Source organism: Hypanus sabinus, unplaced genomic scaffold (assembly GCF_030144855.1).
Source record: "Hypanus sabinus isolate sHypSab1 unplaced genomic scaffold, sHypSab1.hap1 scaffold_1245, whole genome shotgun sequence".
NCBI lineage: Eukaryota > Metazoa > Chordata > Chondrichthyes > Myliobatiformes > Dasyatidae > Hypanus > Hypanus sabinus.
In genome coordinates, this window is record NW_026779309.1 from 45,344 (window position 1) to 115,000 (window position 69,657).

The 69,657-nt window shown below is 47.1% G+C and overlaps 1 long non-coding RNA gene across 1 annotated transcript; it reads left to right on the forward strand.

Moving 5' to 3' along the window:
• The first annotated feature begins 15,564 nt into the window (after nucleotides 1-15,564).
• LOC132386661 (uncharacterized) lies at nucleotides 15,565-60,731 on the forward strand. Its single transcript, XR_009509632.1, has 4 exons — nucleotides 15,565-15,577; nucleotides 59,702-59,825; nucleotides 60,225-60,280; nucleotides 60,681-60,731. It is a non-coding gene; the product is annotated as an uncharacterized LOC132386661 (long non-coding RNA).
• Nucleotides 60,732-69,657: the final 8,926 nt, after the last annotated feature.

The window sequence follows — 69,657 nt, forward strand, 5'->3', positions numbered from 1 at the left end:
TCAGGTGAGTCCCAGCAGTTTACTATTATCATTGAGCACAGCCAGATAAATGTCACCGCTGGAGGTGAGGCGCTTTTTTCAGTCCGGCCGTCGTCCAGCGTCAGCAGTGGAAGCTGGAATTTTAATGGGATAACAGTCGCCCAGTGGATCGGTCAGACCGAGTTTGTTGAAAATTCCTACAAGTCGCGAGCCGAGATATTCACCTCCAACGGGTCGCTTCTGCTGAAGTCGGTGAACGTGTCGGACAGCGGGGAATACCGTGTGAATATGGTTCCAATTAGTGGCTCCCAAACCTCAGCGACCGTCACTCTGCGTGTCACTGGTAAGTGAGACAGACTCATGCGATCTCGGACTATAACTTTCAGTTTAATCCTGTTGTGATAGAATACAAAACAAACCTTACTGTTCGTCGCTGGGTGACGGTATTGTTTCTGAATGCAAAACTAAACCAAGTGAACAACTCAGTTCCGCATTGTATTTAGTTTGAAGTTCCTCTCGGACAGGCATCGGTGATGATCGATGACTGGACGCAGCACTTGGCTGATCAACTCTCACTCGTACTCAGTAAAGCTGTAGATTAGGAACTGTAACAGGATCAATGAAAAATCCACGGGAGTGGACTAGACAACGACTACAAATACAAATATAGATAAATAGTAAATGAATAATGAGAACATGAAACGGCGAGATAAAGTACAGTTAAAGTGAGATCAGTGTCTGTGGGAACGTATCATTGGAGGGGCAAGTGAGTGTAGTTATCCGCTCTGTTCAAGAGCCTGATGTCTGAACGATAGTAACTGTTCTTGAACCTGGTGGTGCGAGTCCTGAGGTTCCTGTACCTTCCACCTGATGGCAGCACCGTGAAAAGAGCATGTCCTGGGTGGTGAGGAAATCTGATGATGGTGCTGTTTTCCTCCGACATCGCTTCATGTAGAATCACTTAACAGTGGGGATGAGTTTACCCGTGTTGGACTGGGCCGTATCCATTACTTTCTTTTCCATTCAAAGGCATGGATTTTCCTCATACCATGTCGTGAGGAATTACCCTCTGGGCTGTCTGTGTTTAAATATTACGACCCACATTGCCAGTAGACCCTTGCTTCATTAAAATCGGACCATAGCTCCTCCATCTTGAATTGCATTGAGTCGGCGGTGAGGAAGGCAAATGCAATGCTGGAATTCAGTTCAGGAGGTCTGGAAAGGCAGAAGGATGGTCGTGCAGATGTCCTGAGTCCTTTCCCAGGGCTGGAATGGCGAATACTTGGGGCCACGGTTTTAAGGTGAATGAAAGTAGGTGCAGAGGATACGTTTCTTCACGCAGAGAGTGCTGAATGCGTGAAAAGGCGGCCGCCGACGGTCGTGGAGGCTCTTTTAAGTATTGAAAAGCTCCAGATAACTGGGGTCTTAGTGCGTCTGTTTATCTGTATGATGGTCGTCTGTCCGAAGCCGATGTGCGAGTGGCTGAGCCCCTTGATACAGTGTCGCTAATTTGCCCGGACCCCGTAGATAAGGGCGGCGTTTCAATTCTCTTGGGGTCTAGCAATCCTATACCATGGGCGTCTGGAGTTTCCCTCCGTGCTCTCTGTGTTTGCGCATCACGATCCACATTATCAATTGACCCTTCTCTCATTATTATTGACCAATACTTCCTCCTTCAGAAGTCCTATGCGTCCGTGGTGAGGAAGGCAAATGCAAAGTTAATCTTCAGGTCAAGAGGTCTGGAATATAAGAGCAGGGAGGTGACGTTTCAGGCTTTACAAAGTATGTTGATGCCTTCCCTTGAGGATTGTGAACACCTTTGGGTTTCTCATCTCATACGACTTTCTCTTCCTCAGGTGTGTTAACCATTTTCGTTGAGCACAGCGAGATAAACGCCATGGTCGGGGGAGACGCGCTCTTTTCCGTGCGGCCGTCATGCAATGTCACCAGTGGAAGTTGGGCTTGTAATGGGAGAACAGTTGTCCAATGGATCGGCCAGACTGTGACCGTTGGCGATGACTACAAGTCGCGAGCCGAGATCTTCACCTCCAACGGGTCGCTTCTGCTGAAGTCGGTGAACATGTCGGACAGCGGGGAATACCGTGTGAATATGGTTGCAACTAGCGGCTCCCAAACCTCAGCGACCGTCACTCTGCGTGTCACTGGTAAGTGAGACAGAGTCATACGATCTCGGACTATAACTTACATTTTACTCCTGTGGTGAAAGAATACAATACAACCTTTACGGTTCGTTGATGGGTGACGTATTGTTTCTGAATGAGAAACTATACCGATTGAACAACACAGCTCCGCATGAGATTCAGTTTGGTGTTTCCCTTGGACAGGCATCGGCGATGATCGTTTACTCTGGATATAGCACCTGGCCTCTAGTTAACCCTACCAGTGCCGCTTTCCGGACTGCTCAACTCTCACTCGTCTGTGTCGAGCTGTAGATCAGTAACTGTAACAAGATCAATGAAAAATGTCAAGACAACACACTCTGCAAATACAGATATAAAATAAATGATAATAAGTAATGAGACCACGAAATGACGAGATGACGTGTCCTTCAAGTGAGATAATTGATTGTGGGAATGGATAGCCAAGTGAGTGTAGTTATTCGCTTTGTTCAGGAGCCTGATCGCTGAAGGTTAGTAACTGTTTCAACCTGGTGGTGTGAGTCCTGACGTTCTTGTACCTTCTTATTGATGCCAGTATCTTGAAAAGAGGATATCCTGTGTGGTGAGGATATTTGATGACGCATTCTGTTTCTCCTCGGCTGCGCTTCATGCAGATGCTCTCAATGGTGGGAGTGCTTTAGAGTGATGAACCGGGCTGTATCCACTAGTATTTGCAGGATTTTCCATTCCAAGGCATTGGTTTTCCTCATCCCAGGCGGTGAGGCAGAAGGTCGATCCGCTCACCATTACACATCTAGCGAATTTTGTCGCAGCTTCAGACGTCATGACCAATCTCCGCAGTCTCCTCAGGAAGCAGGGGCCCTGCCATGCAATCGTCGTAATTGCATTTACGTGCTGGCTCCAAGACCAGAATGTCCTGCAAACAGTTAGAATGCTCCCCACGGTACATCTGTAGAAATTTGCGAGTATCTCCAGTGACTTATCAAGTCTCCTCAAGTTCTTTATGAAACATGGCGGCTGTAGTGCCTTCACGGCAATTGCACCAATATGCTGGGCCCGGGACAGATCTTCAGAAAGGTTGACAGCCAGCATCGTGAAACTGCTCACCCTTTCCACTCCCACTCCCTCGCTGAGGACTGGGGTCTGTGTCCTCGATTCATCCTCCTTGACGTCCAAAGCACGTCAGTGAAGTTGATGCAATGTAATTGGTGCCGCACCACTCAGCAAGCCGATCCATCTCGCTCCTGTCTGCCTTCTCGTCACCATCTAAAATTAGATAAGCAAACGCTCTAATAAAAATTGTGTCACCGGCAAATTTATGTATGGAATATGAGCTGTGCTCAGTCACATTGTCTAGGTCCGGACCGTGAATGAAGTCCGCGTTCCGGTTCAAGTCACGGACCGTGGACTCCAGACTCAGAGTCTTCCGGCTGTCCCTCGTTTCATTTGGACTTAATCATAGGCACCTAATGCTCGTCTTGGCTCCGGGAATATAAGTAACCCTGGATTCGAGTCTGAAAGCCAACTGCCCTCATTGACGTGTCCCCCCTCGGAATGGCTCCAGGCCCGTCAGTCGGGGTGGCTCCGAACTGACGCCTGATCCAGAGGCGACGAAGAATAAAACAGAAATATGCCACGGCCACTGATGTTTCACACATGTAAAGGAATGAACAAGGAAACGGTATCCTTTACAATCAACCAACGATTTGACCGGATAGATATTGTCTTGAGTTCATTCGATGAATCGCCATTTAATCTTTGTCTCCCTGGAGGAAGTCTGTAACTGTGGGCGGCACACAAATTAATTCCATAGACACGTCATTGTGGACGTCAGGGTGATTCTTTTGTTTAAAACAAAAAGAAGTGAAACTGTCAATAGACAATAGGTGCAGAAGTAGACCATTCGGCCCTTCGAGCCTGCACCGCCATTTTGAGATCATGGCTGATCATCTACTATCAATACCCAGTTCCTGCCTTGTCCCCATATCCCTTGATTCCCCTATCCATAAGATACCGATCCAGCTTCTTCTTGGAAGCATCCAGAGAATTGGCCTCCAGTACCTGCCGCGGCAGTGCATTCCAGACCCCCACAGCTCTCTGGGAGAAGAAGTTATTCCTTAACTCTGTCCTAAATGACCTACCCCTTATTCCCAATCCATGCCCTCTGGTACTAGACTCTCCCAGCATCTGGAACATATTTCCTGCCTCTGTCTTGTCCAATCCCGTAATAATCTTATATGTTTCAATCAGATCCCCTCTCAATCTCCTTAATTCCAGCGTGCACATGCCCAGTCTCTCTAACCTCTTTGCGTAAGACAGTCCAGACATCCCAGGAATTAATCTCGTGAATCTACGCTGCACTTCCTCCACAGCCAGGATGTCCTTCCTTAACCCTAGAGACCAAAACTGTACACAATACTCCAGGTGTGGTTTCACCAGAGCCCTGTACAGATGCAAGAGGATTTCCTTGCTCTAATTTCGGCAATAATTTACAGACAATTTTTCAAGAGAGAGAGAGCGAGAGAGAGGAGAGAGAGAGAGAGAGAGAGAGAGAGAGATAGAGAGAGAGAGAGAGAGAGGGGGAAGGTTGCAACAAATGTAAACTTTGCCCTTACACTCAGTGGACGACAGCTCTCAGATTAGGACATATATGTAGCAGACCTTGCCAAAGTCACAGCAGGTCCGATATCCAGATTCCGCTGAACGTGTTTAGTGAAAGTTAGAAAGTCAGGAACAGGAAGTGAGGAGTTACTCTGTTGGGAGTATTCTATAGGCACCTTGGGAGGCAGATTTTGGAAAGGTGCAAAAATAACAGGCTGTTATCATGGGTGACTTTAACTTCCCTAATATTGATTGGCCCTTTATTAGTTCCAAGGGGTTAGATGGGGCAGATTTTGTTAAGCGTGTCCAGGACGGATTGCTGTCACATGATGTGGACAGGCCCACTTGGGGGAATGCCATACTAGATCTGGAATTAGTTAACGAACCGGGTCAGGTCACAGATCGGTCATTGGCTGAGCATCTGGGGGACAGTGATCACCTCTCCCTGGCCTTTAACATCATCATGGATGAGGAGAAAATCAGAGATGACAGGAAAAAAATTAATTGGGAACGATCAAATTATGAGGCTAAAATGGTAGAACTTTCGGCTGTGAACTGGGATGATGTTTTTGCAGGGAAATGTACTATGGACATGTGGTCGATGTTTCAGGATCTCTTGAGAGATGTTAGGGATAAATTTTTGCTAGTGAGGAAGATAAAGAATGGTACGGTGAAGGAACCATGGGCAACAGGGGAGGTGGAAAATCGAGTCAGGTGGAAGTAGGCAATGTACACGAGGTTTAGGAAGCAAGGATCAGGGGTCTATTGAGGAATATAGGGTAGCAAGAAATGAGCTTAAGAAGGGGCTGAGGAGAGCAAGAAGGGGGCATGAGAAGGCCTTGGTGGGTAGGCTAAAGGAAAACCCCAAAGCATTCTTCAATTATGTGAAGAACAAAAGGTTGACAGGAATGAAGATAGGACCGATTAGAGATAAACGTGGGAAGTTGTGCCTGGAGACTTTGGAAGTCAGTGACGTCCTCAATGAATACTTCTCTTCGGTATTCACCAATGAGAGGGAACTTGATGATGGTGAGGACAATATAAGTGGGGTTGATGTTCTGGAGCATGTTGATATTAAGGGAAACAAGGAGGAGGCGTTAGAGATGTTACAATAATTTAGGACAGTTAAGTCCCAGGGGACTGATGGAATATTCCCCAGGCTGCTCCACGAGGCGAGGGAAGAGATTGCTGAGTCTCTGACCAGGATCTTTCTGGCATCTTTGTTCATGGGAATGGTACCGGGATATTGGAGGTACCGGAATGTTGTCCTTCTCTTTCAAAAAGTGTAGTAGGGATAGTCCAGGTAATTATAGACTAGTGAGCCTTACGTCTGTGGCGGGAAAGCTGTTGGAAAGCATTCTTAGAGATAGGAACTATGTAGATTTAGAGAATCATGTTCTGATGAGGGACAGTCATCAAGTTTTGTGAAGGGCAGATCGTGTCTAAAAAGGCGGATAGATTTCTTTGAGGAGGTGACCAGGCATATAGATGAGGGTAGTGCAGTGGATGTGATCTACATGGATTTTAGTAAAGCAATTCACAAGGTTCCACACGGTAGGCTTATTCAGAGAGTAGAAGGTATGGGATCCTGGGAAGTTTGGCCGAGTGGATTCAGAATTAACCTTCCTGCAGAAGGCAGAGTGTCATGGTGGAGGGAAAACATTTGGATTGGAGGATTGTGACTAGTGGTTTCCCACAAGGATCTGTTCTGTAACCTCTACTTTTTTCTGATTTTTATTAATGACCTGGATGTGTGGATAGAATGGTGGGTAGGCAAGTTTACAGACGACAAAAGTGTTGATGTTGTTGTGGATAGTGTAAACGATTCTCGAAGATTGCAGAGAGACATTGATAGGATGCGCAGAAGTGGGCCGAGAATTGGCAGATGGAGTTCAACCCGGAGAAGTGTAAGTTGAGGAATTTTGAAAGGACAAACTCCAAGGCAGAGTACATCGGAAGATCTGGTCGTGTGGAGGAGCAGAGGGTATCCGGGGTACATGCCCACAGATCCCTGAAAGTTCCCTCACTGGTAGATAGGGTAGATAAGAAAGCTTATGGAGTATTAGCTTTCATAAGTCGAGGGATAGAGTTTAAGAGTCACGAGGTAATGATGCCGCTCTATAAAACTCCGGTTCGGCTACACTTGGAGTATTGTGTCCAGTTCGGTTCGCCTCACTATAGCAAGGATGTGGAAGAATTGCAAAGGGTACAAAGGAGATTTACCAGGATGCTGCCTTGTTTAGAGAGTATGCATTATGATCGGAGATTTACTTAGCTAGGGCTTTCTCTTTGGAGAGAAGAAGGATGAGAGAAGACATGATAGAGGTGTACAAGATATTAAGGGGAATAGACAGAGTGGACAGCCAGCACCTCTTCCCCAGGGCACCACCGCTGAATGCAAGAGGACCTGTAAGGGGTGAGAAGATCAAGGGGGATATTAGAGGAAGGTTTTTTTTTTACCCAGAGAGTGTTTGGTGCGTGGAAAGCACTGCCTGATTCAATGGTGAAGGCAGGTACACGAGTTAAATTTAAGAGACTACTAGACAGGTATATGGAGGAAGGAATTTAAGGTGAGAGGTATTTTGGAAGGCAGGGTTAAAGCCTCGGCACAACATTCTGGGCTGAAGGGCCTGCACTGTTTTGTACAATTCTATGTTCTATGTTCTAATTCATATTTTCCTTCCAAATGCCATTTTTAGTTTCTCTTGTTCTTTGTCTCTTCATTCCTCCGTGTAACTGTCAGTCTCTTCGACCGTTAGAGATCAGACACTCAACAGAGCGGCGGGTGTTTGCTGGGAAGATGAAGTTTGGGGAAAAGTTACATTGGCATCACTACTTATTGTATGCATGTATCTATCTGTACAGTCTCGAGTCAATCTAAATACGTCGCTTTTTCTTTTTACGATTTTCTCTTCCTCAGCTCAGTCTCGCTACTTTATTATCCACGTGGAGCACAGGAATATAAATGTCACCGAGGGGGGCGATGCGTTCTTCTCCGTGCGGCCGTCGTCCGGGGTCAAAAGTGGAAGCTGGATTTTTAATGGGAAAACAGTCGCCCAGTGGATCGGTCAGACCGTGTCTGTTGATAGAGCCTACACATCGCGGATTGAGTTATTCACCTCCAACGGGTCGCTTCTGCTGAAGTCGGTCAACATGTCGGACAGTGGGGAATACCGTGTGAACATGGTTCCAAACACCGGCTCCCAGACCTCAGAGGTCGTCACTCTGCAAGTCCTTGGTAAGTGAGATTTTACCGTATAACCATATAACCATATAACAATCACAGCACGGAAAAAGGCCATCTCGACCCTCCTAGTCCGTGCCGAACTCTTAATCTCACCTATTCCCACCTACCCGCACTCAGCCCATAACCCTCCACTCCTTTCCTGTCCATATACCTATCTAATTTTACCTTAAATGACACAACTGAACTGGCCTCTACTACTTCTGCAGGAAGCTCATTCCACACAGCTATCACTCTCTGAGTAAAGAAATACCCCCTCGTGTTTCCCTTAAACTTCTGCCCCCAACTCTCAAATCATGTCCTCTCGTTTGAATCTCCCCTACTCTCAATGGAAACAGCCTATTCACTTCAACTCTCTCTCTCTCTCTCTCCCTCTCATCTATCCCTCTCAAAATTTTAAATACCTCGATCAAATCCCCCCTCAACATTCTACGCTCCAATGAATAGAGACCTGACTTGTTCAACCTTTCTCTCTAACTTAATTGCTGAAACCCAGGTAACATCCTAGTAAATCGTCTCTGCACTCTCTCTAATTTATTGATATCTTTCCGATAATTCGGTGACCAGAACTGCACACAATATTCCAAATTTGGCCTTACCAATGCCTTGTACAATTTTAACATACACTAATGCATTCCCAGAAGATTACTTCCATTTGTAGCAAGCTTCTGAGTGTATTTCCCGCTATTCTGATTCCTTCTGTAAATCGTTCCTGAACTTGTAATTTAGTTCCTGTCTATCCAGATAATTATATATTCAGCGAGTTATATATGCGGTCTGCAACGAAGGTCCTCTCCCATTCACACGGGGCCTGATGAAATCCCTAACACAGCCAGCAGGCGAGCAGTGGGAAAGGTTTACTTGTCTCTTTATCAATGGATCTTATGATTTTGAAAGGGATAGATACGGTAGAAGTAGGAAAGTTGTCCTATTGATAGCTGAGACGAGAACTAGGGGACATTGCTTCAAGATTTAGGACGGAGAAGTATTTATTGATCCCTGGCCTTACGAATGAGTTTGTTGATTCTTTTGGTGTCTACTAACCTCAGCCTGCTGCCATAGCACACAACAGCAGAGATGTTAGCACTGGCCACCACAGACTCGCAGATCATCCTCTGCATCGTCCGGCAGATGTTAAAGGACCTTAGTCTCCTCAGGAAGTAGAGACGGCTCTGACCCTTCTTGTAGACAGCCTCAGTATTCTTTGACGAGACCAGTTTATCGTCAATATCCCTGGGTATTTGTAATCCTCCACCATGACCAAACTGTCCCCTTGGATGGAAACAGTGGTCGGCGGTGCCTTAGCCCTCCTCAGGTCCACCGCCAGCTCCTTAGCTCCATAGCTCCTTGTATATGTCTGTACAGTCCCGAGTCAATCCGAACCTGTCGCTTTTTTTACGATTTTCTCCTCCTCAGCTCAGTCTCGCAACTTTATTATCCACGTGGAGCACAGGCATATAAATGTCACGGAGGGGGGTGATGCGTTCTTGTCCGTGCGGCCATCGTCCGAGGTCAACAGTGGAAGCTGGATTTTTAATGGGAATACAGTCGCCCAGTGGATTGGTCAGACCGGGTCTGTTGATAGAGCCTACACATCGTGGAGTGAGTTATTCACGTCCAACGGGTCGCTTCTTCTGAAGTCGGTGAACATGTCGGACAGTGGGGAATACCGTGTGAATATGATTCCAAACACTGGCTCCCAGACCTCAGCGGTGGTCACTCTGCAAGTCCTTGGTAAGTGAGATTTTACCGTATTCACTCATGAATTCCCAGAATATTACCCGCATTTGTAGGAAGCCTATGAACCCCATGCCCCATTGTCCTGCTCTTTTGATCCCTGTCGTAGGGCATTCCTGAACTTGTTGTATAGTTCCTGATCACCAGTCCTGAATACTACAGGTGCTGGGAAAGTTGTTGGAAAAGATTCCTAGAGATAGGATCTGTTGGGATTTAGAGAATCATAGTCCGATCTGGGACAGACAACATGGCTTTGTGAAGAGCAGATCGTGTCTAACAAGCCTGATAGAGTTCTTTGAAGAGGTGACCAGGCATACAGATGAGATTTGTGCAGTGGATGTGATCTACATGGATTTTAGTAAAGCAATCGAAAATGTTCCACACGGCAGGCTTATTCAGGAAGTTAGAAGACATGAGATCCAGGGAAGTTTGGCCAAGTGGATTCAGAATTAACCTTCCTGCAGAAGGCAGAGTGTCATGGTGGAGGGAGTACATTTGGATTGGAGGTTTGTGACTAGTGGTTTCCCACAAGGATCTGCTGTGTAACCTCTACTTTTTTCTGATTTTTGTTAACGACCCGAATGTGGGGGTAGAATGTTGGGCTGGCAAGTTTGCAGACGACAGAAATGTTGGTGGTGTTGTGGATAGTGTAAACGATTGTCGAAGATTAGAGAGAGACATTGATAGGAGGCAGAAGTGGGCTGAGATGTGGCAGATGGAGTTCAATCCGGAGAAGTGTAAGTTGGGGCATTTTGGAAGGACAAACTCCAAGGCAGAGTACATCGGAATATCAGGTCGTGTGGAGGAGCAGAGGGTATCTGAAGGTACATGCCCACAGTTCCCTGAAAGTTCCCTCACTGGTGGATAGGGTAGATAAGAAAGCTTATGGAGTGTAAGCTTTCACAAGTCGAGGGATAGAGTTTAAGAGTCACGAGGTAATCGTGCAGCTCTATAAAACTCCGGTTAGGCCACATTTGGAGTACTGTGTCCTGTTCTGGTCGCATCACTATAGGAAGGATGTGAAAGCATTGGAAATGGTACAGAGGAGATTTCCCAGGATGCTGCCTTGTTTAGAGTGTATGCTATATGATCAGAGAGTAAGGGAGCTGGGGCTTTACAGTTTGGAGAGAAGGAGGATGAGGGGAGACATGGTAGAGGTGTACAAGGTCTTAAGAGGAATAGTGGACAGCCAGCGCCTCTTCCCCAGGGCATCACCGCTGAATGATTAAAGGTAAGAGGTGGGAAGATCAAGGTGGATATTAGAGGAAGGTTAATTTTACTCAGAGCGTGGTTGGTGCGTGGAATGCCCTGCCTGAGTCAATGGTGGAGGCAGATAGACGAGTTAAATTTGAGAGACTACCAGACAAGTATATGGAGGAAGGAATTTAAGGTGAGAGCTATTTTGGAAGGCAGGGTTAAAGCCTCGGCACAGCATTCTGGGCTGAAGGGCCTGCACCGTTTTGTACAATTCTATGTTCAATGTTCTTTTTCATATTTTCCTTCCAAATGTCATTTTTAGTTTCTCTTGTTCTTTGTCTCTTCATTCCCCCGTGTAACTGTCAGTCCCTTCGATCGTCAGAGATCAGAAACTCAGCAGAGCGGCGGCTGTTTGCTGGGAAGATGAAGTTTGGAGAAAAGTTACATTGGCATCTGCATGTATGTATCTGTACAGACTCGGGTGCGTTCTCTGCCGCTTTCGGTTACACGATTCTCTCTTCCTCAGGTCAGTCTCCGAACTTTATTATCCACGTGGAGCACAGCCCGATAAATGTCACCGCGGCAGGTGATGCGTTCATTACCGTGCGGCCGTCGGCCGGGGTCAGCAGTGCAAACTGGAATTTTAGTGGGAAAACAGTCGCCCAGAGGATCGGTCAGACCGTGTCTGTCGATAGTTCCCGCACATCGCGGACTGAGTTATTGATCTCCAAAGGGTCGCTTCTGCTGAAGTCGGAGAACATGTCGGAGAGTGGGGAATACCGTGTGAACATGGTTCCAAATAACGGCTCCGGGACCTCAGCGGACGTCACTCTCCAAGTCCTTGGTAAGTGAGATATTACCGTATTCACTCATGAATTCCCAGAATATTACCCGCATTTGTAGGAATCCTATGATCCCCATGCCCTCTTGTCCTGCTCTTTTGATCCCTGTCGTAGGTCATTCCTGAACTTGTTGTATAGTTCCGGATCACGAGTCCTGAATACTACAGGTCTGGTCCTCACACTCGCTGAGGACCGGCTTGCCAACAGAATGCAAAGAGTGTTTGCAGACGGGTCATATTCCACATGGAGGTCGGTGACCAGTGATGTGCCTCAGGGATTTGTTCTGGGACCCTCACTCTTCGTAATTTTTATCAGTGACCTGATTAGGAAGTGGAGGGATGGGTTAGTATGTTTTCTGACGGCGCAAAGGTTGGGGGTGTTGTGGATAGTGTGTAGGGCTGAGGTTACAGCGGGACATCGAGAGGATGCAAAAACTGGTCTGAGAAGTGACATGGAGCTCAACCCAGATAAATATGAAGTGGTTCGTTTTGGTAGGTCAAATATGATGGTAGAATGTAGTATTAATGGTAAGACTCTTGGCGGTGTGGAGAATCTGAGCGATCTTGGGGTCCGAGTCCATAGGACGCTCAGAGCAGCTTCGCAGGTTGACACTGCAGTTAAGAAGGCGTATTGGTCTACATCAAACGTGGGACTGAGTTTAGGAGCCGAGAGGTAATGTTGCAGCTATATAGGACCCTGGACAGACCCCACCTGGAGTACTGTGCTTAGTTCTGGTCGCCTCACTACAGGAAGGATTTGGAAACTACAGAAAGGGTGCAGCGGAGATTTACACGGATGTTGCCTGGATCAGGGAGCACGCCTTTTGAGGATAGGTTCAGCGAACTCGGTCTTTTCCCCTCGGAGCGACGGAGGATGAGAGGTGACCTGACAGAGGTGTATAAGTTGATAAGAGGCATTGATCGTGTGGATAGTCAGAGGCTTTTCTCCAGGGTTGAAACGGCTGCCACAGAGGGCACAGTTTTAAGGTGTTTGGGAGAAGGTAGAGAGGAGATGTCAGGGATACGTTTTTAAGCAGAGAGTAGTGAGTGCGCTGAATGGCCTGCAGGCAGCGGTGGTGGAGGCAGAAAAGATGGGGTCTTTTAAGATACTCCTGGTTGGCTGCATGGAGCTTAGAAAATAGATGGCTGTGGGTAAACCCCGGGTAGCTCAAATGTAGGGAGATGTTCTGCACGGCTTTGTGGGCCGGAGAGTCTGTATTCTGCTGTCTGCTTTCTATGTTTCTTTGTTCCTGTGTATGCTTGGATGATTTGATGAAACATAAAATTAATTTTCAAGCTTCTGGTGAGAAGAATTCCATTAAGCAGGAAAGTTGCTGGAAAGGACGCATCCAGATTCTATTCTTGAGTCGCTCACTCACCAGTCTCCTGTGTTTTTGTTTCAGAACCTGTTTCCAATGCCATTGTTGCATCTAATGCCACCGAACTGGTAGAGTACAGTGACACCGTCACACTAACCTGCTCCGCAACAGGCACGGATGTCTCTTTCCTGTGGCTTGAAGACAGAAGCACGATAACTCCCGGTGGCAGGTTTCAGCTGAGTGCCGATAACAGCACACTCACTGTTTCTGGAGTGCTGCGGACTGACGGAAGTTTCACCTGCAGAGCAAGCAACCGGATTAACGAAATCACAAGCGCTCCGTTTTATCTCGATGTCAACTGTAAGTGTCCCGAGATTCCGGTAGATACACAGAGTATTATTACTCCTACTAGATATGGGGATTCCACAGAGGGGGATGATATCTGTGAACGATATCACAGTGTTAAACTCAGGTGAACATCCGAATTACTGAATAGTTTTCGGGAGTTATATCCGAGTTTATCTCGGAAGCTGAGAAATTAAAATTGTTTTTTTTTAAACTTTAAGTCTGAAATCCCAGTCGCATTACGGTAGGTTCACTCCCGGACTTCAGGAGAAAGAAAGGTGTAGTAGAACGTGGCATGCCCTATGTATGTCTTCACACACAACAACGTGGCTGCGCTCTTCCAGCCCCCTCAGCTCAAAGGGAATAGTGATGCATATTAAATGTTGGCACCGCCGGAAAAGGTCACCTGCTGTGAACCAATGACGTCAGTATTTTTGCGACGCGATTCCAGCACGATGATGTCCGGCAGAACGTCAACCCAATACAACAGGGAACTTGTGCACAACTGCCACGTGCACAAAAACGTGGACATATCCAAAATACAGAGCAGGACTTGTAATATCATTCATACAGACAGATGCAATGATATCGCGTTTGCTTTTTGTACTCTTCTGACTCTCCTGTTTAGAGTCTGTGGCTTTTCGACAAATACATTCGTGGGTGTGTAGAAGCGCTGCCTTTTCTCTTCCTGTCCGGCTGCGAAACTCTGCAGAACTTCCCGTCTCATTTGTTGCAATCCGTTCCCTTTTAGACGGACCAGATCGTCCATTTCTCATCGCTCAACCGGACTCGTCGCTTCGCGTTGCCGGAAGCACCGTAACGTTAAGATGTTTCACACAGTCGCACCCGGTTGCTGATTTATATTGGCAACTGAACGGTGTCCATCGACAAAGTGGGCAGCCTCTCATCCTCGACGACATCTCTGTGAGCGACACGGGGAATTATACTTGTAAGGCCTATAACAGCCTGACCGGGAGGTACAATGCCTCAACCATGCAAATCAATGTGCTCGGTAGGTAGTCAGTTTCTCTTTGCTGTGGTCATGAGCTTAACGGTGTTGGTGCAGACAGACCAGAGTAATTAAACGATATGCCTTCAAGATTTCCCCTTGAGGAAACCATGCTTACTATTTTCTATTTTATCATGTGCCTCCAAGTACCCTGAGACCTCATGCTTAATAATCGACTCCAACATCTTCCCACTTACTGAGGTCACTAGCTGGCCTTTCTTCTGCCTCTCTCCTCTCCTGAAGTGTGGAGTGACATTTGCAAATGTGTTATTTTAAAGGTGCTCAATCCTCTAACTTCCCACGGGTATTTGCTTTATTATGCGCCCTCTCTTTGGCTTTAATGTTGGCTTCAGCCATGTTTGTGTCGTAATTCCTTTAGAATATGTCATAGGCCGGTCCGTGAAATCCACATTCCGGATCACAACCGATCTAGTACCTTGTTCCAGGATTTCTGGTTTTCCCCAGTTTTCATTGAGGCGGCTGATTCTCGTTTGAGCTGTCTTCATAAACATGTCTTACCTCAAATTTGCATTTCAACTTTATTTACAGAGCCAGTGAGTGGGGTTGCCGTGGTGACCAATAATTCCACTCCCCTGGAAAACCTCGATACCATCGCACTGAGATGCGACGCGTCGGGCGCTGTTCAGACACGGACATGGTTCAAGGACAACCAACCCATCCAGGAAAACGGCAGAATATTTACATCTCCCGACAAGGCGAAACTGACTATAATCGGTGTGAACAGAAACGACGCAGGGACGTACAAGTGCATCGCCAGCAACTCTTTCAGCAGTGGCGCTGGGGAGACCGACGTGCCAGTTTACTGTAAGTACGCATTTAATCACCAACCTTCACTTGCATCGGTTATTACTGTAATCTCATTTATTACTGTGTTCTCATTTTCAGATGGACCAGAGATGGTCAGAATTCTACCGGAGCGTCCAGTTGTTTCACACATTATCTCAAAGCTGACATTAACTTGCTTTGCTCTCTCAGTCCCCTGCGGTGAATATGCATGGTACAACGGGAACAATCTCCTGCAAACTGGGCAGGAACTCACCCTTCTGTCAGTCAGCTCGCCTGACGTTGGAAGTTATACATGTCGTGTTACGAATGGCGTAACCAAGAGGAGCAGTAATCTTACTGTTCAGGTTACCGCACAAGGTGAGTGAAAGTCCCTCTCGCTGGTGTATAGAAACACGATGATCACAGATCCAAGCATTTCCCTTTCCAGATCCCCTCACCCCGCACCTCCCTTTTATTTCTAAATCGCTGATAAATTTTAATAATAATACTTTTTAAAAACATTCTTCCTAAACGATATCATAAGCTTTAGATGTTGGGGAGAAAATCTGAAATGAATTTCCTATTCATACGCCCTGGATGAATTTAAGTTCAGCCGTTCCGTTAAAATTGTTACCTTGTACACCTGTTTTAAGAAAACCTTTGGTAGAATCACAAGCACACCTCAACCCTGACAGGGCAATATCGGAGGTGGTAAAACGTATCAATGAAGGCAGAACAGTGATGTACATGGATTTCAGAGCGCTATTGGACAACATTCCCCATGATGGGATCATTCGGAAAGTCAGGGTTCAGGAGATCGAGAGGAACTAGACCACGTTGATTCAGAGTTGAATTGTCACAGAGAGGAAACGGTGTTAACAGTTGGCACGTACTCTGCCTGTGCGTTCTGTGACTAGTGGGGGAAAGGTGGGACCTGATCCCTTCTGAGATAGACGCTCAATGAGATTTTTATAAACGGCGTGTATGGGATGGTGGAGGGGAGGACGAGGATGCTTGAGGAAACACGACGGCATGTTTGTGTTCTGGAGAGCGAAGACGGTTTCCGTAGATTCCATTAGTAGCAAGCGAAACTGTGCCGAGAAGATGCAGGTGGGGCACAATCACGATCAGTGTGCATTAATGAACTTTGTCAGGTCGCGAAATTGCGTGAAATACTCAGCAGGGCAGAGGACAGCAGCCAAGCAGGAAACGTTATATTAGAGGTTTTTTTTAATCTAATTTACCCAGGGAAATGTTAGGATTAACTCACATTCAGCGAACGCAGCGGAGAAGGCAAAAGGTGATTTCTGACAGATCGAATGGAGATGTTTTGTGAAGCAAGTGGTGGAATTACGTCTGCAGAAGATGAATGTTTAAAACATGAACGAACAGAACGTCTGGTGATAGCGGAAACAGGAGGATGTAAATGCTGTCAGAATGGTAGAAGAGCCGGGGCGGGGCGGTATAAATTCAAAGAGCAATTCGTGTCCAACACATTCCGAAAGTCGGAGATTCCCAAAGCTCCTTACGTGGTGAATAAAACACTTCGATTCACTTACAGACAAGAGACATCGATTGCATCTCATTATATTGATCAAAAACTACTTACAAATCCTTTTGTGGCGACCAGAACATTTCAGAGGGTGGATCAACTTTCATATCTGAAATGTCGGGTACGCGAAATTCCAATTAAAGACAATTCAACACTGAAAAAAGACCTATTTTGCAACGTAAAATATTTATATTTGCTTTGTGTTTCAGCACCAAAGACATGTGACAATTTTACCCTCGGCTCTGGAGCGATCGTGGGAATTGTACTTGGTTTACTTGGCGTGGGCCTGATCGGCGGAGTCAGCGGATGGTTGATCGCGAGGAAAACCGGCGGGTAAATGATTTTCTCTCTGAATCTCGCGTCTACTTTTAACTATTGGAAGAAACGGACTGACAAGCGATAGTGGATCCACATGCCAGGAGGGTGACAGGCAGGACACCCAGGTGACACTGGGTGAGAACAGTGGGAATTGCGGAAATGAGAAAGGCCGAATTTGCACAGAGCTGAAGATGGAGGAATCTGACAGGCGGCTGAAAAAAATTTCTCTACTTAATCAAAAATGGACTCTCTTGTTGATACTTGAGTAGCATTAGCTCAGGCATCCGAAAACTGGAACAGCATCAAGGAATATCCGGAGAGAATCAGATGGGTTTATCGGAGCCGTTCCCATTCCTTGTCCCAGTGCAAGAACGTCACTTCCTGCCGATTGAATGATTTAACCATTGTTTCTATTTGTTCAGGGCGAAAGGTTCACCACAATCCGAATATGGCACGACCATCAACCCGGGAAGAATGAGTGAGTGACCTCTCTTTCAATTGTTCTGTTAGTGAGCCCGCGGAAATATTAACACTTGATTCAAATATAGGAGTTTGAGGTTAATGACGTACAGAAACTGGAGCTTTTCATCTGAGCGAATGGTCACGAACAGTGTTACCTGTGTTATTGAGGTTTCCATTTAAATTAGTTGAAATTTTCAACTCAAGATTGCAGTACCGACGGTGAGATGGAAGGGCAGTTTATGCAACTTAATTTCCCTTAATATTGATTAATATCTGACAACTCCCCATGAACGCGTCTGATACTGTTCGTGGAATCTTCACATTTGATTTCTATATGGCCGTAAGTAGTCCACAGGAGTTCTAGGTTTTCATATGAACATAAGAAATAGGAGCAGGAGTAGGCCATCCGGCCCATCGAACCGGCCCCGAGTTCAATAAGTTCATGGCTGATCTGTCCGTAGACTCAGCTCCATCCACCTGCCTTTACCCCATAATTGTCCCACTATGTAAAAATCTATCTAACTGTATCTTAAATACATTTAATGAAGAATGAAAACAACAATGGAAACAGGTTTCCTTCTTCTATCTTATCTATCCAATTCAAAGTTTTGTATGTTTCTCACAAATCCCCCCTCATTGTTCTGAATGCCAGAGAGTACAGTCCCAGGCGAATCAAACGCTCCTCATAACTTAACCCCTTCATCTCTGGAATCAGCCTGGTGAACTTCCTCCCTACTGCCTCCAATCCTTCCTCGAGTATGGAGACCAGATCTGCACACTTTAACTCCCGGTGCGGCCTCATCAGTACCCGGTATGGTCGCAGCATGACCTCCCTGCTCTTGAATTCAACCCCTCCAGCAACGAAGGGCAACGTTCCGTTTGCCTTCATAACCTGTTGTACCTGCAAGACCAACTTTTTGCGATTCACGAACAAGCATTCCCAAGTCCCTCTGCAGAGAGACGTCGATAGGATGCAGACCTGGGCTAAGAAGTGGCAGATGGAGTTCAACCCGGAGATGTGTGAGGTGGTACACTTTGGAAGGACAAACTCCAAGGCAAAGTACACAGTAAATGGCAGGATAGTTGGTAGTGTGGAGGAGCAGAGGGATCTGGTGCTACATGTCCACAGATCCCTGAAAGTTGCCTCACAGTTAGGTAAGGGTAGTTAAAAAAGCTTATGGGATGTTAGCTTTCATAAGTCGAGGGAAAGGGTTTAAGAGTCGCGATGTAACGATGCAGCTCTATAAAACTCTAGTTAGGCCACACTTGGAGTACTGTGTCCAGTTCTGGTCGCCTCACTATAGGAAGGATGTGGAAACATTGGAAAGGGTACAGAGGAGATTTACCAGGATGCTGCCTGGTATAGAGAGTATGCATTATGATCAGAGATTAAGGGAGCTAGGGCTTTCTCCTTTGGAGAGAAGGAGGATGAGAGGAGACATGATAGAGAACGGAACTCCAGTACTCCAGCTGCGGCCTCACCAGTACCCTGTATAGTTGCAGCATGACCTCCCTGCTCTTGAATTCTATCCTAGCAATGATGGCTAACATTTCGTTTGCCTTCTTAATAACCTGCTGTATCTGCAGGCCAACTTTTTGCGGTTCATGCACAATCACTCCCAAGTTCCTCCGCACAACAGCTTGCTGCAATCTTTCGCCATTTCTATCATAATCTGCACTTCTATTATTCCTTCCAAAGTGGATGATCTCGCATTTTCCAATGATCTATTCCATCTGCCAGATCTTGGCCCACTCACTTAACCTATCTATATCCCTCTGTAGACTCTCCACTTCCTCCGTACAATTTGCTTTTCCGCTCAGTTTAGTGTCATCGGCAAATTTTGCTACGCTACACTCAGTCCCCTCTTCCAAATCATCAAAGTAAATGGTAAACAGCTGGGGACCCAGCACCGACCCCTGCGGCACCCCACACACCACTGACAGTCAACTGGAGAGACACCAATTTACATCAACCGTTTGCCTTCCATTAGCTAACCAATCCACTCTCCATGCCAATACACTGCCTCCGACTTCCTGCATCCGTATCTTATTTATAAGTCTCTTGTGCGGCACCTTATCGAACGCCTTCTGGAAATCCAAGTGTACGACATCCACCTGTTGCCCTCTATCCACTGCACTCATTGTGTCCTCAAAGATCTCCAGTAAGTTTGTCAAACAGGTTCTGCCTTTTCTGAATCCATGCTGCGTCTGTCTAATGGAATAATTCCTTTCTGAATGTTTCACTATTTCTTCAAGCATTTTCCCCGACTACAGATGTTAAGCTAACTGGCCTATTGTTGCCCGTTTTTTGCCTACGTCCTTTTTTTTTGAAAAAGCGCTGTGACAGTTACTGTCCTCCAACCCGCCGGGACCTGCCCAGAGTCAGGAGAATTTTGGTAAATGATCACCAACGCGTCCACTATATCCTCCGGCAATTCCCTCAGCACCCTGGGATCCCCTGGGAACCAGCGGTATTATCTACCATCATTCCCTCTTGTTTGCTCATTAATATCGCTTTAGTCCATATCATCATTCTTTGACATATCTGAGCGAATGGTCACGGATAATGCTGTCTGTGTTGCTGAGTTTCCAGCTACAGAATGTGAAATTATCAACTTGAGGTTACAGTCTCAGTGGACAGATGGAATGGTAGTTTATGCAGCTTAATGTCCCCTCATGTTGGTCAGTCTCGGACCTCAGTTACTGGTCCCCTGTGCAAGCCATTACCTGTTTCTGGACAATAGTGGGTAGGAAGCGATAGCTGGCATTTCATTCTGGGGCCGGGTTGACGTCAGTTATTTTTAACAACGGCTCCTGATGTTCTTCAGTGTTGTGACATATCTGTGTTGTTCCCACAGGCACCTTGGATACAAACACCGTGAACGCTGCGCAAAACTATGAAAATTTCCCAAGGAATGAGCAGGTTAGATGTTTGTATTAAGTTCATGATCTCAGTCACTGCTTTGCAACTGAAGGTGAAATCTCATGTAGGTTTTCAAATCTTGCAGAGAGATTTAGGCCAGTTAGAAGAGTGGGCTGAAAGATGGCAGATGGAGTTTAATGCTGATAAGTATGAGTTGCTACATTTTGGTAGGAATGATCCAAATAGGACATACACTGTAAATGGTATTTTATTGAAGAATGCAGTAGAACAGAGTGATCTCGGTATAATGGTGCACAGTTCCCTGAAGGTGGAATCTCATGTGGATAGGGTGGTGAAGAAAGCTTTTGGTATGCTGTCATTTATAAACCAGAGCATTGAGTACAGCAGTCGGGATGTAATGTTAAAATTCTACAAGGCATTGCTGAGGCCAAATTTGGAGTACTGTGTACAGTTCTGGTCACCGAATTATAGGAAAGATATCAACAAAATAGAGAGAGTACAAATGAGATTTACTAGAATGTTACCTGGGTTTCAGGTTACACGGAAAGGCTGAACAAGTTAGGTCTTTATTCTTTGGAGCGTAGGGAGGACGATAGAGATATTTAAAATTATGAGGGGGTTAGATCGATTTGACGTCGATAGGCTTTTTCCATTGAGAGTAGGGGAGATTCAAACAAGAGGACATGAGTTGAGAGTTAGGGGGCAAAAGTTTAATAGTAACAGAAGGGGGAGTTTCTTTAATCAGAGAGTGGCAGCTGTGTGGAACGAGCTTCCAGTAGAAGTGGTTTAGGCAGTTTCGGTATTGCCACTTAAAATAAAATTGGATAGGCAAATGGACAGGCAAGGAATGGAGTGTTATGGGCTGAGTGCAGGTCGCTGGGACTAGGTGAGAGTAAGCGTTCGGCACGGACTAGAAGGGCCGAGATGGCCTGTTTTCGTGCTGTAATTGTTATATGGTTATATGTGGTCGGATGGAAAGATAAGAACATGTAATGTTGTCGGTAGCGTCCATCGGGCCTTTCGGCTCTGACTGGCCATGATGTCGATGCTGTGTTGATAGTGGAAGAAGGGAAACCCCCTTTTTTTCCTGGAGAATGAGGACATCTCCTTCATACTGGAATGCAAAGTCTCAGCCTGAAAGCAGATATGGCGAAGCCGGAGTAATTGAGACAACGGGATTGTTTTCCCTCATGTGACAGGGTGAGATGAGATATCGTCCAGATATATCTGAGAGTCTGTAGGTTCAGAATAGACATCTGCAGGAAAGACTGACCCAGAGATAGAGACAGGGAGATCAGGTTGATTATCTGGCAAGTTGTCTGCTGGAGGCAAAGTGCATGAAGTGACCTAGATCCCCATGGATGCAGGAAGCTGCATTAATTTGCCGTCGACGTCGCGTAGGAGAAGTGCTGGGCGGGCCCTAGTGTCGGGCTGAAACATGGACTGTTCCACCTGGCCGGGAACAAACGGAGAGACACAGCTGGGAGCCATGCGAGTGTTTTAGTTTCGTGGAAGTGGGAGGAGCCAAAGGAGAAACGACAAAGAGTGAGCAGTAGTTCAGCTAGGCGGAGAGAGTGATGGGGACGCGAACCGGTTGGGCTTTTCATTCCAGAGCGAATGAGATGTCCTTCTTCAAGGAAACGGGGCTACCCTTCCTCCACCTCTGCTTTCAACCCATGCTCCCGCCCCCGCCAGTGGCAGAGTTCCTCTTGTTTTCATCTACCACCGCTACGGCCTCCACGTCCAGCAAGTAATTCTCCGCACCGTCCTCCATCTCCAACCGGATCCCACCACAAAGCTCATCTTTTACTCCTCCCCCCAATTTTCTGCTTTTTGCCGGGTTCAGCCCCGACGTGACTTACTTGGTCATTCGTACCTTCCTACTGCTCTCCCTCCTGGCAAGAGCAACAAGTGCTACACCTCCCCCCTCACTACCATTTCTGCCACAAACAGTCCACCTGAGGCGACACTGCTCCTGTAGGTCTCTCTGGGACCTATACTGTGTCCGGTTCTCCCGGTGTGGCCTGCCGCAAACCAATGGGCCCGAGGAGGTTTGGGAGACCGCTTCACCGAGCACCTCACAATCCCCCGCCAGAAAAAAAAAAGCGGGATCTGTCCCTGGCCACACATTTACTGAACGTTGACGAAAGGTTTACCGCCTTTTCGAAGCGTTCCTGACGTCACAGATAATATATATTGCTCTCACTCTGTATCAAAATATGGAAGCGCGTCGAACGGAGCACAGTGCAATTTCGCTCCAAGCAGCAATGAATGTGAACATTTTATATTGTAGGGTTTTATATGCGGAGAGTCAGAATACAATTGTTATGTTCTTGCTTGAACGCAACAGTAAAAGAAACTAAACGATATATTTTCTCTTTCCAGGTCGCAAGTAACAACGCGCAAGATGGAGACTTCACTTATATGGTAAGGGATACATTTGAGTTAATCCCTCTCTTAAGTAATTGCTTCCATGCCATCCCCGGAGAAAGAGAAGCTGAAGTAAAACATTCAACAGAGAAAATGACGTCGAGAAGGCAGCAACGGGAGACGCAGAAATGGCGGGTGAAATCATTAAATATTATGTGTGTGACTACACGGTACAGCACGCCATCAGTATGACAGTGTCAAGACAGGGAAGTATACAGTGTCATAGTCCAGTCTGGCTGACCCCATCACAAACCTAACTCCTTGACTATGCCTTAATTCCGGTCGTTAGATTCCCAATTGCTGCCAATTCAACTAATTACAGCACAGCTGGTTCCCATCGGAGACGGCGGCATAAGAACCCTGGTCTCTCAACCACGGGTCGCCAGTTCGTTGATCTACTCCCGTGAGATCACTTCGTTTCCCTGCCGTTAGTTCTAAGTTCATCTCCAGTCTTTAGATATTCTACGAATACCTCCTCTGCAGTTCAAGACTCCCTGGTTATCTGTTCCACCTTTGGCGACTGTGCAAGCACCTCTCAACCCTGTCTCCGTGTCTGTGTCCTGCACTTAGGTTCGCCCCCAGTCATTCCTTGAAGCATGCAGTCATTATTATTATGAAAGCTGCAAGGGCTGAAGACGAATACATCAACTGCACCACAGGGTTCGGAGATCTTATGGACCTCTCGAGCCCCCTACGATATTTAATAACATCAGCACAGTGTGTCTCAGATCCTCTTTTCATCACGGACCGACCGTCCAGCGGTTCTTTCAGGAGCCGATGTGCTAAATACGCGCGGGACCTGTTCAGCTTTCTTCCCATTCTCTTCTATCACAGATCGAATTTCGCTCTTAGTTGTTGCCGATCATAACGATTTCCTCTCTTTCACAGGGACTTACTCTGGAGGATCGATCGGTTTACAGTGATTTGAAGAGGTATGTGAACAAGGTGTTGGACATTCAATGCAAAATGTTAACTGCAAATCAGATGTGCCCATTTTGTACAGGCCTATGAGCAGTGCAGTATCATGGTTGTGCCGGCGCACATGTTACCCTGTGATGGGCAGTTTAAGGACACCTGACAATGTCAGGCGCTGAAACCGATATACAAAGGAACAGTTCTCCTGGGCCCACGGCCACTGGGAATGTATAAACTACATTTCCTGCAGATTTGCATTGGCACGCCGCTTGGCGGAGATTCAGAAAACATCACTCGTGTTTATTCTCGCCAACAGTCCCTGCTTCGGGCTGCCTGCGAAGTCAACATGAGTTGTCATTGTGTTCACAGATGACGTCACGGTGAGCAGAAGCGGATGGTCGGCCCGTGAATTGGCACAGGAGTCGGACACGGTCGAGGCTGAAGCCGCTGGAAAAGACGTCTCTCACTTTCTCTTTCCAGTCGTTATCCATGTTTCACTGTCACATCCTCACGGCGGAGGCATCGCTGAGTTCTCTCACCTGAACCCACACTCCTCCGTCCCATAACTGGCACCTTCACACCGCCTCCAACCTTTGTCCTCTCAGCTCTGCTGAGCGATTGTGGCCTCTCACCTCCTGACCCGGATCGTGCGCAGGTACATTTCTGACCCCTTGGTGCGCTCAGAAACATGGCAGTCTGTCGCGCTCAACCTTCAGCTTCTGGTAGTCAGAGAGTAGGAAAGCCCGGAATTAGGCCCTTCGGCCCAACTCATTAATGCTGACCGGAGCTAGTCCATTGGCCCGCGTTTGGCCCATATCCCTTCCTCCCCATTTCCCTGTCTGAATGTTGAAACAGGACCCCTTCCTGACACAGAGCGTTGCACGCATCCACCCCCCCCCCAAGTGAAAAAGTGGATCTCTTTTACCAATGTCCCACCTTTGGAAGTGTTTTGACGCAGCGTCGACCTTCTGTTTCAGGGAGATTCCAAGTATTTTTTTTAAATGTCTTCCCTGCAGGAAATCTGCAGTCCACACATAAATTGCCGGAAGCAATGTCCGGGTGGGGGAACCAGTTAAAGTTCTTGGGTACTGGTAGCATCATATAGACACATAACAATTACAGCACAGAAACAGGCCACCTCGGCCCTTCTAGTCCTTGCCGAACGCTTACTCTCACCTAGTCTCACCGACCTGCACTCAGCCCGTATCCCTCCATTCATTTCCTGTCCGATACCTACCCAATTTTACTTTAAATGACAACATCGAACCTGCCTCTACCACTTCTATTGGAAGATCCTTCCACAATCGGGGATCTCGGACTGGAAACGCGGACTGGGTCTCTTTCCACAGTGGCTGACTGAACCAGTATTTGCCGGAAGCACCGTTTGTGTGGGGGAACCAGTTAACGTTCTTGGGTCCTGGTCGCATCATCGGGGATCTCGGACTGGAAACGAGGACTGGGTCTCTCTCCACAGTGGCTGACTGAACCAGTAATTGCCGGAAGCACCGTCTGGGTGGGGGAACCAGTTAACGTTCTTGGGTCCTGGTCGCATCATCGGGGATCTCGAACTGCAAACGCGGACTGAGTCTCTCTCCACAGTGGCTGACTGAACCGGTGTGTCTTCACAGTAATTTGCACATTTGTGCCTGTTTCACGGAGGAAAAGACACTCGGGAACAGAGCAGTGATTGGAGATCAGGGACAGATGTGATCTTCAGAGGCGCAGCTGCAGAAACCGTGTTCAGCCTCGCCCTGCGCTCCGCCTCCCTCATGGCGCTTGTGTTCCGATCCAATGAAGGGTTCATAAGGTTGCTGTGGATCTAATTTCTGCAGATTTCAATCAGATCCGTCCTTTGTTGTGGCAGAATTAGGCTCTGAACAAACTGGTATTTAGTTACAACCTCCCCCACAGCCAAGCATTCAAACATTTCCACAGAGCTGTAATAAATATCACACCACAGGCCACAGAACACATCCCCCAACAAGTCTTCTGTAACCCGTACTACTTCACATCCACATTAATTTATCTCTCAAACACTCACACACTCAACCGCACAGACACACACACATACACTCACACACGCACACACATATAAACACAGACACACACGAACACACACCGACACATAGACACACACACAAGCATACGCACGCAAACATACACACACAGACACAGACAAGCACACACATAAACACACAAACATACACACACACGCATAGACAGTCTCACACACACACACACACACACACACACACACACACACACACACTCACACACACACACACACACACACACTCATACGCACTCCACTCACTACCTTGTACGGAAGGTAGTAACAGGGTGGCCATTGTTGGGGTGGCTATTTCTGGGAGTCGTAGGCCAGTGGTTAGAGTTGGTCTGTCAGGTTCCATCTTGGAAAGGTCGTTGTGTCTGTGAAGCTTCCACTAAGGTTCCATTTGATTTCCTCTTACTGTCCCTGGACTGGTAAATTGTTGTTGTGTGGCCTAACTGCCGGATGTTGGAGACCTGGGAGACCCAGGGTCCCGCAGGAAACTGCATTTACGTGAGGTGTGTCTATCTGAAGCTCCCTAAAGACCGCATCAGGGATCTGGAGCAGCAGGTGGGCGACCGTCAGAGTTATAGGGGAGTAATCACCCCTGATTTGTAGTAGGTGAATTGCTGTGTGACTGGCAATAGGAAGAGAAATATGAGCTGTCAGTTGGTGCAGAGCACCACCGTGGCCATTCTCCTCAATATTAAGTGTACCGTTTTGAGTACTGTGTCGAGACAGACCGCCCAGGGGAATGCGGCGGAGACGATGTTCCTGCTTCCCAGCATGGGTCCGTGGTGGAGAACGGGAAGAATGAGAAGAGAAAAGCGGTAGTGACAGGGGCCTCAACAGTCAGAGGAACACACAGGAAACCCTGTGGACGCGAATGGGACACTCGGATCGTATGTACCACTTTGGCGCCAGTGTCAGGGATGTCTCAGATCGCGTCCGCAGCATTGTGAGGTGGAGCGAGAGAGAGAGAGAGAGAGAGAGAGAGACAGAGAGAGAGAGAGAGAGAGAGAGAGAGAGAGAGAGAGACAGACAGAGAGCAGTCAGAAGACTTGGTACAGCTTGGTACCAATGCAATTGGGAAAGAAAAACAAAGGGGTCATGAATAGAGAATTTAGAGAGCCAGGCCGAAAGCTGAGACGCAGGACCTACGGGGTCTGGATTGTTAACATCTGGATTGTTACCTGTGCATCTCGCCAGTGAGGGTGGACAGATCAATGCGGGAAGGGACTCAGGATAGGAATGCATAGTCAGCTCGCAGACAGGCTATCAGGAAGGGCATCCAGGTGACAGGGCAAAATTGCAGCCAGCGGGGTGAGTATCGGGCATCAGGGGGGCAGAATCAAAACGGACCAGGTGAACGGTATCCCGGTTTCTGAAGGATATAGCGGTGGGGATTGTGAAGGCATTAGTCATGATCTAATACGAAACAGGGCTGCGGAGAAATCTCTTCAGCCAAAGGGTGGTGAATGTCTAGAATTGGTCACCAAAGGCGATGTGGAAGCCAGGTTGTTCAAAGTATTTAAGGTAGAGAGTGACGAGATATTGATTGGCTACGGGCAGAGGAATAAACAGCATCATCCATCATTAAATGGCGGGGTAGACTCGATGGGCCGAATTGTTTAATTTGCCCTTCCGCATTCCGGTCTTGTGCTCGTACGGTTATTACTTGTTTGTTCTCTCTTCCTCTCATGAAACGTGACCAGGGAGGACAGAATGTGACACGTCCCGCCTGTGTGAATCTCGACTGAGGAATCGGAATGCCAATCTTCCCGCTCCGCGCAGGCCTTTCCACTCCACTGCCTCAGGAATAGACAATAGACAATAGGTGCAGAAGTAGACCATTCGGCCCCTCGAGTCTGCACCGCCATTCTGAGATCATGGCTGATCATTCACTATCAATACCCAGTCCCTGCCTTGTCCCCATATCCCTTGATTCCCCTATCCATCAGATATCTATCCAGCTCCTTCTTGAAAGCATCCAGAGAATTGGCCTCCACCGTCTTCCGAGGCAGTGCATTCCACACCTCCACAAGAGTATTAAGTAGTCCCGTCAGGCCCACAGGTTCATTTCGCCCTGACCGAGCCCACTTGCCCGGGGCGAGGTCCATATCCCTTCCCATCTACTTCCTTCTCCAGTTGTTTGTAACTTCAGCCCTCCTTGACACAGCTTGATCCACACAAACTGTGACCATCCACCCGACCTGTCATCCTCGTGGCTTCACACACCTCTGCCGTCTTTGCAAATGTTTGACCGCAGCCTCGATTTTCCGTTTTCGATGAGTTTCCAAGTAAACTGGTATTTAAAGCAAAATCTCTGTGGCAGATGGAAATATGAAATGCAGACAGAAATAGACGGAAACGACGTCTGGCTGGGAGAACCAGCTAATGTTCTTGGGTCCTGGTACCTTAATCGGGGATCTCGGACCGGAACGCAGACTGTGGCTCTCTCCACAGCTGGTACCTGAACCGGCGGGTCTTCACAGTAATTTGTACATGTGTGCCCATCTCCCGAAAGAAACCACACTCGGGAACAGAGCAGTGACCGTAGATCAGAGGCTGATGTGGTCTGCAGTGCCGCCGCTGCTGGAGAATCTCGGCCCCCGCCCTCTCTATCTCCCACGGACCGTTTGTGCCCCAGCCGGTAAAGGGTTAATAAGGTTACGTAAATCCAGTTTCTGCAGGTTGCAGTCGGCTCATTCGTTTGTTATAAAAAAAATGTTGTCTCTGAACAGACTGGTATCGTGTTACAAACTCCCTCACAGCTCAGCATTCAAACATTTCCATGGGACTGCAATTAATAACACACCACAGGCCAGACAACCCATGCCCCAGCAAGTCATTTGTAACCCAGTAATCTTCACATGCACATTGACTCCTCTGACAAACACACACACACACACACACACACACACACACACACACACACACACACACACACACACACACACACACACACACACACACATACACACACACACACACACACAGTGTTCGATCTTGCCCGCCCTCTCTGTCGCTCTGGGCGTTTTTGCCCCTATCCCGGAAATGGGAAATAAAGTTTCTGTGGATCGAATTGCTGCTGATCGCTGCCGGCTCCGTCCTTTGTGATGTCACGGACCCCGGGACCGGGTTACCGAACCAGCAGAAATGGAATAATACGCTGGAGTCTGGTATTACTTTACCTCTTGGTATTTATTAGTAAACTAAGTAATACAGTACTATAAAAAGGCAGTTCAGTATAGCTTAGTTTAGTTGAGATCGAGGGAGCTGCTGTTGTAACGTTGGAGAGAGAAACAGAGAGAGAGAGGGAGAGAGAGAGAGAGAGCGAGCGAGAGGGAGAGAGAGTGGGGGGAGAGAGAGAGAGTTGCAGGCAAACCTTCCGTTGTCTTCCTGTTCTGTTGTGGTCACTGACTGTGACCCCTCCGTACCAAGCCAGAACGTTCTTCAGTGGTGAGCTTGTCACCCAGGCGAGGGTGGACACACACACAAGCCCCCACCGGCCTGCCTTCACTCACTGTGATCCTCTGATCGATTCCCCCGGATCGATGCTCCAGACCCCCCACCGTCACGTGGGTGTACAACTCTCTTTCAGTGTCCCGTGGCGTGTCTGCCTGTGTCTCAGCAGACTTGCTTTTATCTCACCTGACGGGGTACCAGCCATCCATCAACTCCATGCCCATCACCTGGTACCGCCTTGCTGGCTCAGCAAGAATCTTACATTCGAGCAAAAGTAAACAATTATCCATGGAGCCATAACTTTAAATCTTTGTCTGTCTCTCTCTCTCTCTCTCTCTCTCTCTCTCTCTCTCTCTCTCTCTCTCTCTCTCTCTCTCTCTCTCTCTCTCTCTCTCTCTCTCTCTCTATCACATCTGCGCTGTGTGCCTCCCCTCTTCCTCTTTCTCTCTCTCATTAGCAGCATAGTTCACAGGGGGGTCAACTCTGGACCCCATCTCCGCCTGGTTGGCTCATCACACATCAAACCCCCACCCTTAAAAGAATTTTTACTGGGGTAAAAATTAAAACATAAATGTACGTTACAGAGTCTAATATAATACATAAGTAGTCGTTAATCAACAGAGTAACACAAATATAATTTCAAATCTAACACAAAGATAAACAATCAGCAATTACATTGTCAGTCCCCTTTCCATATTGTATCTTTATATAAAATTCTTGTAACATCAGACTCCAGTCGCTTATTCTTATCCTTCATGTTAGTCAAAAATACCAATGGGTTGTGATCAGTATAAACTATCAATGGCTTCTGTGCCGGACAAATGTAAAGCTCAAAGTGCTGTAACACCAGGATAAACGACAGTAATTCTTTTTCTACAGTGGAATAGTTTTTAACTGAGGCGGATATTACAGAGTTTAAACTAATACATGTGCGACTGTCATGCAGCACATTTCAGAAGTGTATACAGATACTAATCTATATTTCCCTTTTAACCTTAACATTCAGTAAATCTACCATGATTTTTGTCTTCATCCTTCACATGCTGTGTCACACAAAAAAAAAAGTCAAATTCCTGCAAAACCAGATCTTGTTATTCAAAGTGGAGTTTTGTCAACCATTATCTCGTTTCCACTTCGAAGCCGAGCACTTAACCCTCACGGGATCAGCTTGCTCGCCAGCTCGGACTCGGCCTTCACAGACTCCCTGCACAGGTGCGAGCTTATCACTAATGTTTCGCAGACTGAGCCCATTTGCTGAACTTCCAAACAGCTCATTAATTTTAAGCAAGTCATTAATTTTATCTTCAAGATCTTTAAGTCAGTTAGTTCTTATAATAATACCAGTAGGTGATCCCTCTTGGTCAAAACAACACTTCAAGTTTTGCCTCTCGAAATCACATACTGGAACAAAGTCACCAAGTTGTTTATCTTTAAATTTCAAAATATAGTTTAACAAATCAGCATTTACTGTCTCAACATCTGAGAGAGCTGTTTCTATCAGCCAAGTCAATCCAGACTTCACAGGTACTTTATTCAAAAGTCCAGTAACAATACTTTTCCCTTTTCCTTCAATGATACTCACATCGTCAGCTTTCATCTTATCAAAAACTTTTAGAACACCTTACAATAACTGTGACTCAGAATCCTCACTTTCCACCGGTGCCAGGGTTAACCCCTTACTCACTGAACCAAATCCATCTGACCCAAAAGGACTGCATTCCTTTTTAATCAAGTCAGACACCTCAGACCTTTCCTGAGTTTTAACACAAGGTTCAGTACCCTGTGAATCCTCAGGTACCTCAACCACTTGAACCCAGGCAAACAGGACATCTGCATTTTCTAGGCTTTCAATACCAGTCCCAGTCTCAAATTCCAGGTTCCTCTGATCCTCCCAGCTACTCTCTGGGAAACTCCGATCCGGAGTAAACTAAACCTTGCGGGTTAAAACAACCTCGTCTGTTAACCCAGCAGACTCCTGCAATGCAGCGGCATCCTTTACATCTCGGAATGCCCTTACATCATCGGAAATACACTCCTTAAATTCTTCAACAGCAAACAGCTCCTTCAAGCTGCATAAATCATCAGCGTCCAACACTGGAGCTTCCCTAGCTGCCACATCTGTTTCTCATCTTTCCTCTATTCCTCCACAAAATCTTTCCTCGATAAGGGTAAATCAGTCTCGTCCCCCTTTATCTCCTCAGCCTCACTGTCGTCTAACCTCTTCTGACACAGGAACGGTTAAAACGTCTCAGCTAAATCCTCGTCCGCCTCAGCTACATCAGGGTTTTCTCTCAACACTCCTTCTGGCCCTGCTCCTGGTTACTGCGCAGGCGTGATGATCTCCAGAACCTGTGGGCGGGTCCTCGGCACTCACAGGCTGACTCGTGAGCTGAACTGATGGGAACACGTCCCCCCCACCCCCCGCCAGGTCATTCCCGAGTCAGACATCCACATCACGTATCGGGAGTGCGGACCGCACCCCGATCGTGACTGGTCTGGATACCAACTCACACTTCATACATATTTTACACAACGGCGCCGCCTCGGTCCCTCTTCCACCCCCTTCCGTCACCACGTCACCGGTCTGGGTCTCAGCACTGAAGTCCAACACACTGCTTAGGATGAGGGACTGAAAAGCCCCGGGGTCTCTCCGGATTCTCACTGGCTCTGGGGTTGACCCCTCCTTCACAGATACCAACCCGGTCAAAAGAAACTTCTCCCGTCCCCCCCGAAATCGGCTTTGCTCCTCCTCCTTCAGCGGCATTTCAGCCGGCTTCATACAGGCCGTTGTGGTTCTCGCCTCTCCCCTTCCTGTCTCTTTCTTTGGAGCTGGACGCTCAGATGCGATGTGACCAGCTTTCCCACAATTATAACATGTGAAGCTGGGAAACTTCCGTCCAGACTGCTTTTCCTCCTCCTTACGCTTCCCACTAGTCCCCGGCTTATTCTCGGACTTCGCCGGCGGGCTTTCTCCACCATCCCTACTCCCCCTCCCGTGGCTCTTACTTGGAGGAAATCTTACCTTGTGGGTTAAGGCATACTCGTCTGCTCACCGGGCAGTCGCGGGCAGAGTTTCTGCCTCCTTCTCGTCCAAGAACGTCCTCATACCCTCAGGGACGCAGCTTTTAAACTGCTCAATCAGCATCAGCTGTTTCATTTTATCAAAATCTCCATTGACCCCTTTCGAGGCGCACCGGCGATCACAACATATTTGCAGCTCACGGGCAAACTCTGAATCGGTGCGGTCCCACGGCTTCCTCAAACTCCGGAACTTCCGTCGGTATGCCTCTGGAACCAACTCGTAACTCCTCAGTACAGCCCCTTTTACTCCACCATAATCTTTTCCCGCATCTACGGACAACGCCGAATAGGCTTGCTGAGCCTTCCCCTTAAGAACACTCTGTAACAGAACAGGCCACTTCTCCTTCGGCCAGTTCTGATTCACAGCGACTTTCCCTAAACGCAGAAAATACCTACCGACATCCATCTCCTCGAATGGGGGTTCCAACGTAACCTGTTGATTAACCTTGAACCCCCGAACTGGGTCTATCACGTGGCCCCCTATCCAGCTCAACCTGCCTCTATCTTGTTCCCTTTCTTCCCGCGCTCTTTCCTTTTCCTCTTTCTCCCTCTCTCTCCCTCTGCCTTTCAGCCTCTTCCCTTTGCTTTGCGCTTTCTTCTCTCGGCCTTTCTACCTCCAGTTGTTTTACTCGGAACTCATATTCATACTTCATTTTCTCTGCCTGAAGCTGAACCTCACACGGAAAGCAGGTGGCACAGTGTCACCACAAGGTGGCAATGTCGGAATGCGGAGACAAGGTCAGAAAGGTCAAAACTTGAGTCTGATCTCGCACCTCGTCTCCTTTAGATGTACATTTCCTGAGCTGTTATCGTCGGCAACTTCTGCCAATTAAGCACAGAAATCACGGGAATTCTCTACATGCACCAGCGATCATACGACCTCCACATGAACTGTTAGGACTCGTCGAAGATAAACTCCCAGCAAAGCAAGTACTGCACCTGGAACTGAGCGGAATTCTCTAAATCTCACACAAGGTACATGGCACTGACTCCGCATCTATCCTCAGCACACTAGCTATGTAATTACAAAAAAAAAAAGAACTTACTTGAAACATCACTCCTTACTTCGAGCATGCGGCTGTGTTTGTCCAGGCGTGTTCTCGTTTAAGCCTGTTTCACAAAAGCCGGACCGCTCTAACAATTCACCACTCCAGCAATGGCCGTTCCAACAATGGAGCATATTTCTCAATGTGGCTGGCCAATTCAGAGAAGTCCCATCATTACTGTCATAACCGCCAGGTGGCGCAACGCGTCCTCAGTACATTAATAAGTTACATATGCATAAACTGTATAAAATATTTAGGTCAATAAACAGACGAATGAACGAATAAATTAATTAACTAATGAAAAAGTAAATGAACTAACAAATACAAAAGGAATTCTGAGGTCGCTAAGGTACTGATGGTAATGAATGGTACTGATGGTACTGACGGTGATCGCCCTTAACTATGGACCCGGTATTCCTGAGGAACCACCTTTTGAAGATTTTCTCGAGTATGAAGAGGCTTGCACTGTGATGAATGTGATTGTTGTTCACAAGCCTCTGCAATCTGTGTCGATCCTGTGCATTGTAGTCTGCACACCAGACGGTGATGGGAACAGTCAGAATACTCTCCGCCTTGCATGTGCGAACATTTCTCAGTTTTTGGTGACATACCCATACCAAATCTCTTCAAGCAATGTGGGTCGAAAGGGCTTTATTGTGCTGTCGGCATTCTCTGTTTCTATGCTTCTATCACTTGATGGAATACAGACGCTGACGTACCTTTCTTTGTGAATGTGTAACTATGAGAGGCCAATCAGAGATTCTCTCAGAAGGAGTTAAACCCACTCACCCTCACCACCGCCGACCCTTCAATGAGGACTGGTGTGTGATCTCCCGACTTCTCCTTCGCGGCGTTCACAGTCACTTCCTTGGTCCTGCTGTCTCTGTGTGCAAGATTATTGCGACGACAACACTCAGCCAGTCTACCTATCCCGGAGGAAAATAGTTTTGAGGGAAATTCCACATGATCTTTTAGAGGACGACACCAGCGTATCGAGAGCCGAATAGCCTTCTGCTTCTCCAGCGTTTTAAGTTGGTTCATTCTCCGCCTTCTCGCTCTGCGCTCCAGTCAGCTCCGGCTTTTCAGATAACGGGCTCCCGGGATCTCTCCTGGAGACCAGGAAATGAGGCTCAGTCTCCGAATGTAACAGAGACAGGCGCCGCTCTCTCGGGATCGCGTGGATGAAGTTCACTTTACTCTCTCTCTTTCTCTTCATGTCGGTGGGTGAGAGAAACTCTCTTTGAGACCATTATCGGATTCCACACAGCAGCAGATAGTAGTAGAACAGCACACAGGATTTGATATTCATTTGAGCAAAGTACAGACTCTCTGATCCAATCAGCGCTGCCGCTTGTGACGTCAGAATCCAGATATCTGACCCGCAAACCAGGAAGTGCGGCTCAGTCTCCGAGTGTAACAGAGATCGGCGCTGCTCTCTCGGGATGTCGGGACTGCCCTTCGCAGCTCTCGTTCTTTGTCTCCACATAACGGCGGGTGAGGATCGCTCTCTCCAACCACTGGTGCTGGTATAATCCACAGAACGACGGGAAGTTAGATGAATGAAGATGAGATTTTGATTATCTACCTTACTGATCTAAGAACAGATCCCTGGTATCTGTACAGATTGATTTAAGTGCAGTTCCCAAGTCTATCCGCGTCTGTCGCTTTTCCCTCATATGATTTTCTCTTTCTCAGGTGAGTCCCAGCAGTTTACTATTATCATTGAGCACAGCCAGATAAATGTCACCGCTGGAGGTGAGGCGCTTTTTTCAGTCCGGCCGTCGTCCAGCGTCAGCAGTGGAAGCTGGATTTTTAATGGGCTAACAGTCGCCCAGTGGATCGGTCAGCCCTGGTTTGTTGATAATTCCTACAAGTCGCGAGCCGAGATATTCACCTCCAACTGGTCGCTTCTGTTGAAGTCGGTGAACATGTCGGACAGCGGGGAATACCGTGTGAATATGGTTCCAAGGAATGGCTCCCAAACCTCAGCGACCATCACTCTGCGTGTCACTGGTAAGTGAGACAGACTCATGCGATCTCGGACTATAACTTACATTTTATTCCTGTGGTGAAAGAATACAATATAACCTTTACGGTGGTCGCAGAACCTGGACTCCAGTGAACTCTGCCAGACCTGCTCTCGTACTGTTCAGTTCTCACTGTTGTGCGTGGCTGTGTATCCCCGTTTCTGCTTGCAGGCTGCTCGCACTTGTCCGTGCTGTATTTTACTCTATTTACCCTTCGGCCCTTAAAGTTGTGCTAAACATAACAAACGCAACAATAAATAGTAAAACACAACAGCCACATGCCGGTTAAAATCAAGTTATTAGTGTCCAGTGCAAATTAAAAGTGTGCAAAAGCAGAGTCAGGTAGAGCAGCTATTTAGCAGTCTGACTGCCTGTGGGAGGAAGCTGTTTAGTCGCCTTGTGGTTTTAGTTTTGATGCTCCTGTAACGTTTACCTGATGGCAGAAGAACAAACAGTTCATGGAGAGGGTGTGAGGGGTTGTTAATGATGTACCGTGTCTTCTGGAGGCATCGACGTTGAAAGAGGTCTTGGAAGAAGGTAGGGAGACCCCAATAACCTTCTCTGCTCCCCTAACCACCCCCTGCAAGGCTTTTTTGTCGGCAGCACTGCAGCTGGAGTCCCAGGCTGTGATGCAAAAGGTCAGCACACTCTCAACTACGCCTCTGTAGAATGTAGTTAAGATGTTAGTGGGGAGTGGTGCTTGTTTAAGCTTCCTCAGAAAGTTCAATCTCTGCTGGGCTCCTTTCACAATCCCAGTGGTGTTCCTGGACTGGGTGAGATTGTCCGAGATCTGCACCCCAAGAAATTGGATGTTTTCCACTCTAACCACTGTGGAGCCGCTGATGCTGAGGGGTGTGCGCTCCTTATTTTTTTAATACTCTGTACATTGAGATATAACGATTTGAGTTCTGTACTTGCTATCCTTTTAAATTCTGCGTCACGAATGGGAACCGGATTGCTCCTGAGCTGACTGTATTTCAATGCAAGAAGTATCGAAGGAAAGGCGGACAATGGCGATGAAGATGAGGTAGCTGGTTTGCAAACAGAGGCAGTGTGTTGTGAGGGGAACCTGCTGACAGGGCAAAATTGCAGCCAACAGGATGAGTTACAATCTGAAGGGTGGGAAAAATCGAAAAGGGCAAATACAGGACTGGAGGTGTGATATTTCAGTGCGTGCAGTACACGTACTAAGGAAGATGAGCTTGCAGCACAGTTACAGATTGGCAGGTATGATGTTGTTGGCATCGCTCAATCATGGCCGAAAGAAGACTATAGGTGGGAGCTTAATGTCCATGGATACACATTGTTTCGAAAGGACAGGCAGGTAGGCAAGGAGGGGGGCGTGATATTGTTGGTCAAAATTTGAAATCAAATCCTCAAGAGAGGAGACATTGAAAATAGAAAACCAACAGCACAATACAGTCTCTTTGGCCCACAAAGTTGAGCCCAACATGTCCTTACCTTAGGACTACCTGGCCTGACCCATAGCCCTCTATTTTTCTTAGCTCCATGTACCTATCAAAAAGTCTCTTAAAAGACCCTATCGTATCCGACTCCACCACGTTGCCGGCAGCCCATTCCACGCACTCACCACTCTCTGAGTAAAGCACTTACCCCTGACATCTCCTCTGAACCTACTGCCCAGCACTTTAAACCTGTGTCCTCTTGTGGCAACCATGTCAGCCCTGGGAAAAAGCCTCTGAATATCCACACGATCAATGCCTCTCATCATCTTATACACCCCTACCAGATCACCTCTCATACTTCGTCGCTCCAAGAAGAAACGGTCGAGTTCGCTCAACCATGTTTTCATAAGGTATGCTCCCCAATCCAACCTCTAAATCCCCTCTGCACCCTTTCTATGGCTACCACATCCTTCCTGTAGTGAGTCGACCAGAATATTGACAACATTCTGTAGTCTTATCTCTGATCTGTGCGTCTGTAGTATTTTGTTTTAAACAGAATATATCTCCTTGGAGCCATCATTTCAGCTCAGTACGTTACAGGTGATACATGATCTGTGGTATTTTTACAGAAGCCCAACACCACATCGTATGACACTGACTCAGTAGAACGCAATGACACAGTTAGTTTGGAGTGCACGGCAAGAGGGGAACAAGCTTCTTATTCGCTGTTAATGAAAAGCAAAACAGTTAGTAATAACGTTAGGATGACCGTGAGCAGCACATCGTCTGAACGTTTACCGCCAGTATCACTGTATTAGCCCATGTTTCAAACACTGATTATATTTTAAATGGGGAAAAAACAACAAAAAGGAATGATGTGCAAAGGGACTTGGCAGTCCTTTGTGCAGGATTGTCTAAAGGTTAATTTAGAGGTTGAGTCTGTTGTGAGGAAGGTAAATGCGAGGTTAGCGTTCATTTCAAGAGGACAAGAATATGAAAGTAAGCATATAATATTGAAAATTTATGAAGAACTGGTGAATCCTCACTGTAGTATTGTGAGCTGTTTTGGAGAGGGTTCAAAGAGGGTTCACGGAAATGATTCCGGGATTGAACGACTTGTCATAGGATGTGCCTCTGATGTCTCTGGGCCTGTATTCACTGGAATCCAGAAGAGTAAAGGGTGACGTCATTGAAACCTGTCGAATGCTGAAAGGCTTTAATATAGTGGATGTGCAGAAGAGCTTTCCTTTGATGGGAGAATCAAAGACCAGAGGACGCAGATAGAGTGGATGTGGAGAAGATGTTTCCTATAGTAGGGGAGAGTAGGACTAGAGGACAGAGATAGAGTGGATGTGGACTGGATGTTTCCTGTAGTGAGGGAGTCTACGACCAGAGGACACAGATAGTGTGGAGTGGAGAGGATGTTTCCTATAGTGGGGGTGTCTGGGACCAGAGGACACAGATAGAGTGGATGTGGAGAGGATGTTTCCTATCGTGGGGGAGTCTAGGGCCAGAGAACACAGATAGCGTGGATGTGGAGAGGATGTTTCCTGTAGTGGGGGAGTCTATAGACAATAAACAATACACAATAGATAATAGGTGTAGAAGTAGTCCATTCGGCCCTTCCAGCCTGCACCGCCATTTTGAGACTGTGGCTCATCATCGACTATTAACACCCGGTTCCTGCCTGGTCCCCATATCCCTTGATTCCCCTCTCCATAAAATACTTATCTAGCTCCTTCTTGAAAGCATCCAGAGAATTGGACACCACTGCCTTCCGAGGCAGTGCATTCCAGACCCCCACAACTCTCTGGGAGAAGTTGTTTTTCCTTAAATCTGTCCTAAATGGCCTACCCCTAATTCCTGAACCATGCCCTCTGGTACTGGACTCTCCCAGCATCTGGAACATATTTCCTGCCTCTATCTTGTCCAATCCCTTAATAATCGTATATGTTGCAATCAGATGCCCTCTCAATCTCCTTAATTCCAGCGTGTACAAGCCCAGTCTCTCTGCGTAAGACAGTCCTGACATCCCAGGAATTAACCTTGTGCATCTACGCTGCACTTCCTCTGCAGCCAGGATATCCTTCCTTAAGCCAAGAGACCAAAACTGCACACAATACTCCAGGTGTGGTCTCTCCAAGGCCCTGTACAAATGCAAGAGGATTTCCTTGCTATTGTACTCAATTCCCTTTGTAATAAAGACCAACATTATGTTAGCCTTCTTCACTGTCTGCTGCACTTGCTCATTCACCTTCAGTGACGGATGAACAAGGACTCCGAGATCTCTTTGTATTTCTCCCTTACCCAACTTTACACCGTTCAGATGATAATCTGCCTTCCTGTTCTTACCCCCAAAGTGGATAACCTCACACTTATTCACATTAAACGTCATCTGCCAAGTATCTGCCCACTCACCCAGCCTATCCAAGTCACCCTGAATGCTCCTAACATCCTCATCACATGTCACACCGCCACCCAGCTTAGTATCATCAGCAAACTTGCTGATGTTATTCTCATTGCCTTCATCTAAATCGTTGACGTAAATCGGAAACAATTGTGGTCCCAATACCGAGCCCTGTGGCACCCGACTTGTCACCATCTGCCACTCCGAGAAACACCCATTCACTGCTACCCTTTGCTTTCTATCTGCAAACTAGTTTTCTACCCATGTCAATGTCTTCCCCCAAATGCCATGAGCTTTGATTTTACCCACCAATATCCTATGTGGGACCTTATCAAATGCCTTCTGAAAATCGAGGTACACTACATCCACTGGATCTCCCCCGTCTAACTTCCTGGTTACATCCTCGAAAAACTACAACAGATTAGTCAAGCATGAACTACCCTTGGTAAATCCATGTTGCCTCGGCCCAATCCTATCACTGCTATCTAGATATGCCACTATTTCATCCTTAATAATGGACTCTAGCATCTTCCCCACCACCGATATCAGGCTGACAGGTCGATAGTACTCTGCTTTCTCCCTCTGGTCTAGGACCAGAGGACACAGACAGAGTGGATGTGTAGAGGATAATTCCTGTAGTGGGGGAGTCCAGGACCAGAGGACACAGATAGAGTGGATGTGGAGAGGATGTTTCCTACAGTGGGGGAGTCTAGGACCAGAGGACACAGATACAGTGGATGTGGAGAGGATGTTTCCTATAGTGGGGGAGTCTAGGACCAGAGGACACAGATAGCGTGGATGTGGAGAGGATGTTTCCTGTAGTGGGGGAGTCTAGGACCAGAGGACACAGAAGAGTGGATGTGGAGAGGATGTTTCCTATAGTGGGGGAGTCCAGGACCTGAGGACACAGATAGAGTGGATGTGGAGAGGATGTTTACTATAGTGGGGGAGTCTAGGACCAGAGGACTCAGATAGAGTGGATGTGGAGAGGATGTTTCCTGTAGTGGGAGAGTCTAGGACCAGAGGACACAGATAGCGTGGATGTGGAGAGGATATTTCCTGTAGTGGGGGAGTCTAGGACCAGAGGACACCGATAGAGTGGATGTGGAGAGGATATTCCCTGTAGTGGGGGAGTCCAGGACCAGGGGACACAGATAGAGTGGATGTGGAGAGGATGTTTCCTATAGTGGGGGAGTCTAGGACCAGAGGACACAGAAAGAGTGGATGTGGAGAGGATGTTTCCTATAGTGGGGGAGTCTAGGACCAGAGGACACAGATAGAGTGGATGTGGAGAGGATGTTTCCTGTGGTGGGGGAGTCTAGGACCAGGGGACACAGATAGAGTGGATGTGGAGAGGATGTTTCCTGTGGTGGGGGAGTCTAGGACCAGAGGACACAGACAGAGTGGAAGTGGAGAGGATGTTTACTATAGTGGGGGAGACTAGGACCAGAGGACACAGATCGAGTGGATGTGGAGAGGATGTTTCCTATAGTGGGGGAGTCTAGGACCAGAGGACACAGATAGCGTGGATGTGGAGAGGATGTTTCCTGTAGTGGGGGAGTCTAGGACCAGAGGACACAGAAGAGTGGATGTGGAGAGGATGTTTCCTATAGTGGGGGAGTCCAGGAGCTGAGGACACAGATAGAGTGGATGTGCAGAGGATGTTTACTATAGTGGGGGAGTCTAGGACCAGAGGACTCAGATAGAGTGGATGTGGAGAGGATGTTTACTATAGTGGGGGAGTCTAGGACCAGAGGACACAGATCGAGTGGATGTGGAGAGGATGTTTCCGATAGTGGGGGAGTCTAGGACCAGAGGACACAGATAGAGTGGATGTGGAGAGGATGCTTCCTGTGGTGGGCGAGTCTAGGACCAGGGGACACAGATAGAGTGGATGTGGAGAGGATGTTTCCTGTGGTGGGGGAGTCTAGGACCAGAGGACACAGACAGAGTGGAAGTGGAGAGGATGTTTACTATAGTGGGGGACTCTAGGACCAGAGGACACAGATAGAGTGGATGTGGAGAGGATGTTTCCTATAGTGGGAGAGTCTAGGACCAGAGGACACAGATAGAGTGGATGTGGAGAGGATGTTTCCTGTGGTGGGGGAGTCTAGGACCAGAGGACTCAGATAGAGTGGATGTGGTGAGGATGTTTCCTATAGTGGGGGAGTCTAGGACCAGAGGACACAGATAGAGTGGATGTGGAGAGGATGTTTCCTGTAGTGGGAGAGTCTAGGACCAGAGGACACAGATAGAGTGGATGTGGAGAGGATGTTTCCTATAGTGGGGAGTCTAGGACCAGAGGACACAGATAGCGTGGATGTGGAGAGGATGTTTGCTGCGGTGGGAAAGTCAAAGACAAGATGACATAGCTAAAAATAGAGAGGCTTCCTTTTAGAACGGAGCTGAAAAGGTGTTTCTTCAGAAGAGGCGGTGAATACTTGGAAGTGTTTGCCACAAGCGGCGGTGGAGGCTACGTCTTTATGTATATTTAACACAGAGGTTAACAGTTTCTGGACACCTCAGGGCATCAGGAGATACGGGGGGAAGGCACGAGATTCGGAGCAGCCATGACGAAATGGCGGCGCAGGCGCAATAAACCAAATGGCCGGAATCTGCCCCTCTCCTTTCAGAATCAAAATCAGTTTTAATATCACCAGCATTGGTCGTAAAATTACTTGTTTTTTTTTTTACTGCAGCTTGCAGTGCATTATTCAGTAAACAAACTATAATTTACGCATTAAAAAACTTTGCCCATCTAACCTGTGGATGAACGCTCCCACATCGACTATTAACACCCGGTTCCTGCCTGGTCCCCATATCCCTTGATTCCCCTCTCCATAAAATACTTATCTAGCTCCTTCTTGAAAGCATCCAGAGAATTGGACACCACTGCCTTCCGAGGCAGTGCATTCCAGACCCCCACAACTCTCTGGGAGAAGTTGTTTTTCCTTAAATCTGTCCTAATTGGCCTACCCCTAATTCCTGAACCATGCCCTCTGGTACTGGACTCTCCCAGCATCTGGAACATATTTCCTGCCTCTATCTTGTCCAATCCCTTAATAATCGTATATGTTGCAATCAGATGCCCTCTCAATCTCCTTAATTCCAGCGTGTACAAGCCCAGTCTCTCTGCGTAAGACAGTCCTGACATCCCAGGAATTAACCTTGTGCATCTACGCTGCACTTCCTCTGCAGCCAGGATATCCTTCCTTAAGCTAAGAGACCAAAACTGCACACAATACTCCAGGTGTGGTCTCTCCAAGGCCCTGTACAAATGCAAGAGGATTTCCTTGCTATTGTACTCAATTCCCTTTGTAATAAAGACCAACATTATATTAGCCTTCTTCACTGTCTGCTGCACTTGCTCATTCACCTTCAGTGACGGATGAACAAGGACTCCGAGATCTCTTTGTATTTCTCCCTTACCCAACTTTACACCGTTCAGATGATAATCTGCCTTCCTGTTCTTACCCCCAAAGTGGATAACCTCACACTTATTCACATTAAACGTCAACTGCCAAGTATCTGCCCACTCACCCAGCCTATCCAGGTCACCCTGAATGCTCCTAACATCCTCATCACATGTCACACTGCCACCCAGCTTAGTATCATCAGCAAACTTGCTGATGTTATTCTCATTGCCTTCATCTAAATCGTTGACGTAAATCGGAAACAATTGTGGTCCCAATACCGAGCCCTGTGGCACCCGACTTGTCACCATCTGCCACTCCGAGAAACACCCATTCACTGCTACCCTTTGCTTTCTATCTGCAAACTAGTTTTCTACCCATGTCAATGTCTTCCCCCAAATGCCATGAGCTTTGATTTTACCCACCAATATCCTATGTGGGACCTTATCAAATGCCTTCTGAAAATCGAGGTACACTACATCCACTGGATCTCCCCCGTCTAACTTCCTGGTTACATCCTCGAAAAACTACAACAGATTAGTCAAGCATGAACTACCCTTGGTAAATCCATGTTGCCTCGGCCCAATCCTATCACTGCTATCTAGATATGCCACTATTTCATCCTTAATAATGGACTCTAGCATCTTCCCCACCACCGATATCAGGCTGACAGGTCGATAGTACTCTGCTTTCTCCCTCTGGTCTAGGACCAGAGGACACAGACAGAGTGGATGTGTAGAGGATGATTCCTGTAGTGGGGGAGTCCAGGACCAGAGGACACAGATAGAGTGGATGTGGAGAGGATGTTTCCTATAGTGGGGGTGTTTAGGACCAGAGAACACAGATAGAGTGGATGTGGAGAGGATGTTTCCTACAGTGGGGGAGTCTAGGACCAGAGGACACAGATACAGTGGATGTGGAGAGGATGTTTCCTATAGTGGGGGAGTCTAGGACCAGAGGACACAGATAGCGTGGATGTGGAGAGGATGTTTCCTGTAGTGGGGGAGTCTAGGACCAGAGGACACAGAAGAGTGGATGTGGAGAGGATGTTTCCTATAGTGGGGGAGTCCAGGACCTGAGGACACAGATAGAGTGGATGTGGAGAGGATGTTTACTATAGTGGGGGAGTCTAGGACCAGAGGACTCAGATAGAGTGGATGTGGAGAGGATGTTTCTTGTAGTGGGAGAGTCTAGGACCAGAGGACACAGATAGCGTGGATGTGGAGAGGATATTTCCTGTAGTGGGGGAGTCTAGGACCAGAGGACACCGATAGAGTGGATGTGGAGAGGATATTCCCTGTAGTGGGGGAGTCCAGGACCAGGGGACACAGATAGAGTGGATGTGGAGAGGATGTTTCCTATAGTGGGGGAGTCTAGGACCAGAGGACACAGAAAGAGTGGATGTGGAGAGGATGTTTCCTATAGTGGGGGAGTCTAGGACCAGAGGACACAGATAGAGTGGATGTGGAGAGGATGTTTCCTGTGGTGGGGGAGTCTAGGACCAGGGGACACAGATAGAGTGGATGTGGAGAGGATGTTTACTATAGTGGGGGAGTCTAGGACCAGAGGACACAGATCGAGTGGATGTGGAGAGGATGTTTCCTATAGTGGGGGAGTCTAGGACCAGAGGACACAGATAGCGTGGATGTGGAGAGGATGTTTCCTGTAGTGGGGGAGTCTAGGACCAGAGGACACAGAAGAGTGGATGTGGAGAGGATGTTTCCTATAGTGGGGGAGTCCAGGACCTGAGGACACAGATAGAGTGGATGTGGAGAGGATGTTTCCTGTAGTGGGAGAGTCTAGGACCAGAGGACACAGATAGCGTGGATGTGGAGAGGATATTTCCTGTAGTGGGGGAGTCTAGGACCAGAGGACACCGATAGAGTGGATGTGGAGAGGATATTCCCTGTAGTGGGGGAGTCCAGGACCAGGGGACACAGATAGAGTGGATGTGGAGAGGATGTTTCCTATAGTGGGGTAGTCTAGGACCAGAGGACACAGAAAGAGTGGATGTGGAGAGGATGTTTCCTATAGTGGGGGAGTCTAGGACCAGAGGACACAGATAGAGTGGATGTGGAGAGGATGCTTCCTGTGGTGGGCGAGTCTAGGACCAGGGGACACAGATAGAGTGGATGTGGAGAGGATGTTTCCTGTGGTGGGGGAGTCTAGGACCAGAGGACACAGACAGAGTGGAAGTGGAGAGGATGTTTACTATAGTGGGGGACTCTAGGACCAGAGGACACAGATAGAGTGGATGTGGAGAGGATGTTTCCTATAGTGGGAGAGTCTAGGACCAGAGGACACAGATAGAGTGGATGTGGAGAGGATGTTTCCTGTGGTGGGGGAGTCTAGGACCAGAGGACTCAGATAGAGTGGATGTGGTGAGGATGTTTCCTATAGTGGGGGAGTCTAGGACCAGAGGACACAGATAGAGTGGATGTGGAGAGGATGCTTCCTGTAGTGGGAGAGTCTAGGACCAGAGGACACAGATAGAGTGGATGTGGAGAGGATGTTTCCTATAGTGGGGAGTCTAGGACCAGAGGACACAGATAGCGTGGATGTGGAGAGGATGTTTGCTGCGGTGGGAAAGTCAAAGACAAGATGACATAGCTAAAAATAGAGAGGCTTCCTTTTAGAACGGAGCTGAAAAGGTGTTTCTTCAGAAGAGGCGGTGAATACTTGGAAGTGTTTGCCACAAGCGGCGGTGGAGGCTACGTCTTTATGTATATTTAACACAGAGGTTAACAGTTTCTGGACACCTCAGGGCATCAGGAGATACGGGGGGAAGGCACGAGATTCGGAGCAGCCATGACGAAATGGCGGCGCAGGCGCAATAAACCAAATGGCCGGAATCTGCCCCTCTCCTTTCAGAATCAAAATCAGTTTCAATATCACCAGCATTGGTCGTAAAATTACTTGTTTTTTTTTTTACTGCAGCTTGCAGTGCATTATTCAGTAAACAAACTATAATTTACGCATTAAAAAACTTTGCCCATCTAACCTGTGGATGAACGCTCCCACATCAGGTCAGACATTCCAGAGGTCTGATGCCCGATTCCTCTGAATATGTTTCGCAGAGCAGTCTGTATCCTTTACTCAATGCTCTGACTTATAAAGGCCAGCATACCAAAAGCTTTCTTCACCACCCTATTCACATGAGATTCCACCCTCAGGGAGCTGTGCCCCGTTATTCCTAAATCACTCTGTTCTACTTCATTCCTCAATGACCTACCATTTATCATGTATGTCCTATTTGGATTATTCCTACCAAAATGTAGCACCTCACACTTATCAGCAATAAACTCCATCTGCCATCTTTCAGCCACTCTTCTAACTGGCATAAATCTCTCTGCAAGCTTTGAAAACCTACTTCATTATCGACAACGCCACCTATCTTAGTTTCATCTGCATACTTATTAATCCAATTTACCACCCCATCATCCAGATCATTAATGTATATGACAAACAACATTGGAACCAATACAGATTCCTGAGGCACACCACTAGTCCGTCAATCAACGGTGGCAGTCTGTTCCTTAACCTGAAGCCATGTTCACGTTTACTGAGCAGTAGTGACTGGAGAAGAGGCGTTGGCAGTCCACTCTGTCTATTCCTCTTAATATCTTGTACACCTCTATCATGTCTCCTCTCATCCGCCTTCTCTCCAAACAATAAATCACGAGCTCCCTTAATCTCTGATCATAATCCATACTCTCTAAACTAGGCAGCGTCCTGGTAAATCTCCTCTGTTCCCTTTCCAATGCTTCCACATGCTTCCTATACTGAGGCGAACAGAAATGGACTCAGTACTCTAAATGTGGCCTAACTAAAGTTTTGTAGAGCTGCATCATTACATCACGTCTCTTAAAATCTATCCCTCGACTTATGAAAGCAAACAACCCATAAGCTATCTTAAATACCCTATCTACCTGTGAGTCAACTTTCAGGGATCTGTGGACATGTACCCCCAGATCCCTCTGCTCCTCCACACTACCAAGTAAACTGCAATTTACTTTCTACTCTGCTTTGGAGTTTGTCCTTCCAAAGTGTACCACATCACACTTCTCCGGGTTGAACTCCATCTGCCACTTCTCAGCCCACTTCTGCATCCTATCAATGTCTCTCTGCAATCTTTGACAATCCTCTACACTATCTACAACATCACCAACATTTCTGTCGTCTGCAAACTTGCCAGTCCACCCTTCTAACCCCACATCCAGGTCATTAATAAAAATCACAAAATGTAGAGGTCCAAGAACAGATCCTTGTGGGACACCACTAGTCACAACCCTCCAATCCGAATGTACTCCCTCCACCATGACTCTCTGCCTTCTGCAGGCAAGCCAATTCTGAATCCACCGGGCTAAACCTCCCTAGATCCCATGCCTTCTGACTTTCTGAATGAGCCTACCGTGCGGAACCTTGTCAATTGCATTACTAAAGTCCATGTAGATCACATCCACTGCACTACCCTCATCTATATGCCTGGTCACCTCCACAAAGAACTCTATAATGTTTGTTAGGCACGACCTGCCCTTCACAAAACCATGCTGACTGTCCCTGATCAGACCATGATTCTCCAGATGACCATAGATCATATCTCTAAGAACCTTTTCCAACAGCTTTCCCACCACAGACGTGAGGCTCACTGGTCTATAATTACCTGGACTATCCCTACTACCTTTTTTGAACAAGGGGACAACATTCGCCTCCCTCCAATCCTCCGGTACGATTCCCGTGGACAACGAGGACATAACGATTCTAGCCAGAGTTTCAGCAATCTCTTCCCTTGCCTCGTGGAGCAGCCTGGGGAATATACCGTCAGGACCCAGGGACTTATCCATCCTAAAGTATTTTAACAACTCCAACACCACCTCTCCCTTAATATCGATTGGCTGCAGAACATCAACCTCACTCATATTGTCCTCACTGTCACCAAGTTCCCTCTCATTGCTGAATACCGAACAGAAGTATTCATTGAGAACCTCGCTCACTTCCACAGCCTCCAGGCACATCTTCCTACTTTTAACTCTAATTGGTCCTACCTTCACACCTGTCATCCTTTTGTTCTTCACATAATTGAAGAATGCCTTGGGGTTTTCCTTTACCCTACTCGCCAAGGCCTTCTCATGCCCCCTTCTTGCTCTTCGCAGCCCCTTCTTAAGCTCCTTTCTTGCTACCCTATATTCCTCAATAGACCCATCTGATCCTTGCTTCCTAAACCGCGTGTATGCTGCCTTCTTCCACCTGACTAGATTTCCACTTCACTTATCACACATGGTTCCTTCACCCTACCCTTCTTTATCTTCCTCACTGGGACAAATTTATCCGTGACTTCCTGCAAGAGATCCTTAAACATCGACCACATGTCCATAGTACATTTCCCTGCAAAAACATCATCCCAATTCACACACGCAATTTCTAGCCTTATAATTTGCCCTTCCCCAATTAAAAATTTTCCTATCCTCACTGATTCGATCCATTTCCATCATAATGCTAAAGATCAGGGAGCGGTGATCACTGTCCCCCAGATGCTCACCCACTGACAGATCTGTGACCTGACCCGGTTCGTTACCTAATATTAGATCTAGTATGGCATTCCCCCTAGTAGGTCTTTCAACAAATTGTAACAGGAATCCATCCTGGACACACTTAACAAACTCTGCCCGATCTAAACCCTTGGAACTAATCAAGTGTCAATCAATATTAGGGAAGTTAAAGACGCCCATGATAACAACACTGTTATTTTTTGGCCCTTTCCAAAATCTGCCTCTCAATCTGCTCCTCGGTATCCCTGTTGCTACCGTGGGGTGGGGGCGGGGGCTATAAAATAGCCACAGTAGAGTAACTGCTCCCTTCCTGTTCCTGCCTTCCACGCATACTGACTCAAAAGAGGATCCTGCTACATTGCCCACGCTTTCTGTAGCTGTAATAGTATCCCTGACCAGTAATGCCACCCCTCCTCCCCTTTCCCCCCTCTCTATCCTTTTAAAGCACTGAAATCCAGGAATATCGAGAATCCATTCCTTCCCTGCACCTAGCCAAATCTCCCTGATGGCTGCTACATCATACTTTCATGTATGTATCCAAACTCTCAGTTTATCACCTTCGTTCCTGATGCTTCTTGCATTAAAGTACGCACTCTTTAGCCCTTCTACCTTACCACCTTTATACCCTTTATTCTGCTGCTCTTTCCTCAAAACCTCTATACATGTTAGATCTGTCTTGTCTCCATGCACTTCTTTCACTGCTCTATCGCTCCGGGTCCCATTCCCTTTGCAAATTAGTTTAAATCCTCCCGAACCATGCTAGCAAACCTACCCGCAAGGATAGTGCTCGCCCTTGAGTTCAGGGGCAACCCTTCCAATCTGTGCAGGTCCCAACTTCCCCAGAAGAGACCCGGAATTGTCCAAAAATCTAAAATCCTGCACCCTGCACCAACTCCTCAGCCACGCATTCAACTGCCATCTCCTCCAATTCTTACCATCACCATCACGTAGCACTGACAGCAATCCTGAGAACGCCAACCTTGAGGTCCTGTTCTTTAGCCTTCTGCCTTGTTCCCGAAACTCACCCTTCAGGACCTCATCCCAACCTATGTCGTTGGTCCCAGCATGTATCACCACTTCTGGTTGCTTTCCCTCTCGTACCAGAATGTCATGTACCCGGTCAGACACATCCGGGACACTGGCACCCGGGAGGCAACAAGCCATGCGGGTTTCCTTCTCACGTACACAAAATCTCCTCTCTGCCCCCCTGACTTTAGAGTCTCCAATGACGACAGCTCTCCTCCTCCGGAAAAGGAAAACATGAAACCTTGGCGACTTGACCGCGTTTATAGATGGTGCCGGTGAAGCGAGGCAGCTTGCTGATGGCGGCCAAAAACAAAATAAACTAACTACGCTTTCAAAGACCCTCTCTCTGGAGCACGATCATTGCAGACATCACCCTGCAATTTCCTGTTCAGAGTTGCAGTTTTCAACCGCCTGTGCGACCCGGTATTTTTACGGTGTTCTGGCACTTCCAGCGAAATGGAGTTTCCGAGGGGCAGTCCGGACGCGCATTCATATGAAATGTACTTTGAACCTTGACCTCTGGACTGGGCTTGTGCACAGGGGTCAGAGGTGAGTTGCAGGTGGAGCGGGTGCTTTCTGGAAGTCTGTTCACAGTGCTCTCCCGTGCACTCTCTTCTGACATACCGGCCTGCGGTATTATGTATATGAGCTCGATGAAGAGGGGATGCGGGTGGGTTAGGAAGATTATGGTTGACAGGAAGTTTGGTGGAGATCTGGACAGTGTTAAAGATGGACAGTAAAATATTTGTACGACAGTACAATTTTCCGTAGATTCTACCTGGCCCGCTGAGTTACTCCAGCATTTTATGATATGAGGAAATTGCAGCTATTGTTTCTATTCTCACCCCTGTTCTGCAAACAGTCTTTGCATTTGTTTTAGACGCAGCGAGAAAACAACTATATCCATCAAATCAGAATGTCCTGCGTACGGGACGGGGTCAAACACGATTTACCTCTGTTTGGCTGTTTCTGACCCCTCTGGTATTTTACTGGTTCATCACTTAATAATTTGGACAACACCTCATACCTGCTGACTTATCAATGAGTGACACCGGCATTGATCCTTGTGAGGCGTTTAACAAAGTAATCATACGATCCAGCTCAACTACACGGAACTATTTCTTCTTCGGTACAGTATGTATTATCCCGAGAGTTGGTCGGAAAGTGTCGGAGTTGTGTGTCTAAAACAGAGACTTCATTTTTATTTGAATTATCAGCATCTGGTGAGGTGAAGTCCGCTGCTGACTTAGGTATTTTGATCCGTGTTACTGCAGCTTTGGGTTTGCAATACATGCTTTTAAGTTGAACCCCACTTTATATTTGTTCGGTTATGCTAGATAACAATTTCCATTGGCTCCATTACATTGACACTGACACTGAACTTTGCATCATTTCAGTAACGACAGCTTATCTGGGTGATATCAGAAACTGTTGTCAACAATTCTCCTCTGTGCTTACCAGTGATTATGCGTCACCTTTCTCATTGCCTCGTGACCCTTGCCTGAAGTGAATTGTTTCCTTCTTCCGCCTTCACATTGAACATAGAACATAGAATAGTGCAACACACTACAGGCCTTTCGGCCCACAATGTTTTGCCGCCGCTCAAACACTGCCTCCCATATAACCCCCACCTTAAATTCCTCCAGATACCTGTCTAGCATTCCCTTAAACTTCACCAGTGTATCTGCCTCCACCACTGATTCAGGCAGTGCATTCCACGCACCAACCACTCTCTGAGTGAAAAACCTTCCTCTGATATCCCCCTTGAACTTCCCTCCCCTTACCTTAAAGCCATGTCCTCTTGTACTGAGCAGTGGTGTTTGGGAAAGAGGCACTGGCTGTCCACTCTGTCTATTCCTCTTAATATCTTGTACACCTCTATCATGTCTCCTCTCATCCTCCTTCTCTCTAAAGAGTAAAGCTCTAGCTCCCTTAATCTCTGTTCATAATCCATACACTCTAAACCTGGCAGCAACCTGGTAAATCTCCTATGTACCCTTTCTAATGCTTCTACATCCTTCCTATACTGAGGCGAGCAGAACTTGACAAAATAATCCAAATGTGGCCTAACTAGAGTTTAAAAGAGCTGCATCATCATATCACGTCTCATAAACTCCATCCCTCGACTTATAAAAGCTAACGTTTTCTTAACTACCCTATCTAACTGTGAGACAACTTTCAGGGATCTGTGGACATGTACCCCCAGATCCAGATGTACTACCAAGTATTCTGCCATTTACTTTGAACTCTGCCTTGGAGTTTGTCCTTCCAAACTGTACCACTTCACACTTCTCCGATTTGAACTACATCTGCCACTTCTCAGCCCACTTCTGCATCCTATCAATGTCTGTCTCTCTGCAATCTTCGACAATTCTCTACACTATCTTCAACACCACCAACCTTTGTGTCGTCTGCAAACTTGCCAACCCACCCTTCTAACCCCACATCCAGGTCGTTAATAAAAATCACAAAATGTAGAGGTCCCAGAACAGATCCTTGTGGGACACCACTAGTAACAACTCTCCATTCCGGGTGTACTCCCTCCACCACGACCCTCTGCCTTCTGCAGGCAAGCCAATTCTGAATCCACCTGGCCAAACCTGCCCGGAGCCATGCCTTCTGACTTTCTGAATGAGCCTACCGTGTGGAACCTTGTCAAATGCCTTACTAACCTCCTTGTAGATCACATCCACTGCACTACCCTCATCTATATGCCTGGTCACCTCCTCAAAGAACACTATCAGGCTTTGTAGGCACGACCTCCCCTTCACAAAGCCATGCTGACTGTCCCTGATCAGACCATGATACTCTAAATGCCCATAGGTCCTATCTCTAAGAATATTTTCCAACAGCTTTCCCGCCACAGACGTAAGGCTCACTGGTCTATAATTACCTGGTCTATCCCTAATAACTTTTTTGAACAAGGGGACAACATTCGCCTCCCTCCAATACTCCGGTGCCATTCCCGTGGACAACGAGGACATAAAGATCCTAGCCAGAGGTTCAGTAATCTCTTCCCTTGCCTCGTGGAGCAGCCTGGGGAATATTCCATCAGGCCCCGGGGACTTATCCGTCCTAAAGTATTTTAATAAATCCAACACCTCCTCTCCCTTAATATTAACATGCTGCAGAACATCAACCTGACTCATATTGTCCTCACCATCATCAAGTTCCCTGTCAGTGGTGGATACCGAAGTAAAGTATTCATTGAGGACCTCTCTCACTTCCACAGCCTCCAGGCACTTCTTCCCACTTTTATCTCTAATCGGTCCTACATTAACTCCTGTCATCCTTTTGTTCTTCACGTAATTGAAGAATGCCTTCGAGTTTTCCTTTAACTTACACGCCAAGGTCTTCTCATGCCCCCTTTTTTCTCTTCTCAGCACCTTCTTAACCTCCTTTCTTGCAGCCCTATATTCCACAATAGACCCATCTGATCCTTGCTTCCTAAAACCTCGTATGCTGCCTTCTTCCACCTGACTAGATTTTCCACTTCACTAGTCACCCATACTTATTTCCCCCTTCCATTATTTATCTTTCTCATAGGAAAAAAATTATCCCTTACATCCTGCAAGAAATTCTTAAAAATCGACCACATGTCCATAGTGCACTTCCCTGCAAAAACATCATCCCAATTCACACCCGCAAGTTCTAGCCTTATAGCTTCATAATTTGCCCTTCCCCAATTAAAAATGTTCCTGTCCTCTCTGATTCTATCCTTTTCCATGATAACGCTAAAGGTCGGGGAGCTGTGATCACTGTCCCCCAGTTGCTCACCCACTGACAGTTTGTGACCTGACCCGGTTCATTACCTAATACCAGAGCTACTATGGCATTCCCCCTAGTCGGCCTGTCAACATACTGTGACAGGAATCCATCCTGGACACACTTAACAAACTCTGCCCCATCTAAACCCTTGGAACTAATCAAGCGCCAATCAATATTGGGGAAGTTAAATTCGCCCATGTTAACCACCCTGTTAGTTTTGCACCTTTCCAAAATCTGCCTTTCAATTTAATACTCCATATCTCTGCTGCTACCAGGGGGCCGATAGCATACCCCCAGTAGAGTAACTACTCCCTTCCTGTACCTGACTTCCACCCATACTGGCTCAAAAGAGTATCCTGCTACATTACCCACACTTTCTCCAGCTGTAATTGTATCCTTGATTAGTAATGCCACCCGTCCTCCCCTTTCCCCCCCCCCCATCCCTTTTAAAGAACTGAAATCCAGGAATATTGAGAATCCATTCCTGCCCTGGTGCCAGCCAAGTCTCTGTAATGGCCACTACATCATAATTCCATGTATGTATCCAAGCTCTCAGTTCATCACCTTTGTTCCTGAGGCTTCTTGCATTGAAGTACACGCACTTTAGCCCTTCAACCTTACTGCCTTTATACCCTTTATTCTGCTGCCCTTTCCTCAAAACCTCTCTCTGTGTTAGATCTGGCTTTACTCCATGCACTTCTTTCACTGCTCTATCTTTCCGGGTCCCATCCCCCTGGCAAATTAGTTTAAACCCTCCCGAACCATGCTAGCAAACCTACCAAGGATATTTCTCCCCCCCCGCCCCGAGTTCAGGTGCAACCCATCCAATCTGTACATGTCCCACCTTTCCCAGAAGAGATCCCAATAATCCAAAAATCTAAAACCCTGCCCCCTGCACCAACTCCTCAGCCACGTATTCAACTGCCATCTCCTCCAATTCTTACCATCACTATCACGTAGCACTGGCAGCAATCCTGAGAACGCCACCCTTGAGGTCCTGTTCTTCAGCCTTCTGCCGAGTTCCCGAAACTCACGGACCTCATCCCTCTTCCTGCCTATGTCTTTGCTACCAATATGTATCACGACTTCTGGTTGCTTTCCCTCTCGTACCAGGATGTCAAAGACATCCCGGACCCTGGCACCCGGGAGGCAACAAACCATGCGGGTTTCCTTCACACGTCCACAAAATCTCCTCTCTGCTCCCCTGACTATAGAGTCTCCAATGACGACAGCTCTCCTCTTCTCCGTCCCACCCTTCTGCACCACAGGGTCAGACTCAGTGACAGAGGCCCTGCCACCGTGGCTCACACCTGGTCGGTCGTCCTCACCAACAGCATCCAGGACGGTAAACTTATTATTCAGGGGAATGCCTACAGGGGTTCGAATACGACCTTATTCTTGCATGACCATATAGAGGTTTCTAAAAAGCACGAGGGGCACAGCTTATTGCCATGTTCACGTATTTCTCAGAAGGGGGGGGGTCTAAAATAACGAAAATCGATTGATACTGTGTGAGGTACAATTTAAAAGTGACCTAAATAGTGCGTTTCGTAAATATTAGGAACTGTCATAGGGAATGCTGGGGAAGCGTGCAAATGTAATATTCATAAATCATTTCGACAGTAGATGTATATAACAGTTTGTACTTGGTCCAGTCGCAGGCAAATAGGAACAGTTCAGGAAGACATCTTAGTAAGCATGAAGGAAACCGGCCGAAGGGCCGCTGAGATTGTCGATTACGTCATGGATAGACCTGAATGGGGAGAATTCCAAAATACCGTCTCTGAGTGGGCGGAGAATGAAGTATGAAATGACGTGTCTCAGGTCCAGTGTCTTCATCTCAAACCTTATGTCCAACAAGTGGAATTGTTGTTTAATGATTACTTATCATGGAATAATAAATGTTTGATCTCATTTTCAGATACGGAATGAATCCATTAACTTCCGGATTATATTCCTGAGCTGTGCACTAACCGATCCCCTCTGTTTTAACAGAACCTGTTTCCAATGTCACTGTTACATCTAACGCCACCATTCTGATTGAGTACAGCGACACCGTCAGACTAACCTGCTCCGCAACAGGCACGGATGTCTCTTACCTGTGGCTTGAGGATAACAGCGTGATCATTCCCGGTGGCAGGTTTGAGCTGAGTGCTGATCACAGCACACTCACTGTTTCTGGAGTGCTCCGGTCAGACGGAAATTTCACCTGTAGAACAAGCAACTTGATTAACGAAATCACAAGCGACCCGTTGTGTCTCGATGTCTACTGTAAGTGCCCCGAGTCTCCTGTAGTTACACACGATATTACAAGTCCTGCTGAATACAGGGTTCCGAGTGAGTGGGATTATTTCAGTGAACGGTACCCTAGAAATAAACCACTATAGCCGAGCACCGAAGTAACTGAGCAGTAGATTGGGAGACGAATCCGCGCCTCTCTCGGGCGCTGGTGAATTCAAATTGCAATTTTGAACTTCCACCCTGAAATCCGAGTCGAATTCCGGCGACGACGTCGTTCCCACAGAGTCGGTTCACTTCTGGACTTCAGGTGTAAGAATTGTGCCGGACAAACTGGTCTGTCCTGCATGTCTCTTCACACAGAGCAATGCGTTTTGAGCTTTTCCAGTCACCACAGTTCAAAGGCAATTGTGATGTACCTGAGATTTGGGTGGGTGGACAACTCGTAAGCACAAAGCAGGACTTGCAATATCATTCGAATAGACTGGCCGGGGTGCATTGATATCGCGTCTGCCTCTTGGACTCCACGGAGTTCTGACTATCACTTCAACTCTATCCATTCAAAACTAATTTATCTCTTCAGAATTCTAATCTTGCTTTGATTCTGGGTCAATGCAATTGAATCTGACCCGTATTTGGAACAATGGGTGCAAATTGGTGTTTTTTCAGACAAATGGTTTGAAATGGACCATTGAAATTCCAGCGCTGTCTAAGGCCGGTGAGAAACTTTGATAACAAATTCCATTCCCTGGAAGCGAAGTGAGGTTCAGAGCTGAAACCGCCCGCAGTCCTTTACGGCCCCGCTAACCCTCTGACAAATGCCCACAGCTACGAGTAGGCGGGGACACATTGCTTCTGTGCACCTGTTGATGTGGGAGGTTATAGCTTTTAGATCGGGATAAACATCACATTGTGCAGTGGTGTTCCGGCGACTGTCTTCACAGATAGAGACTGAACAGAGAATATTGAATCTGAAAATGGGCCCGAACATAAAAGCTGTCATTGGTGAGTTCCTTTGTTTCCACACAAGGTCAGTGACGTCACAGTATGGTGTAAGCCCCACGTGACATTCTGCCCGAGCCCTGATCACATTAGTTATTGCATCCACACTCCAAGCTGCCTTACCGGGGAGAGACGCTGGGTATATTGTTCAGGAAAGGTTTCCTTAATTCTTTCCCACAAACCACACCCCTGGAGAAGTAACTAAACGATCCGCTCTCCTGCGCTATTTACCGCGGGAGGCTTCCAGACGAATGCACTCGCCGGTGTGTAGGACACTTCCACTGGTGATGGGCTGCTCCTCCTCTCTGCGCTTCCTGTGTGATTTGTTGCAATCCGTTTTGTGTGTTTGTTTTAGACGGACCGGACCTTCCACATATCATCACTCAGCCGGACTCCCCTTTTCACGTTGCCGGAAGCACCGTACGATTAACATGTTTCTCCGAGTCCCGTCCAAACGCTGAATTGAATTGGCAACTGAACGGTACCCACCTACAAAGTGGGCAGGAGGTCGTCCTCGACAGCATCTCTGTGAGCCACACTGGAGAGTATACGTGTGAGGCCTATAACAGGGTCACAAAAAGGATCAATGCCTCAACCACGGAAATCAATGTGTTCGGTAGGTAATACGTACCTCCCTTTGTTGAGGTCCTATAATCAATGGTGTTGGTGGAGACAGGACCGTGTAATCCAACTAAATGCCTGAACCCGATTAGAATACTGACTAACGATATCAATCCACAACGTTGCATGTTGATGAATAAGAGTATTGATGAAAATGGAAAGCGGAATTGTTTTCACTTTACAAATGTTCACTTGCTGCAGTTGAGAGCACAAGACTGTAAGGCTCAGGAAGGAGATTTAGACCATTTGGCCAATGGAGTCCGCTCCGCCATTTCATCATGGCTGATCCAATATTCCTCGCAGTCCCGATCACAGCCGTTTCCACATATTCCTCATGCCCTGACCAATCGAGAATCTATCATCCTCGGCGTTAAACTTATATAACGATACTCCCTCTACAGCTGCCTCTGGAACATAATTGCCAGATTCGCCACGTTCTATCGATATAAATTCATTTCGCCTCCCTTCTGAAAGGATACCACTCAATTCAGTGTCCCTGGCAGTGTTCCCATTCAATTAAACCTGCCCAACCCCTCTCTGGTGCTTTTCTAATACCCTTTCACCCAGTGAAACACTGGTGCATCCGACTTCAGCTTCTCCTTCTCAACTTTCAGGATGAATTCAATCATTTCATGAGATCACTCAGCCCGACGTTCTTTGTCCTTTTAATTCAATTCCGACTCATTGCACAGTACCCAATCCAGAGCAGCCGACGTCTTACCGATATCTGTCTGCACAGCATCTCCACGGACCCTTCAAACAGTCTGGTTCCACCCCCCTCCCCCGCCCCCGGAACTCCAGTTTAGACCCTACCGAGCAGCAACAATAAACCTACCCGCAAGGACATTCATGACTCTCGAGTTCAGGAGCAAACCGTCCCTCCGGTACCGCTCGCAACTTCCCTGGAAGAGAGACCAGTGATCAAAATTGGCATATCCTCCATCTTACGCTAACACCTTAACCACGTATTAATTACGAAATCATGCTGGCTCTGACTTCAACAGCACAAGGCACGAATAGCTTATTTTCACCAGCTCGACGGGACAATTAAACTGTAGCCAAGTGCAATTCCGTTTTATTCTGCTTCGATGTGTAATGTAAATTTTTGATGCAGGAAAAATTAGTATTGGGTAACCTCTGGATGGGGAATATATTTCTCACAGACCCCTTGGGTAACGGCAGTAAACTGGAATCTGAATTGATATCGAAACACACAGGGATAACAGCGAGGACTGACGACGACATTTATCAACATCTATTTTGATTGTAGAGATGGACCAGAGAATGTCAGAATTTCCCAGATCCAACAGGATATTATTCCAATCAACATTTTTTTTCATTATATAGATGGACCAGAGAAGGTCAGAATTGTACCGGAGCGTCCAGTTGTGTCCAATATTGTGTCAAACCTGACATTAGCTTGTTTTGCTCTGTCAGTCCCCTGGGGTATATATTCATGGTACAAGGGGGACAATCTCCGGCAGACAGGGCAGGAACTCTCCCTTGTGTCAGTGACAATGGGAACAATCTCTTGCAGACAGGGCAGGAACTCTCCCTTGTGTCAGTGACAATGGGAACAATCTCCTGTAGACAGGGCAGGAACTCTCCCTTGTGTCAGTGACAATGGGAACAATCTCCTGTAGACAGGGCAGGAACTCTCCCTTGTGTCAGTGACAATGGGAACAATCTCCTTCAGACAGGGCAGGAACTCACCCTTGTGTCAGTGACAATGGGAACAATCTCCTGCAGACAGGGCAGGAACTCTCCCTTGTGTCAGTGACAATGGGAACAATCTCCTGCAGACAGGGCAGGAACTCTCCCTTGTGTCAGTGACAATGGGAACAATCTCCTGCAGACAGGGCAGGAACTCTCCCTTGTGTCAATGAGCTCGGTCAACTTTGGCAGTTATACATGTCGGGTTACTAAGGGTGTAACCAATAGGAACAGTTATCTCACTGTCCATGTTACCCCACGAGGTGAGTGAATGAGTCTCTCATTCGTCCGTGTAAACCCGATGATCAAAGATCCAAACCATTTCCCTCTCAGGATCTCCTCACTCCATACATTGTCTCTTACTTGTAAATGGCTGATCAGATTAAAATAATAATTAATTTAAAAAAGGACCCTCAACGACACCACGAGCATTGAACAAAAAGTAGTGAATAAAAATGACTTCGCCATTCACAAGGCACTCACTAATTTAAATTCTCAACTTCCGTGAGAACGGATGAATTATATTCCTGGTTTGAGAACACCGTGGGTAGAAACACAAGCACAGCTCGAAACCGACAGGGCAACATCGGGGGAGACAAACTGTAGAGCAGTGACGTATCAGGATTTCAGTGAGGTGTTGGACAAAGTTCCCAACGATGAGATCATTCGGAAAGTCAGGATTCACGGGGCCGAGAGAAGCTTGGCTGCGTGGGTTGATCGGTTACAGAAGGAACACAGTAGTAATGGATGGCAGGCATTCTGCGTGGGCGTCATACAGTCAGAAAAGGTAGAAGAGCCGGGGCTGGGTTTTTTTTTTATCTTAGTGACAAATTGAATGACCATTTCCAGTAGCTGAATTGGCGTTCATTCACTTTACCTTTCCTGTTCACCCCTCTCCGGAAGCAGGTGATTCCCAGATCTCCTTGCGCGGTGAGTTGAACTCCATGTTGTCTTTATCGATTGCAGACGAATGGCATCGACATGATGTCAGAATATTGGACCAAACCAATGTTCAATGTCGAGACAGCGTCCGGAACGATTCAGAGCGTGGATCAGTCATCATTTCTGAAAAAAAAAATAAGATGCGTTTTCGCAATGTAATATTGATGTTTGTTTTCTGTGTTAGCATCAAAACCAGATGAACGTTGTACCCTCACCTCCGGCGCGATCGTGGGCATTGTACTTGGTTTAATTGGCGTGGGCCTGATCGGCGGAGTCAGCGGATGGTTGATCGCGAGGAAAACGGGAGGGTAAACGCATTTCTCTCCGAATCTCATTTCTACCTTTAATTAGTGTTTGAGAATTTCGGCGGAAACGGCTTCTGCTCGGATTCAGGGGCATCTGCGGACCGAACCAGCATTCCGCATTCACGCCGGAGTTGTTTGTCTGACATTTGAACGTCTCTCTGAAAGAGGTTTGCGTGCAGCGATGTTTGTGTGGAAAGCTGAGTATGTCAAAAAGGCCCGGGCAATTTTCTCCACTTTACCCATTGCGGTGACTGGAATCGGGCATCTGATAACCAGTGCAGTGAAAGGGGATTCTAGAGAGGATCAAATGGAATTACAGGAGCCGTTCTCATTCGGTGTACCAGTGCAGGAAAGTGACATTTCGCCGGATTTATGTATTGATCTTTGTTTCTGTCTGTTCAGGATCAAAGATCCACCGCAATCCAAACTCGATACGAGCATCAATTCCGGAAGAACAAGTGAGTGAACTCCGTTTTTAACTGTTCCATTGCTGAGCCCGTGGAAATTTAAACATCTGATTTAACTTTAGGAGCTCATCGTGCACGGGAGATGGAGGTTTTCATCCGAGCGAATGGTCACGAATTATGCGACTTCTGCCGTTGGGTTTTCCATTTATTTAAGTTGGAAATTTCTGCTCAATATTACAATATCAGCGGAGAGATGGAATGGTAGTTCATCCAATTTAATTTCTCTTCATATTGATCAATATCGGCCCTCACTTCCTGGGTCCGGCGATGAGTGGGAAGGAAGTTCACGCTATTAATGGCGTTTTGTTCTGGGCCGGGTTGACGTCTGCTGTGTTCAACAAGGGCTCCCGACGCTCTGCACCGTTGTGACAAATCCGTTTTGTTCCCACAGGCCCCTTGGACACAGAGACCGTGAACACATCTCAAAACTACGAAAACTTCCCAAGGAATGAACAGGTAGGCTGGAGCTGATCTCAGTCATCGTTTCGCAAAGAGGATATAAGATCGGAGGCGTCCATCGGGCCTTTCGGCATTTAATAAGATCCTGGATCTCCTTTTCAGTTATTTGAGAAACAAGACATCATATTCCGGACAGTAGACCCAAACCGCATGAGCTTATCCCACAGGTATTTCTGTTCAATTCCCTCTTCTTCTGCTGTCCACTCTGGCCTCTTATCTCTTATCTTCACCTGCCCATCAACTCCCCCTGGCGCCCCTCCTTCTTCCCATTCTCCTGTGGCACACTCGCATCTGCAATCTGATCACTTTTTCTTCAGCCTTTCCCATTCCCACTCATCGGGCCTCACTTATCAGCTCCCAGCCTGTCCTCCCCCTGCCCAACATTTTGTTCAGGCGTCTTCCTGCCCCCTGCCCAGCCCAGTAGAAGGGTCACGGCACAAAACGGAAACGCATCCATTAATGCTGCTTGACACTCTGAGTTCCTTCTGCATTTATTCTGTGGTGCTCTGTTACCAACACCTGTAACATTTCCACAGAATCCATAAATACTGCACGATACAAAATCTTATTTTACACTTGATGTAACATATTTAGCACATAGAACATAGAATAGCACAGCACATTACAGGACCTTAGGCCCACAATATTGAGCCGAGCCTCAAACCCTGCCTCCCTTATAACCCATCTTAAATTTCTCCATATACACGTCTAGTGGTCTCTTAAACTTCATTAGTGTATCTGCCTCCACCACTGAATCAGGCAGTGCATTCCACGCACCAACCAGTCTTTGAGTGAAAAACCTTCCTCTCATATCCCCCTTGAACTTCCCTCCCCTCACCTTAAAGACATGTCCTTGACTAATCTGTTGGAGTTTATTGAGGGTGTAACAAGGATGTTAGACGAGGGTAAGCCAGTGGATGTTGTGTACCTAGATTTTCAGAAGGCATTCGATAAGGTGCCACATAGGAGATCGGTGAGTAAAATCAGAGCTCATGGCATTGGGGGCTGGGTTTCAACATGGATAGAAAACTGGTTGGCAGATAGAAAGCAAAGGGTAGCAGTGAATGGGTGTTTCTCGGACTGGCTGGAGGTGACTAGTGGGGTACCACAGGGCTCTGTATTGGGACCACAGCTCTTTACGATTTATGTCAACGATTTAGATGAGGGCATTGAAAACTATATCAGCAAGTTTGCTGACGATACTAAACTGGGTGGCAGTGTGACATGCGAAGAGGACGTTAGGAGAATACAGGGAGACTTGGATAGGCTGGGTGAGTGGGCAGATACTTGGCAGATGTCATTCAATGTGAATAAATGTGAAGTTATCCACTTTGGAAGCTGGAACATGAGGGCAGAGTATTGTCTGAACGGTGTAGAGTTAGGTAATGGAGAAATGCAAAGAGACCTAGGAGTCCTAGTTCACCAGTCAATGAAGGTGAATGAGCAAGTGCAACAGGCAGTGAAGAGGGCAAATGGAATGTTGGCCTTTGTTACAAGGGGAATTGAATACAAGAGCAAGGATGTCCTTTTGCATTTGTACAGGGCCCTGGTGAGACCACACCTGGAATATTGCGTACAGTTTTGGTCTCCACGTTTAAGGAAGGACATTCTGGCAGTTGAGGAAGTGCAGCGTAGATTCACTAGGTTGATTCCTGGGATGGCAGGGCTGTCTTATACAGAGAAATTGGAGAGATTTGGCTTGTACACGCTGGAATTGAGGAGATTGAGAGGGGATCTGATTGAAACGTTTAAGATAATTACAGGATTTGATAGGATTGAGGCAGGAAATATGTTCCAGATGTTGGGAGAGTCCAGTACCAGAGGGCATGGATTGAGAATAAGAGATCAGTTATTTAAAACAGAGTTGAGGAAGAACTTCTTCTCCCAGAGAGTTGTGCAGGTGTGGAATGCACTACCTCGGAAGACGGTGGAGGCCAATTCTCTGGATGCTTTCAAGAAGGAGCTAGATAGATATCTGATGGATAGGGGAATCAAGGGATATGGGGACAAGGCAGGGTCTGGGTATTGATAGTGAATGATCAGCCATGATCTCACAATGGCGGTGCAGACTCGAGGGGCCGAATGGTCTACTTCTGCACCTATTGTCTATTGTCTATTGTCCTCTTGTACTGAGCAGTGGTGCCCTGGGGAAGAGGCGCTGGCTGTCCACTCTGTCTATTCCTCTTAATATCTTGTACATTTCTATCACGTCTCCTCTCATCTTCCTTCTCTCCAAAGAATATATTCCTAGATCCCTTAATCTCTGATCATAATGCATACACTCTAAAACAGGTAGGTAAATCTCATCTGTACCCTTTTCTATGCATCCAAATCTTTCCTGTAGTAAGGATACCAGAACTGGACACAGTATTCCGTGTGGCCTAATCAGAGTTTTATAGAGCTGCATCATTGCACCGGGCCTCTTAAATTCTATCCCTCGACTTATGAAAGCTAACACCCCATAAGCTTTCTTAACTACCCCATCTACATGTGAGGCAAACTTCAGGGATCTGTGGACATGTACCCCCAGATCCCTCTGCTCCTCCACACTACCAAGTATCCTGCGATTTACTTTGGAGTTTGTTCTTCCAAAGTGTACCACCTCACAATTCTCTGAGTTGAACTCCATCTGCCACTTCTCAGATCACTTCTGCATCCTATCAACGTCTCTCTGCAATCTGCCGGAATACTCTACACTATCCACAACACCACCTTCCTTTCTGTCATCTGCAAAGTTGCCAACCCAACCTTCTACCCCCACATCCAGGTCGTTAATAAAACACAAGAAAAGTAAATGTGCCAGAACCGATCTTTGTGGAAAACCACTCGTCACCAATCTGAATGTACTCCCTCCACCACAACCCCCTGCTTTCTGCAGGCAAGCCAGTTCTGAATCCACCAGGCCAAACTTCCCTGGATCCCATGCCGTCTGACTTTCTTAATACGCCTACCGTCTGGAACCTTGTCAAATGCAAGTAGTTAGGGTGTTTCAGCTCTCAGTTTCCAGCAGCTGGAGAATTTAAACAGAATCCATAATTACTGTACGATGCAAATTCATATTTTAGCCTTGCTGTAACATATTTCATATATGTGTGTTTTATAATGTCTGATCAATATGAGTAACGGCGGAGACTCCACAATCACACACAGAGTGAAGCCAGCGCCAGGTTTGTACATTTCTGTCTGTGATCAACAGTGATCTCTGTGAGCGTTTAACAGAAACAGCAGCCTCCGCTAAACAGCCTGAGGCCACGGGTCCACATCCCCAACCGCCACTTACACGATCTAATTCAAACTTCTCTCATGGCGAACGGTTCTGAAAGAGAGTTCCTGGTCAGGTAACATGTATCATGCTGCCCGAATTGCTGAATGCAAAGGAATGCTGTCAGGGAAGAAATATATCAGACCATAAGACCATAAGACAAAGGAGCAGAAGTCGGCCATTCCGCCCATCGAATCTGCTGCGCTATTTCATCATGAGCTGATCCAATCTCCCCTTTAGTCCCACTCCCCCGCCTTCTCACCATAACATTTCAAGCCCTCGCTGTTCAGATACCAATCAATTTCTGCCTTAAATACACCAAATGACCCGCCCTCCACAGCCGCCCCTGGCAACAGATTCACCGCCCTCCAGCTGAAAAAAAATCGCATCTCTGTTCTGAGTGGGCGCCCTGCAATCCTCCAGTCATGTCCTCTCGTACTAGACTCCCCCACCAGGGGAAACAACTTTGCCACATCCACCCTGTCCATGCCTTTCAACATTCAAAATGTTTCCATGACGTCCCCCCTCATTCTTCTAAACTCCAAGGAGTACAGTCCAAGAGCGGTCAAACGTTCCTCGTATGTTAACCCTCTCATTCCCGGAATCATTCTAGTGAATCTTCTCTGAACCCTCTCCAATGTCAGCATTTCCCTCCTTAAACAAGGAGCCCAAAACTGCGCACAGTACTCCAAGTGAGGTCTTACCAGTGCCTTATGGAGCCTCATCACATCCCTGCTCCTATACTCCATTCCTCCAGAAATGAACGTCAACATTGCATTCACCTTCTTCACCACAGATTCAAACTGGAGGTAAACCTTGAGGGTATCCTGCACGAGGACTCCCGAGTCCCGTTGCATCTCAGAACTTTGAATTCTCTCCCCATTTAAATAACAGTCTGCCCGTTTATTTCTTCTAGCAAAGTGCATGACCGGACACCTTCCGAGATTGTAATTCATTTGCCACTTTTTTGCCCATTCCCCCAATCTATCCAAGTCTCTCTGCAGACTCTCTGTTTCCTCAGCGCTACCGGTCCCTCGCCCTATCTTTGTATCATCAGCAGACTTAGCAACAAAGCCATCTATGCCATAATCCAAATCGTTGGTATACAACGAAAAAAGAAGCGGCCCCAACACGGACCCCTGTGGATCACCACTGGTAACCGGCAGCCAACCAGAATGGGGTCCCTTTGTTCCCACTCTCTGCTTCCTGCCAATCAGCCAACGTTCTATCCACGTATGTAACTTCCCCGAAATTCCATGGGCTCTTATCTTGTCTAGCAGCTTCATGTGCGGCACCTTGTCAAAGGCCTTCTGGTAATCCAAACACACAACATCCACTGCATCTCCCTTGTCTAGCCTACCTGTAATTTCCTCAAAAATCTGCACTCGCTTGTCAGGCAGGATTTCCCTTGAAGGAAACCTTGCTGAGTTCTCCCTATCTTGGCATATGCCTCCAGGTATTCCGTAACCCTATCCTTGACAATCGACTCGAACAGCTTCCCAACCACCGATGTCAAGGTAACAGGTCTATAATTTCCTTTTTGCTTCCTTGCCCCCTTCTTAAATAGCGGAGTGACATTTGTAATCTTCCAGTCAGTATTCTGCGTGAATCAGGAACACGCAGTCCGTCGAACAGCGAACTCCCAGCAGCAATGAATGTGAAAACCGATACCCTCGGGGTTTAAATGAGCAGAGTCAGAATACAATTGGTGCTCGCTTCGTTAAACGTCACGATAAAACTAAATCATCTTTTCTCTTTACAGGGCTCAAGTAACAATACACAAGATGGAAACTCCACTTACACGGTGAGGGAATTATTTGCGTCTCTCCCTTTCAGATGTAATTGTTCCCACCTCACACAGTAAGAAACAGACCCTGAAGTGAGACATTCGACAGCAAGAATGACGTCGAAGAGGCGGCAATGGGGGCGGCAGAAATGGCGGATGAACTCATGAAGTATCATGTGTTAGTCTGGACTGTGGAGCACAACCTGGTCCCTCTGTCCCACGGTCTTTCCAAGCCGATTTGTTACATGTGTCCACGTCCTTTTCGGAGTTCTTTCAATTCTCCTCTATCACAGACTGCGTTTGTTATTAACTTTTGCTAATCGCAATGATGTACTTCCGTTTAACAGGGACTGGTTCTGGGCGATCGATCTGTTTACAGTGATCTGAAGAGGTAAGTGAGCAGAACACGAGGCTGTCGATGAAAAATGTGACTTGCAAAGTGAACACATTCATTATTGTCAAGCCGATAAGTTGAGCAGAGCCCCGGCTGTGAGTGATTCCAAGTTACCCAGTGAATAACAGATGAGAGACATGTAACACTGTGGGACTGGGGTCAGGCGGCGACGGGCAGCAAGTCATTGCTATTCAGAGGAATAATTGTCATGGGCCTGTGGCCTTGCGAAACAGATATATTGTCTGCAAATTCTCATTGACACGATTTCCGATGCCGAATAATGAAATATCGCCCGTATTTTGACTCACCAACTTTATTTCCTTCCGGTTGCTAAGAGAGCCAACATGAATTGTTTATTTATTCTCTCAGATGACGTCACTGGTGAATAGAAGAGGACGGTTGGCCGGGAATTCACACATGAGAAGGACAATCCTCGTGGAATGAGCCACCGTTCAAAACATCTGTTAGTTTTTATATACAACCGATATCCATATCTCTGTCATATCTCTCTCGACAGTCACATCTTCACTCCGAGACATCACTGAAGGGTGTGACTCATATTTTTATCGTAGCGGCTTAGTTCTCTCAACTCTACCCAGACTCCAACATCCCATGCTACTCACCCTCATCCTTCCCCCGACACTTGCCCTCTCAAATTTACTGTGCGTTACGATCTCAATAATTTCATTACTCACATTATGGGCGGTTCCGTTTCTCAAGACGTTTCGCTAAGATCTGAAACGTAGCAGTATGTGATCCTCAACCTTCAGACTAGCCTCGATTTTCTCTTGTCCGGGAGACTGGTGCAGCGGCTGAAACGGTCACGTGACAATAATTCCAATGATTCCGCCCTTCCCGTCCCGGCTCTTCGTATCAGCAAGTTATAAGGATTAGCTCACTGAATACTGAGCGATATGATGTGAGTCTCGTCTTATCCAGCAACCAGATTTTTATCCGTGACATCCAGCCCTATTTGTTTTGGGACCATTCTCAAAGGTTCAAAGCTTCAAAGGTACAATCTAATGCCAGAAAATTGTGTACAATATACATCCTGAGATGCTTTTTCTTCGCAGCCATCCACGAAAACAGAGGAGTGCTCCAAAGAATGAAGGAGAGTTGAATGTTAGAACCCCAAAGTCCCATCCAGCTCCCCCCTCCAGCGCGTAGGCGCCAGCGAGCAACAAGCCCCTCTGCCCCTCCCCACCGGTAAAAAGAAGCAAACCGGCACCGCCGCCGAGCACTCAAGCGTGAGCAAAGCGACAGAAAAGACACAGACCTGCGGTTAACCCGAAGACTTCGCGTTTCACTCGGGATTCGACATACCACAGGTTCTCCGAATAATAATGGAGGAAGAGGTGTCGCCATGTTCCCACCTTGACGGGAGTTGCCACCCTGATGCCCTTTTCTACAGCCAGCAGTTACCTCAGCCACTTTTACGCCTTCCGCCGCACACCGCGGTCACAGAGTCACAAATGCATTTTGACAGCGTGGGAGGTGCGGGTGTGGGGGTTACGAGCATGGGCTTGTAGAAGGGATATTCCAGGCAATGGGAAATACAGAGTGAGCGGTCCGGTTTGGAAAATAAACAACATAGTAACGCAATCAAGGAGACTTGGAAAGTATGGTAATGCTTTGCGGTGACAAATACAATGAGAATTACAAAATTCTGTCCCAGACCATGTCCGTGAGTAGAACATTAATACTAGGATGACGTGTTTGAGGTGACTGAAATATTTACAAAATGCAACACTCGGTCGGTGATTGAATAAACTCAGGGCGCTCAGGTAAAATGGCTCCGAGTTAGAAACACCATTCCTTTGCGTTTCCGTAGATGCTATCTGAACAATTGCCTTTGTCCTGGATTGTATAATTTGTATCAGAGAACATTTTCCATCCTATTCAACTCAGATGGGGCCCATAGCGCAGCTGGTCGCGGGTTAACTGGACATTGTCAGATCATATTAAATAGGAACTTCAAATGACCATTTCCTCTGCTCCCTGACTAACCCATCACTCAAAAACCACGCGGCTGATTGGCCAGAAGCTTTGATGTCATTTTCATACTTTACCCCTTAGTGTCCAAAGTTCATTCAAACTATCCGTCCTAAATATCGTCTGAATTTCAACCCCACTATCTCTTCGTCAGAAATGAAAAGAACACTCCAGGGGGCATAGATAGGGTGGAAAGTCAGTACCTGTTTGCTAGGGCACCAACAGCAAACACCAGAGGGCATATGTCCAAAATTAAGGGAGGGATGTTTAGGGGAGACATCAGGGGTAAGTTTTTTACACAGAGGGCTGTGAGCGACTGGAATAACTTGCCAGGGTTGCTGGTGGAGGCTAAAACATTAGGGGTTTTTAAGACCCTCATGGACAGGCACATGGATGAAAGAAAAACGGAGGGTTATGGAGTGGTGGGGGTTTAGTACATTTTTTTGAGGATTATTTGGGTCGGCACAACATGGAAGGCTGAAGGCCTCTACTGTGCTGTAGTGTTCTATGGTTCTAAAACAGATTGGTAACAGACGGTGTAAATAACTTATTCCCTCTTTCTGACTGACTCCCTGGGCTGAGGGCCGTGAACCCTGTCTGCAGTGCAATCAGGACCTGTACATTTGTGCTCTTGTCCAACCAAGTCTCCGCAAGTTCCCACGTGGTTCACTGAGGTGACGTCATTATTGGCAAATGCAGCTGACAAATGCTCATCAGTTAATTGTTCCCAAAACACGTTTATACGACTTGCAATTTCATTAATGACTTACTTTAAACCATAAAGGATATCGGGCGGACTGTTGAAGTTAACACACTTACATTTCCAAAGTGAACTCAGGTCGGCCAGTCGGCAGATCGAGCCTGTTCCCCTGCTTCAGGAGATCTCGGCCGATCAGACTGCAGCCTCAGACTTACAGTTGGTGGGCATCAGAAACGGACGGACACGACTGCACTCTGTGATAACTGACACCGTAACTGCCATATCTTTGGCAGCTTGCAGAAGTGAATTGGAGACGTGAACCAGAACACGTTGACGTGGAGTTTCTCTGCTCCAGTTTGAGAGACACCACACTGAAACGAAAACAATTTCGCTCCAGCCACAGTTCTCAGATGCCCAATCTGCGTAATCTGCGCTTGCCTTCAACAAAAGGCAGCTTTGCAAATAACAATATTTAGAAAAGGTGGGAAGGGTTAAAATGCTGTTCCTTGCAAACGAGCTCACAGAGGTAAATTGAAGAAGAAAACAATTGGCAGAGGAAGTTGACGAATATTGTTTTGTACTTGTGGGAAAGCAGGTGCGGAGAGAAAGCATTTATTTATAAGCACGACTCCTGGATGTGAACCAGAACTTGTTTATATCCATATAACCATATAACAATCACAGCACGGAAACAGGCCATCTCGGCTCTCCTAGACCGTGCCGAACTCTTAATCTCACCTAGTCCCACAGACCCCCACTCAGCCCATAACCCTCC